The 72,089-nt window shown below is 37.5% G+C and overlaps 3 protein-coding genes across 5 annotated transcripts; 1 reads left to right on the top strand and 2 right to left on the bottom strand.

Annotated features, from left to right (window-relative positions):
• Positions 1-4,608: 4,608 nt before the first annotated feature.
• LOC122092267 (putative nuclease HARBI1) lies at positions 4,609-5,274 on the bottom strand. Its single transcript, XM_042662597.1, has one exon. The coding sequence runs from the start codon at positions 5,272-5,274 to the stop codon at positions 4,609-4,611; it is 666 nt and encodes a 221-aa protein (XP_042518531.1).
• A 1,713-nt stretch (positions 5,275-6,987) lies between these two features.
• Positions 6,988-7,631, bottom strand: LOC122091174. The gene has a single exon (XM_042661021.1). It carries the CDS (start codon positions 7,579-7,581, stop codon positions 7,144-7,146), a length of 438 nt encoding a protein of 145 aa, XP_042516955.1. The 5' UTR covers positions 7,582-7,631; the 3' UTR covers positions 6,988-7,143.
• A 16,434-nt stretch (positions 7,632-24,065) lies between these two features.
• Positions 24,066-52,732, top strand: LOC122091623 (ubiquitin carboxyl-terminal hydrolase 15-like). 3 transcript variants are annotated; one of them, XM_042661641.1, is made up of 14 exons: positions 24,066-24,251; positions 25,658-26,041; positions 27,451-27,904; positions 27,997-28,426; positions 28,515-28,666; positions 28,775-28,863; positions 48,183-48,268; positions 48,364-48,526; positions 48,708-48,831; positions 48,938-49,095; positions 49,205-49,289; positions 49,698-49,910; positions 51,626-51,687; positions 51,771-52,732. In XM_042661641.1, the coding sequence occupies exons 2-14, from the start codon at positions 25,755-25,757 to the stop codon at positions 52,450-52,452; spliced, it is 2,985 nt and encodes a 994-aa protein (XP_042517575.1). In that variant the 5' UTR covers positions 24,066-24,251; positions 25,658-25,754; the 3' UTR covers positions 52,453-52,732. The 3 variants fall into 3 exon arrangements, with proteins under 3 accessions (XP_042517575.1, XP_042517576.1, XP_042517573.1); XM_042661642.1 differs by having other exon boundaries at positions 24,067-24,251; positions 25,658-26,035; positions 28,512-28,666; XM_042661639.1 differs by having other exon boundaries at positions 24,067-24,251; positions 28,512-28,666.
• Positions 52,733-72,089: the final 19,357 nt, after the last annotated feature.

The raw sequence follows: 72,089 nt of genomic DNA, 5'->3' as shown, positions 1-72,089 counted from the left end.
AATCAAATAATTCCATGGCGTTTTGAGTAGCAATGGTTATTCTTCAAGAAGTATCTAAACGAAATCAATTGGGCAATCTCTCACTGTTACAGGGAAGTCAATGTCGCTGCTGATAAGCCTGCAAAACATGGTGTTGGAACTAAGGCTTCAGTCTCATGGTCAAGACCTCCTACATTGTTTTATCTGATGTAAGTTGGGATTTTCAGAGAAGACCTAGATTTCGGTTTATGTAGCTTTGTGATTGAGCTAAAATCTATTAATGGCCATGTCGAAGGTGGATTCTTAGTTCAATAGATTTATTTCATCTCTGTACCATCCATTTTTTATTAATGATATTCTTTACTGAAAAAAAAAAAAAAAAAAAAATACTCCACTTCTAATACTTTGATCTCTCAATTATCAAAGTTAAAGCCGTCCAACACCTAAGTTTTGTTACCATTCTTTCAAGTCTCTTAAATACAAGCGATATTATCATTCTTCTCCTCATATCATCTACCAACTTTAGACTCTTGTCCGTTAATGATCGAATATTCGAGGATGCTAGGCTAATGCTATGCTTTTGGGTTAGATTTTTTACTCTCACTTGCCTTGTCTACTTATCACCACTTCTAGGCGTCGTCGCAACGTGCCGTTCATGGATGACACCATAGCAATATAAGGATGAGCATACATGATATAAAGAAATAATAGAAATCACAAAACAAAATGATCCATGAAGCTACCACACCACCACTCCTGAAATAAAAAATCTTATTCATGTTGATGCCTCTGTGCATGTTCTCATTAGCCTCTACGTTTGTGCTATAAAGCGGAAAGTAAAGGAGTATCTAGCATTACCTCGATGTAGCTTTCCTCGCAGTGGAATAGATCTAATTGTCGTAAGCGTCATCTCTACACGAATCGTGACAATTAATGGTTTGTGACAATCTCTATAGGAAAAGTTCCACCCTCTTAGTCCAAGGATAATATAATGGAGATCCTTAGTGACACACAATCTCAAATAGGATAGGCATAAGAGAATAGGGAGAGAGAGATTAAACTTTTGAGATTAGGTCAAAAACTTGCTTTGTTGTGGGAAAACCTCTTATTATAGAGATTTGGCCATTTAAGGTTCCTAATCCTACATGTAGTCGACCTACGGACGAACTGGGTCAATTCTAAGTTCGACTCAGTTTGATTAACAGGTGCAATTATCTTATTCAAAGGGAAGAAAGAGGGCAAAAACTAAGTACAGATACTTTGATGTTACATAACAATAATGAGCCAACAAAGTTTTGAAGCAATAATAGATCTATTATGCCTTTAAATGGACATCAAGTTAATTCATATTTGAAAGACAACTACGTACCATAGAGTTGTCCTCCTTCCATGGTCCTTCCATTAGTCGTGCATTAACTTATTGGGCCTCTTTGGGACATTTCCAAACTTCGATTTGAAAAAAATTTAATAATAATAATAATAATAATAATAATAATAATAAATTCTTTTTGAAAACTAGAAAACTGCAATAATAGAAATGAAGGGAAATAAGATGAATCCATCCTAGGGTTGCCTAGATGGTTAGGGTGAATTGTGGATTGTGTGGATAGGCATGCGGTCCTAGGTTTGATTCCTATCTGTGCATTTACGGTTTAAATTGCTGTGCTAAGCCAATTAGGATGGGACGCAAAATGTCCTAGACATCATATTTGAAAGACAACCCGTACCTAGCCATATAATTCTCACTCCTATAGATGAAGCACTATTATTTTTCCTTCATGGACAACGTAGGACTAAAAGTAATGGCACTAGTTTGCCTTTTCATGAGAAATTACAAAGGGTTTGCAAACTCAAGCCTTGTGCAAGACAAAAGCAAGAAAAAAGACGAATCATATATTTTGGAATAATTTTGTTTTCAAGATGATTTAAAAATCAATATATTCTTATCACCTAAAGAGGCTTAAGGCAATCAAAGTGAAGGCTGGAGTGGTACTTGCCATTTCTTTGCGAGTCCCAAATTTGATGGTTCCTATATACGAGTAATTATTCGCTGCAGTGAGCAGTGAGCATCGGATGGCTGAGAGCATCTAGGCACGTATCCCGAGGTCCTCTCAACCATCTGATGTTCAGTGCACTCACTGCAGAGGATGTTTGTGCCCTATATATTGCCTAGGATGTTAATAAGGAAATTATTGGTGACCTCTCTAGTTTTAAGGATGCCATTTTTACATTGGAATATATATATACACACTTGGGTGTGTAATTTGCTTTTGTCTAGGATACCTTCTATTATTCAACCTATTGATGTGATTGCTTCTTTTTCTTCTAGAATGGGGGAGGATTTCCTTCGGTTTGATAGATTACCTTTATGGTTAATTGATGTAGTCTGAGTTGTTGTTGATGTGATTTTATTAGTATTGTTTTAGTTTTTTCTTTTCATTAAATGGAAAGTGGGCGGGGTTTTTTCTGGGGGGTAACGTAGCTTCTACAGTTTATCCTAATTTGTCTCTCTCCTTCTCATGTGAAATAATTCATATAAATAAAGAAGTGTTTAGTTTCAATTTCGTCAATAAGAGGTGAGAATAAAGTATGATGTCTCAAGTGTCTAATTAGGAGGTCACTTCATCCATTCTTCGTTCTCTATGGGTGAAGGAAAACTTTTCCCTAAACAAATGACAATACAAAGTAATATCTAGGGCTAAATTCATTGATATGAATCGACATACATTTTTGTTAATAGTCATGATCATGATACATATTTATCCATCTAGATATCTATGTTACATATTGATGATGGGATTCTTCAGAAAGATTAGATTAGAAAGGACAAAAAAGGAATCCCAAATAACAAAAGGATGATGGTCACAACTATTTAATAATGGAAATTGCCTTACCATTGATAGAACGGCAAGTATGAATAATGAATGAATGTAAATGCAGTCCAGAAACTTCTGTAGTTTCTATCTTATTTTTTCGTTCTAACATAGTTTCTTTATCTTCAACGCAACATACGTAAGTTGCCTTTTCACATAAAAAATTTAGGGGTAACCATTTTCTCTCTTTGAAAAATTGAATAAAGAATGTATTTATTTTTCCGAGGTAAAACATTTCACGTTCAAAGAATCATTCCACGGTATTTATTTTAACATCCTATCCTACTACTCCACGTCTCCAATGATGGCCCCCATATTGGGAACAAAAGGGTTTCAAAACCTAGCCAGCCAAACAGAATCGAATCAAAATCGATATGAGATTATTGAATCATGTTTCATATCGAGGTTAGATGAGGTCAAATTAAAAAATCATATCAAAACTGACATAACCCAAAAAGAAACTACCAACCTAATGCATAGGAAAAACATATTTTTTTCATACTTTTGAATATATTTATATAATAAATTTAACCTAAACAAATAGTAAATTGATACAAAACCAAACCTGAACCAAAGTCAAATCGAAAATCAATGAATCCTCATTGGTTCATGTTTGGGCTTCACTCGTTCTCACACAAAATCGATAAACTAGAACAGAAATTGATCCATATACTGTTTGATGGATCCAGCTCCTCTCTTGAGCGGTGATCGCTCAGATCTTGCCCATAGCTACTTGAGCAATTACCACGTGTCCAAGCGGTGATCCAACGACTCTCGGCACCTCTTTCTAAGGGCCTCTGTTCTGGTCAGTAGATGCTCAATTGTTGGATCACCTCTTGGACACAGTACATGACGATTGCCCAAATAGCTATGGGTAGACCTGGGTGATCATTGCTCAAGAAAGGGTCTGAATCCCTGTTTGACACTCCTATCTCTAACCCCTAAATTAGGGAAATTCCTTTTTATTTTTTTTCTTTAACAAAATAGCATTTTTATTCTACTGATTGCCTTCTAATCCTTTCCCCTAATACTTGAGTGGCAAAGGAGTAAAAGCACCAAAGCCCCTCTCGCAACTTTACCATCTTCTAGCTCATTACCTATCCTCTAATTAAAGAGTAAAATCTTACCTAAAAAAATTTTTTAGAGTGAAGAAAAGAACGCTATCCACTTATGTATCTCCTTACTAAAAAAAAAAAAAAAAAATTATGTATCTCTATGATTATACACAGACAAACGTAAAAGACCACATTACCCCTAATTGAAATTGTTCTTTTTTCAACCCATTATCTCCATTCTTCTCACTTTCTTGTTGGTGCAGAAGACGCTTCAAATAGTAGTGAGATATCTCAAAAAATCATGTAGCAATTTTTGAGTTAGAACCCTCAACTGCATCCATCTTTGCTACAATGAATTATGATATCAAATATTCAGCCCATAGGGAAAAAAAAAAAGAAAAAAAAGGAAATAATTGTAACCATCCAAAAAAAGCATAATATTCCAAAGATCACATATTAATAGTAAACCATGATATGAAAAAGTTATTACAAACCAAGACACACAAAACTTGTTCATGTAGTTCAAATTACGAAATCTTAAAACGAAACCAATTCTAGTTCAAGTAGTTAGGACAAAAGATAAATGGATTCAGTCTATATCTTCTTGTGATTCATATGAAGAATCACAAGAAGAAATAGACTAAGAATCATGCATTTCTTCATCTGAATCATCTCCTGCAATCCAATCATTCCACATATGATCAGCCATCTCCTCTTGGAATTGATCCATCAAAGTTATCTTCATCATCAACATCAGAACCTTCATCACTGTCTTCTGCTTCTTCATTAGTATCCTCACTTGTAATTGCATTTTCCTGTTCAAGCCATTCCTCTTCTTCTTGAACACTATTTTGGGTAAGGATATGATTGTGTATCATAACACAAGCTTGTACAATCTTAGCCTGAGTCTTGAAAGGATACTCTGGTTGGGTTTTCAAAATCTTGAATCTTGACTTCAACAGTCCAAAAGCCCGTTCAATTATGTTACGTAATCTTGAATAACACAAGTTGAACAATTCTTTCTTGTCGACAGGTGAAACATTCGAATTTCTCCACTCTTTTAAGTGGTATCGAACGTTACGGTAGGGTCTTAAGAACCTCTTCTGGTTTGCAAACCCTGCATCTACAAGATAGAATTTACCTCTAGGAACTGGTAGCTTCGCCTCACCTTCTCTATGAATAGCATCATCTAATATTTGTGAATCAGATGTTGATCCTTCCCAACCAGAAAGTATATCTGTGAACTTCATATCAAAATCACAAATTGCTAAAATATTTTGCGATATATTTCCCTTCCTATCGACCCTTCCTATCGAGAAATGTTCGATGTTGAGCAATTGGTACCCATGCAGGGATATGCGATCCATCTATGGCTCCAATGCAATCCTTAAAGTAAAGATAAAAACTCTTATGGTTACCTGATATTCGCTCATGTGTTATGGTACTCGGAGGCTTCAACAATATCGGGTACATTTTGAGAACTGCTCTCAAAATACCGTTGAAATACCGACTGATAGTTTCACCTAAATGCCTAAACATATGTAAGAGGATGCGATTCTTAACATTGTGACCGATTGCGTACAAAAAAATAGCCACTTGTTTCTCCACTTGAATGTTAATTGTATCATACAGAAAACCCTTGGCACTCATCACTTGACATAGGTTAAAGAACGTCTTTCAACTCATTCTTATCATGTTTCGGCATGTCTTGTTAGTATGTCCAATGATTCATTGTGTCTCAATGAAGCCACGTCGAGGCTTATTACGATAAGGTTGTTTACATGGAAACAATTTCTTATACTGTTCCACTGCTATAACAATTGCAGTAGCCGCAAATATTATTACTTTCTTGCGCCTTTGATAATACTCATCGTATTCATCATCACTATCCATTTGTTTTCGTAAATCTACAATTTAGAATTAAACAAGCACTTCAGAAAACCAGTAATGTATTCATATGATAGAAGCATGTATGCAAAACCAGAAAATCGTAAAAAAAAAAAAAAAAAAAAAAAAAAAAAAAAAAAACTAGTTCAATATGATATTAAGGTATTGAAACCAAGAAACAGGCTTATGAGTTGAGGGAGGTTGATCTTAATAAGAAGGAGGAACTAATCCAGGAGAAGGAGGATGACCTTGAAGTTCACTCAAGAGCATTAATAGAAAGAGAGTAGGATTTAGCATAGAGGTCGAAATTACTTGAGGAGAAAGAAAAAAAGTGTTAACAAAGCCGAAAAAAGGTAGAATTGGAGAAGATAAGTCTAGAGAAAGAAAGATAAGAGATCAATAATATGAGGTTAGACCTTCAAAAGTCTATTGATTAATTGGAAAACAAAAGGAAACAAGTCTAGGAAGCGCAAGAAAAATTAGAGGCCATGAAGAGTGAAAGGGAAGAGTTACTGATCCTAGAGATGAAACTTAAGGAAGAAATTGATTATATCAGGGCTCAGAAAGAACTCCATGGATAGAAACGCTATAAGGTTCTCTAATAATATAGGCTTCTTTTTTTCTTTTTTTTTTTTTTTTTTTTTTTTTTTGGTGATAAAAATACTGGGAAAAAAGCCATGATATTTTGCAATAACAATTTTGTTTCCATGGAGAACAAGGTTCCCTGTTCTCTGTTCTCTGTTCTCTATATGTATGCTTCTCATAACTGCATGGCGAACCATACATGGATTTGCTGATCCATTTGTCTGGTCTTATGCTTCTCATATCTGATGATTCATTGTGTTTGATAGGAGGATAAACTTGTTAAGATGATTGCTCAAATCTAAGTTTTAGTGTTGACATAAACTCATATTTGAGAGACATTCTTTGTATATTGGTTATTCATGAGAAATATGACCATCACTTATGAGGATTATTTTAGTGGAACCAAAAAACTCCAAAAATTAAGAATTATCATTCTAAAGAATGTCATCGTGAGGATTTACCGAATCAAACACCCCCTTATGTATCTCTACAATTATACACATACAAACGTAAAAGACCACATTACCCCTAATATGTTTCGTACGCCTGCGTCAGCAGGGTAGCGTTACGCGTTGTGGATAAAGGAATGGTCCTCGAAGAGACAAACAGAGAAAACTGAAAATCCATTCATAATTCAGATTTGTAGAGGTATGGAATCACAAATTCTCATTAAAAAAGACAAACCCAAGAATTTTATTTCACCTGGCTTTCCCAGATAAAGGAAAGAGTATTTCGATTACTTGATTGAAACTTTGATTCTAATTTTATTTTCCTTCTTCTTCAAGCTCAAACGCAGAAACCGGAAGCGACTTTGACAGTCCAGCTGGAGTCATGAAAGTGATCTTCCCAGAAGAAGGATCATCGATATAGATATCAGACAAAGAAACCCAGAGAAAGAGTTCCTTGGTCTTCACTCCACTTATCTTCTTTAATCTCCTGGGTTCAACAAAAACTGTGATCTCTGTTGCGTAAGAGACCTTCTTACCCACTTTGCGGAAGACATGTTCCAAAGCTTTCTTTTGCTTCAGCCACACGAAACCAGATTCTCTGTTGTAGCCCACTTCTTCCATGTCTTTCAGTGGGAGAAGACCTTTGGGAAGCTCTATCTCCGATAATATCTCAATCGATTTTTCCTTGCAGAGGGCTTCGCCATGGTAGATCACCGCGTTCTCTCTGTGCTTTTCGATCATCTGTGATGTCATGTCTTGCCTATGATCTGTTTTTATTTTCCTTTCGGAACAAAGAAGAGATGGAAGAGGAGTGGAAGTGAAGGAAAGTTGGGGGACTTTATAGACGTTTTGGGTGGAGCTGGAATTACGTAATTGTCCCTAGGTTTTTAAAGAATCACGGAAAAAAGTGGGGGCTATGGTCTCTTGTCGTTGTCGGTTACCATATTGGTGAGATAATAATTCGTCTTTTCTAAAGTAGCGGTGAGGATTGACTCTGGTTCTGTGGAGTCGTTATGGAGTTAAAAAATGTTTGCCACTACTTAATACAAAAATAAAAAATAAAAAATAAAAAATGAAAAATGAAAAATAAATGTTTGCCACGTGTTTTTTTTGGGTGAAAGTAAATTAGGTTCACCTAAGGTGTCAATGGGCCGGCTGGTTTTAAAAAATCCAAATCAATTCTAAGGTCTTTTAATTCAAACTAGATACAGCCCAGGCTTAATTCTATCGGGTCTATCCAAACCAATCGTAATTCTTATTGACCTTGATTGAGCTGGATTGACCTTGATTTATCTTGGCAGTATGATGAATTATAAAAAAGGAAGTAAATAAGTTAGTATAATGAATCATAACAGGGTACGGGTAGTATGTAGTGGTGAATTAAAAATATTCGTGGATTAGAAAAACTATTAGTGTGATAGTGTTTTAGTGTGTGTAGTATAAATTATAATGAATTTGGTTTGTCAATGGCAATATATATTTTTAAACATATAGAGTAAGATAAATATAGTGTATATAGGTCGGGCTGGATTGAACTAGGCTTAACCCAATGCCTCAACCCAAGCCCAGCCCGACCCAACCTTAGGCTTCAAATACCTAGCCCAAGCTTGTCCCGTGGATCGAATAGTTCAACCCAAACCATGTCCAGGCTCAGGGCAAACTAGGGCGGGTTCGGGCTGGTCGGGCTTTTTTGACACCCCTGGTTTCAACATTTGATAGATCTCTTTTGATCACGTTGAACTTTAGCTCTAATGTTTTCAGCAAGTGTTTTTTTGTGGGGGAGTGTGGTTCCTACACGTGCATTTATTAATTTTCTTAATTTTATTTCAATTTTATCCCAATGGATTTCTTAATGTTTTCACTTATTTTTCAATATATTTGTACATTTACATCTTGCTTTTATTCAATTGTTCAATATATTACATGTGTAAGTAGCCTTGTTGGCATACATTGACCCCCAACACACATTCAATTTCACATATGCAATGCTCCATAGGAATGAATGTTAGGGCTAGCTTCGCCAATTTACATTATCAGAATTTTTGCTTTACATTCCGTATACTAACCATACAGAGCAGTTGGATGCAGGTATGTGGATTTGAACTCATACCTTTACCTTTTGAAAATGTTTCATTTTCAATGCATATGTGATTATGATGTTTGTACATATTCAAAACTTAAACAATCCATTCAATAATTTGTATGTATACCTAAGGTAGAAGCCTGGCTTTTCCAAGTGGACCAAGGTGCCTTAACCCCTTCCTTGAATCGCAACCTGACACAAACCCTAACTCTCAATTCGGATAGAATCATTTCAATTTTAACTTCAATTAGATGGGTCCTAGACCTTAATCTAGATGATGATTGTTGTTCAATAGAGAGATCGATGGTTTCACCCCATCGAGAGGGGCTCGGTTCCTCACACTGACCTTTCCTCATTCTGAAAAGAAAATTGATACTTTTATATAACTCCAAATGAGCTGATTCTTATTTCATCTGAAGTAAACTAAAAAAAATTACAATTTTTTCAAAAATAGCCTTCCTATAATTCTGCTTGGAAAGTGCTCAAAACTCGATCCAAAGGTAGATGAATTGAACCCATTAAGAGTAACTCAGAGTCCCAACCAGCTTTCCTGTCACCCACAAATAAAAAATTCAGAGAGCATCCGTTTTGAGCCGATTCTCAACTGGCTCACCAGTTTGACTTTGGTTAGCTTTGTTTCATAGCTATTGTATAAAATTACCGTACCGTTTTCATTTGAACTCTGATTGACCAAATTTTTTTTCCTACTTATAAAAGACTTGAAGAGCTACAATATTCACGAGGTGTCATCAACCAAGGTGCAGTGCAAGGATCCCAAAAATGGGATCGAACCTAATTGATGTGCATGATGCTATCTTTTCAACTGAAGATCATATTGTGACTTTTCACTTTAATATTGGATTGACGCGATTCTAGCTGAGTTGGTTTCATGACTCAAAGTTATATAATCCACTAGAACAACCTATCTTCAAAGTCAGCCATGTGAAATATCTAGAATATCTCTAAACCTAGCACTGACCATAACTCTCTCATTTCGAGTCGAATCGAGGTGATTCCATATGCAATGGAAGAATAATATTTTATTCTACAACTTTCCTAAAGGAACTAACTGCTAAAAAATTTCATCTTGAATGACCAAAATGCCCTTGAACCTAAATTGGTCAAAATTACCACAAACTTGCTTGGAAATTCACTTGAAGCACCATTACATCATCTACTACATCCATGTAACTTCTGACACCCCTATGAGCACTCTCATGACACCAAAGTGATTGTGCACTGCCACATCACCAATTCTTGCCAACAAGGATAACATATATGCAACAAGTTTTTCTTATTTTTCTCTAACCGAATCGCGTCTTTGCTTTCTTTATGAGAGCTCTCACTCTAGTCCCTGTTTGTAATTTCACTGGTTTGCTGAGATGTTGCAACATCCTCGTATAGAGCTGAAGGATTCTTCCTCATATCACCCTTCTATTTCTGCCCTAAAACTTCCTCCTCTATTCATGGCGACTGATTTTGAGTTGAACAAACTTCTTGGTACTCCTGTTTCAGGTGTACTAAACTAGGATTTAGTCTTGTTTTTTCGTCTTCAATTTAACAACCATATTGTCTAGTGGAGTTGAAATAAAATAATAATATTAATAATAAAAGATCTTTATATTGGGAAGGACCATAACTAAAAACTATAAGGAATTGATTCCAAAGTAATTATTGGTTTTTCTTCTTCTTCTTCTTTTTTTAATGAAGAAAGAGAAAAAAAAAACATTAAAAATAAAAATGGTTATTTACTTACAAAAAGAGGATTTCATGACTATAGTTTTACCTGCCAAACTTCTCAAAGATCCATAAATAGAACTTGTTGGTTGGACTTCAACCTATAAAATAGATTTGATAAGAGATAATTGCCAAAAAATAAAGAGAGAAACCAAAGGTCACTCAGTCGACATAGACACAATTTTAACCAAAACTTCCACTTTTTGTCGTGCTTTCTTATTGTTTTGTCAACCACCAAATGTATAATGCCCATGCCGACATAAACTCATCACTCAACTATATAAAATGCGCAAGAGCTGGATCACCCAGCATCTCATTCCGGTGGACTAAACCATTAGTGCTAGTGGCTTTAAGTCAGCATCTCCTTTTGGAATAAAGGTGAACCAAAATTTCTTCCAAAAAATGTGAGAGAGAGGGGGGGGGGGCAATAATTCGAAATCATCTCGATTGGATTGGTAATGCTTAAGATCGATCTCAAATCTTAATCGCATTAATACGATTTAAGGGTATAAAGGTTCAAAAAATTAATTAATAAAAAAAAAAGATAAATCCATCCAATCTTAAACAATTAAATATCAAATAAAATTGGTATCAATTGAGACTGATCTTGGGCTTTAAAGTGAGAGGAGCAATTTTACTCAGTAAACATTGGCTCCAAATAAAACAAGGAGCACATACCTTTGGACATTCTAGTTGAACATTTATCCATGAGTTTACTTTCTCTTTCTTTCTCACAACTCTCTCCGGTTTTCTAGGTGAGCTTTGGGCCCCAAATAAACCAAGAGGGTTGTGTTTGTTTATAAGAGGAGTATGGGTTAGGATAGTTTAGCAAGGTGGGTCTGTGTAATGGGTGGCAATGGTATAACAAGGAATGAGAAGAAAGAATCACTTAGTAATTTCATCTTATTTCGTTTGGTACAATAGGAATGTTCTTCAAATAGATGAGAAAAAATTCAGAAAAGAGAAAAGCGGGTAATTAGATAGAGAGATGAGAGAGTAAAGAGAGGGTGATAAACTGAAAGATGAGGAAGAGAGCAGAGAGGGAGTGAAGGGGGAGAAGGCTTAGAAACGGAGAGATGAGGGAGAGAGCAAGAGGGGACGACGAGGGAGAGAGAGAGAGAGAGAGAGAGAGGGCTGAGAATATTTATATCAATCTGTGCATATTGTTGTCATACAGTCTAAAGTCATTGATTAGCAAGTCTCAAAAAAAAAAAAAAAAAAATTGGAATCCATTAAATGCAAAGAAACTCAGTGGATTTCATATGTCAAGAGATTTAGGACCAAGACCGTACAAGAACAATCTTGTACGTGAACCTGATCTGGTCTCATGACCTCCTCTTATATAGTATCCGCCAACATGTTGGGAATGGTACTCTTGTTACGCATAGTTTGGTTGTCTAGAATTGAAAAGAAAAGAAACTATTTTTCTATTAAATAAAATTGAATTTAAAGAAAGATATAGACACATAAACCAATGCACTAAAAATTGGATTCTACTTCCATTCTCAATATCTTATTTCCAATATGATCGGGCTAGTTTAGTCCCTTGATGGGTTCCTATGGCTATTATCAAGGATATTAGGGTTTTGCTTTTTTTTTCACATGTAGCTCTTATTTTTGTTCTTTATTCTAGTACGAAGGAAACCCATTTCTTAGCTTCCGGTTCAAAGTTGAAACTTTCTCATGTTTGTGAGTTACGGTACATACTTCCTTTCTTACTCCTAATGTACTTGATCATGGGAGATTTTTCCCATTTTTTTTAATAAAGTTTATTTCTTCTTATTAAAAAAAATTTTGACATTTGCAAAAATATTTAATCATAGTTGGGTCAATTATGCCAGTTAATCAGGTTGAAGGTTAAAGAATTACAACACCAGTAGCTAGAAATAACTATTTATCCATGCAACAGCTCAAACAACCAAACCTATGTCTACTTTGTAAGTGACTTGGAACCTTTTCCTTCCAATTGAAGAATCCAACTTTTATAGCAGATTCGTTTGATGATGTTTCTCTTTGTAACCTTGCATAGAGAATGAAATGACGGTTGGTATTGTTTCAAAATAGTAATAAGAGAGGGTCCCGTAAAAAGATATTGGAATTTCTACTTTTTTTTTTTTTTTTTTTTTTTTTTTTTGATAGGTAGGGAGGGAAGTAGGTAACAGCTAGGAGACTCGAACTCGAGACCTCCTAGTGAGCATGGGTTTTATACACACCACAGCTCACCAACTACACTAAGCAGTTGTTGTTGAATTTCTACTTTTCATTTGGCATAGGGTTGGGTGGTCACTTTATCCTCCCATGTGTGTTGGTCTCATGATCATGCTGCCGTTTATGGTTCTTTTTTCCTAATAATAATAATAATAATAATAATAATAATAATAATAATAATAATAATAATAATAATAATAATAATAATAATAGTACTAAACTGCTAGGCTGCGTTAACCTTAATGATTTTCTCCAAATCTGATTGGGTTGGATGCCTTACAATCAGCAATCAGATTTATTATTTTTCTTGATAATAATCTCATTTATTGGAGCTCTTATTTTTCTTCAATTTACATGAGTTCGGTCCCTTCTTAAGGAATCCATGTCTATCTCCCCTTTATCGAATCATTTTCTTTTGGTAAGACCTCTACCTAATCTTATGTTGTGACAATATTAATGCCGCCTACCTTACCACCAATCTAGTCTTTTATGTTCGAACAAAACGTGTGGAGATTGATTTTCAATTTATCTGAATTAAGGTGGCCAAAAGTGATCTAAATGTTTGATTCTTCTCTACCAAGGATCAAGTGACCGATATTTTTACGAAACCTCTCTCTCAAGTGTGATTTATTTTTCTCAGGTCCAATCTCAGAGTGCAGCTTAACACCTTGAGCTTTAGGGGGCATGTAAGCGTAGTCTACTCTACTATAGCTCAAATAGCTGAATATCAGCCTAGAAGAGAAATTGTTAATTGCCAAGAGACAAGGATCCCAACCAAGATTCTAAAACTTAGGATCGGTCAAACCAATATCAACCCAAATTTTGATATGGATTGATTTGGATTGGACTATCTCGGACAAATTTACACTGTTCTTTTTTATAAAAAGAAATCAGCTTTATATTACGTTTTACCCTTGGGCCATACCTTTGTTTTGATATTGGATTGGTCAGGATCAGAGATCAGTCAAGACTGATACCATTTCGATCCGACTAATATTGACTGATCTAATTCGAATTTTAGAACCATGATCCTAGCTGGAACAAGATCATTGATGGCCAAAGGGATAAGGATCCAGACTGGAACAGGTATCTCTAATTTATTCGATTCCTTGTATGGTATCTTTCTTTTTTGAAAGATATCCCCCCTTTCCATATGGAGTACATTATGGATAACAAATCTGACCACTGAAAATATAGAACAACCCTTGGATTATATATCCATGTGCCAAATTTATTGGCTCATCATGGACCTTGTCGACTGAATTTCGTGCCTAACTCAATCATATGGATCACAATAAATTATGTAAAATATTTCCTAATCAATATTTTACAAATAAAAAGTAAATAAAATATAATTAATAAGTTTATAGGAAAAAGCAACCAAAAAGGCAGCCGCCTCACCCCTCATGAAAGATAGAAATTATTTTTCCCTGTTGATGTTTCTGTGGGTGTTCTCATTGATTCCCACACTAAGTGTACGGGCCATGCTACCTTTTAGGGAACCCTCCCCAAATTTATATTTCTTAATTAATTTTTTAAACAACTTTATATTTTGTTAAAAATAAATGGTTTTTTTTTTTTTGGTAGAATGTTAAAAACAAAGCTGATTTCAAATAAAATGACCACATAGGTAGTGAAAACATCATTTGCAGTGAGTGCGGCGGTGCGGTGAGCATCGGATGGTCGAGACGACCTCAGGGTGCATGTTGGAATGCTCTTAGCCATCTGATGCTTACCACATCACCGCACTCACTGCAAAGAATAACCGCTCACATACGTATACTCATCAAGTCAAATACTTTTACATGATTAAAAAAAAAATCAAAAATATATTGATTTTTCAACATTCATCCTTTCTCTAAGAAGCCCTTGTGTAAAAGACCTTACTACACAACCCATTCGTTGATTTTCATATACATCAGAACACTGAAGTCAAAATCCTATCTCTTTTAATTCCCTCTTGTTACAGCATTTTGGCTTATTGAAGCTATAAATTGACCAAAAAAACTCTAGAAATACTCCTTAAATGAGATATCTATTTACATTTGGCATTATAATATGCCATAAGAAAATATATTAATAAGAATACATAAAACTTTATAGCCCTTTAAATGGTATTTTCAAAGATCCTTTTGTACCTTCAAAAATTGTACAATTGTTTTTTCTTTGGAAAGAGTTTAAGAGATATAATTTCTGTTCCTAGATTTAGCAAATATGTAGATCAGATGATGAAATGGTTTTTCTTGTATGATTATTTATTCAAATATTTATCAAGATATTTTTTCCCATATCAAGAAATTTTATGAGAGAGAGAGAGAGTCACAAGAAGCAAAGAAATTCATTTTATTAACCTGGAAAAATAAAACTTCTAATAATTGATTATTTGATGACAAGAGACTATATTGAAGGATGTGCACGGGCTATCCTTACTAGAGCAATACAAATGCAACATAGAGGATGGGTGTTGAAGGAGATTTGGACAAACTTGGAATCAGTTCTGCAACTATCTTTTGGTCTGGATAACTTTTGCTGGCCACTAAATGTAATTCCTGTGTTTTTGTCTATACATAAAAACATGTAACATGTTACTTGTATGTATAATCCAAAGCCAAGCCTAGTGCTCCACTTTGTTTATCTAGCTAGGACAACAACTACTACAAATACTCAACCTAGACTCATATTCTGAATCCTAATTAATCCTTTTTTATGTTCTTAAAAAAAAAAAAAAAACTGGGCTCCTAGTCACATCAGCTGAAACAAATAAAACTTATGTATGCTACGAGGCCAATCCATAGAGAGGATGATAGGATATGCCATAGATACTAATAAGTACAAAATTTTATTTTTCTAAAACCCTTCTTGTTGTTCATGTCCAGAAATGAGCTTGAAGCTTATAACCACTTTCTTGTCAAGTTGGAAGGCTTTGGCAAGAGCATCATCCAATATGGTGATGATACCAGGTTCTGACTATTTAAAGCTAGCTACAATGGCAACACCACAACAGCATTAGTCTTCCCCTTATTGTATTGGAAATGAACCAGTCCTATAGGAAATATAAACACATCTCCCTTGTTAATGACTTGGGTGATAAAGCGATATCAGGTTTGGAGGTTACAAAGCGAAAATATAGGGTACTACCCTCCAAGACTAGTAATATCTTTGTGCCTCAAGGGTGGGTGAGTGGAGGATTGAGACCATATGTAGCAAAGTCTTATGTGACCCATGGATATGCCTAGTGTGTTGAGTTCAGGATAACTATTGTAATACAGAGACCGGAGTCTGTCAACCATTGTAAAGATGAAATCATAGGCTATGGCAAGCTTTGGGTCCAGGAAAACTTGGCTGTGCCCCATGATCATAAGTACACATTAGAGGGTTCAAAATTGGGACCGAACCCGGTAAGCTGATTGACCCAAATCAGGGTATTATCACAAAACCAAATCCAACCGCACTGAAAACCAAAAGAACAGAATAACCAAACTTGAAACTGGCTAAAAACCTAGATCAAAATCAAAACCAAACTGATATACCCTGATAAGAAACGATGACAGCTTGTCACTCATTTAAAACCAGTTTTTTTTTTTTTTCCTATAATTTTTGTATGAATATGTATGTTAATCAAACCCAAATGGACCGAAAACTGATACGAAAATAAAATCAATATGAACCTGAAACCAAATCAAACCAAAGCCAAACTTCCTTTATTGAATTCACCATTCCCACCCCATTACCGACTCAACCCAAAATGAAGCCAACCCCAAAGGAACGATTGACACCCATAGTCCACACACACACACACAAAATTCGTTTGCCACATAAAATGATGTACCTCCCTCCATATTTTGATTCATCTACAAAAACACTGGTGTCCTGCAGGGGATTGGGATCATAGGCGAAGGCAATGAGAGTAGCCAAAGCTGGACAAGAGCAACATGAAAATGGGCATTCATTTATTGATATAGATATTTTTTTCATTAAAAAAAATAAATTATTGATATTTTTATCGCATAAACCACCTTGTAATTCTTTTAGTTTGATAAGTAAAAGGGTTGAGAGCTCTAACTTGCAATGATTCCTAATTATAGATCGATAGAGTACAATAGGGGAGGGGAAAGAAGGGGACACATCAGGACCCTTTCATCGCTCAGGCGCCGGTGAAGGAAAAATTTGTCCTACATTGATTTACTCTCTTTGATGGGGATTGGAGAGGGGGTCATTTAAATGGTCTTCTATATATTGTCCCAGTCATCATTATGTATTTTTATTCTCTGTTCGGAGTTTTTTTTTTTTGGGTAAACCATCCAGAGGTCTTTGATATATACAAATATAGGACCTTTCCTAATGGTGTGTATCCACTAATAATACCCAAGAAATAGGACTTGTAAGATGCGCTCAACAAAAATATGGTTACAAGTTTTTGATAATAAAAATGGAGAAGTTTTTCTTCACCTAGTAGTGAACATCACCCCGTGATTGAAAGGACGAGACCCCCACCCCTTCCCCAAAGTGGCCCAGACAAGCCACAGGCCCACAGTGAATGGAATTCTGATTCACTATAGCCTTAGGGAAACTCGGTCCTAATAGAAATGACGTCCCTTCATTTAATTGGTAGAATCTTAGAGGGATAGAAACTTGGCTCCTTGATAAGAATAAAATCTGTGAATTATGCATTTGAAATCCTTAGAAAAATTGGTGTATAAATTTGACCTATGACACTAGAGGGTCCAAATTTTGAAAAATTCCAACCCCCAAGAGTAAAACACCTGTTCTTGGTAACATATTATGGATTGTACTAGTCCCACAAAATCCGATCTTCGAGAATTTTTTTCAACACTGATTAATATTGGTTTTCTTGTGGCCTAGTAGGTAAACCGTAAGAAGAAACCATGAACCTATTTCGGGGATATCAATGCAAGAATCTTAGTAGGTTTGCACCTTTCCTCAAACCTCAAATGAAATTGATCCATGATTTGATAGATATATAGTTCTAAATCACCTAACCTAATTCCTAAGGTTCCACTCTATCCAAATTTGGTAGATAGTAACTCCAAACGCAATCTTACCAATCAAATCTAAAACGACTTTCCTTTAAAAAAATTTCCTTATCCACCTCCACTCTACCTTTATGTCCCCAATCCTCTGATTTTCAGATCAACATTTACACAAAATTCCTCCCCTAGAACCACAGTATAGGTTCTAGCATTAGGCCGCATCACCTTATCCATCATCTCCACAAGATATTTTTTGGCATCTGCTAATTTGGAGTCCATAGCTAGACCCTGTATCAAAATAGTATAAGTGTAGGCATTGGGCTTGACACTGGAGGCCAACACCTTGAGAACTTCCTTGCTCTGCCCCAACATTGGCATGGACTCAAGCACGATAGTGTGGGCTACCACGTTGGGCATGTTGCCTTTGTCTTTGATCTAAGTGAGCAATTCCATGGCTTTGTGGGGAAGTCCCTCCTCAGACAACAACATCTTGATTACATTATTGACAAGGCCTTCAATTTAATAGGCATAATTACTTACTGGGTTAGTCAATTAGTAAGAGTCTCTGCACATAAACTGGTTTGGTTCGTCACACAGACTTGGATAAGCTGACCTTACTTATTGTGGAAGTAAGTTAGGTTTTGGAATAGTATTATAAATACTAGTCTTGTCCCTGCAGCCTTAGTGTGACATATTCCTCTGTTCCTCCCACAAGTAAGAAAAACAAAGAGACTCAAGGTTGTAGAAGATTCATGAAATGGTTGCAATCTTCAAAGTTATTTTAGGATTTTCTTATTTTCATTTCCAACACAACAATGGTGAAAGGTATGTCCAAATCCCTGTTGTAATCTATAGATAATCATGCTCTTAATTTTCTCTGTGTGGTTATGTCATTAGGGTTCTAGATACTATCCCATAGGTTTTTCTAACATTCAGGTCTCTCTCTTATGAAAAATTCTCTTGAAGATCTTTGGGGTCTTTGGGCTCTCCGATCATGTGTTTCTTACTGAGTGGATCGTAAGGAGGGGGGAAGAATGTTTTTGTCTATGGGGGGAAGAATGTTTTTGTCTATCTTATGCTAATGGATCTTGCGCCTAGCATCGTCATCATCGAAATCGGAAAATGTGAAGGGCTTTGGAGCTATTGGTGTTGGATTCAGAGCTCAATATAGTTTGGATTTGCTACACGTACGATAACCTGGTCGTACATATGAGCCTCCAACGTCTATCCCACTTCTTGGCATTACAACGGTGAAGAGGAGTACATTTGTAAACAAAAGGGATAGATGTTGGATGCTCAAATGTACGACCAAGTGATCATACAAATAGCGGATTCAAATTCGAGCTGAATAGTCTCCATCCAATAGTTGATTTGAGCATTGGTATTGATTGGTGGGTGTTGATTCTCAAGAAAATCAGTGTTGCTGATGATGATGATGATGAGAAAATAATGAGAAATCATGGTTGATACTAATGCCATATCAAACGAGAAATGATGTTTCTTTCGATCAATTAATGTTCAATACTCTATGCAATTGTTTCCTAGTCATTGTTGCCTCTTTTTATAACGACTCTGGATTCTCTACTCCATACGAGAAGAGGAATTACTCTCCAATGACTTTATTGGCCCACCACATCTTACCCCATGACATGGAGCCTTTAAGGGTGTCAATTGATACGGTTTTAGGAATTTGGTACAAGGAAAAACAAAAATTGTACCATATTGAGAACTCAAATGCATTTTCAATATCAAAATCGTATTGACTCAGTTAGATGTCGGTATAATGGTTCCCTATTCGATTTGATTCGATTTCAATTTCAGTACAATTGTTATACAGTTTCATATAAACCATATAATATATAATATATGAGATACATATTATAATATAGAAGGGAGAGAGAAAGAGAGAGTTATCAATAACTATCCTATTTATATACTTAATAGTTATCCATATTCTTATCATAATAGAATTCTTACCGATAAATCAAAATGGAATTATTAATAGGTTTTTTTGATAGAAAAATTTTAGGAAAAATTACATGATTACTCATTTTTGGATTTCTCCTTATAAAATTATCTACAAAAAGTTTTGATTAACAAAAATACCCAAAATCAGGTTTGGGATTATAAAACTACTCGAAATAGTGATTCTTCATCTTTCACATATAATCATGTATTTTTTTATTACTAAAACTTTGAGTGAATAGTTTTATAAATTCAAACTCAATTTTGGATATTTTTGTTAACTTAAACTTTAAGTGGATAATTTTGTAAAGAAAAACTTAATTTTAAGTATTTTGTTAATTGAAACTTTTGATAGATAATTTTATAAAGGGAAACCTAAGAGTAGATAATCATGCAATTTTCTGAAAATTTTATTAATAGACCCAAAATAAATAATCACGGGTTGTGCTGAAGGACCTTATAGTTTTTACCGTTTATGAATGCTATTCCCTTCAATAAATAAACACAACAATGTCTCCTTGTCTTCCAATAATTGTCGGGTGTTGTCACATCATAGGACTGCAACTCTGATGCCATGAGGGTGAGCACTCCCACTCATACCAATCATGATCGTTCCTAATTTACAAGCCAACCTCAGAAAAAAAAAAAAAAGGATGGAAAATACTCTAGTTTAGTTTCGCCGAAGGTCGGTTTATTCTTTAGCCGGCGCCGCCCATACCAATCAAGACCATTCAGTGTAGGGTTTCAATTCTAACCCTGTATCAGTAGGTTTGATCGAGTTGAACACATTTATGATCTGATCTAAATCGGTCTAATTAATAAATATATTGAGCCTAGGGGTGTCAATTGGACGGTTCGGTTTGATTTTGGTCAGGTTGAATCAATTTCGGTCTAGGAATGAGTGAGACCAAAATCAATCCATTAAAGAACTTTAGTTTTTGGTTGGTTTCGACTTCGATTTATTTCAGTTTTTCAATATCGGATTAATATCGGTTAAGATCAGTTTATTATTGGACTTGAACCATAATGAATCTTACATTCATAACTTATAGTGACATGATTTGACAAAAAAAAAAAAAAAACACTTTAAATTTATGATTAAATCATGGTTTATCATTGTAAGAGAAAGATAATTAATATTGAAACCAATGGATAACAAATTACTAAGAAGATAACTAATATTGAAATCACAAAATGAACCAATATTAAAATCACAAAATGAACCCTATTATATAATCATTCATTTAACTATCCAACTAGTTTTCTATAGTGAACAAAGAAATCAATGAAAGCATTATTACAATTTACAAATCAATTTCTCTATTCATAACCTAATATTCAATGATTTGTAACAATTCCCCTTACAATAAAATTTTTTTTCACTGATATTGTAAAAAATGGATGGTCAATTCACCAATTTATAATCTCATAATCATTTATTTTTTATCGGTTTCATTAGGTTTGGTTATTGGTCAGTACGGTTTGGATCGATTTTCAGCCGATCGTAACATACTTCAGCCCAAAACCAATCCAATAAGGATCGGTTTGATTCGATTCGGGTTTTATTGGTCGGTTTTATCGGTTAGGGCTAGGTTTTGACACCCCTAGTTGAGCTCGACACATTTATAAACAGGTAGTACATGGTGCAATCACCTAGCCCAACGAGCGCCCGACCGACCCTACACATTTACAAGTCCAATTTAAATCGACTCCTTTAAGCTCGACCTAGCCCGACCCCTTTAATATGACTTGTATATTTTTAATTTTTTTAATACTATTTGTATTTAGTGCTAAGGCTATGTGATATATACAATTGAAATGCTGGTAATTATTATATGAACATTCATATTTTTTATGCATAGTTAAATTGATTTAAACTTACTAAATTTAGGTTATATAGATAGTTTAATTGATTTGAGTTTTGTGGGTTAAAGATCGAGTATGTTAGTAATTTAGTTAATTTACCCATCTTTGGCTTAATCCATTTTAACTATGGAATCTTTTTATTTGCTATGCTCATCTTTGCCTCATTTTATTGGTATTCCTATTCAAACACATTTAAAAAACCAATTTAAAAAATGACTTGTTTAAAGTTAAATAGTTCTATAACCAGGTTAAGGGTCGATTAATGCCCGTTTATAGTAGTCCGATTAAAGCTCGAGACCAACTGGCCCGATTACTAACCGTACCATGCCGACGCTAGGTAAGCCCGTTTAGGTAAATGGGCGTTCACGGTGCAACCTTAGAAATTGGCCAAGCCTAACTAAGCCCGACCGAGACCAACCCGACCCGACCACTTGACACCCCTATTTCAGAACAAGATTTGAAAAACTGGAATCGAAGTTGGGATCAATTAAAATCGATACCAATTTGATCTCAATCTGAATCATCCTAGATCTGACAAATACCTTTGGTTTTCGTTAAAAATGCAATTTTTATTACTTCGTCTTTTATTTGTATCAATTCAGTGATATGGTATCAACTAAAAATCAGGATCAATAAAGGCTGATACCAATATGATCTCAAATCATGGACCATAATCACCGTTCGAATTTAATTGAAGAAAAAAAAAATTGAATGGAGGAGGATGGCTTTCCACATGGCAATGTGGTGGCATTTTCAGCTAAAACTTATCACAAGTGACTAGGCATATTTGTGTAACAAAACAATTCAAGTTTCCACCTAACAAGCTGTTTAGGTATATTTTCCTTATAAAATAGTAAAGAAGCAAGTTCTCATTGTGTTGTAGCCCTTACCCTAGTGGATCGGCCAATGAGAGTGCATGAGGATATCGTGGAGGGGGTATAATGGTTATTTTGCACCCTTTTATCAAGCATAGAGGCGTGCCCTCATAGAGAACATTCCCCCCAAATACTAAATAGGGCAAGTAATCGTTACATGGTCATGTGGCATGTACTAGTATGAAGACCAATGAGAACACAAAAAGGTGTTGACACAGATGGAAATTCTTAATTCTTTTTTTTGATAGAAAAAAATTCTAGTAATAGGAACGGATACACTCTTGTGCTCTTTAACAAAGTTACAGAAAACACAAGGATCGGAGTTGGGCTAGACTATCCTATCTGTAACAGATAGAGCCCTCCTATCAAGAGAGTCGGCAACAAAGTTGACTTCCCTAGGAATGTAAAAAAAAGAACACTGCTCCAAGTAGGAAACCAAGTGGCGTATATCCTCAATAATTGACCGAACCGGTAGGGGTAGAAACCTTGAGGCATCTTGCAGAGAGTGAATGACTTCTAGGTTATCGCTTTCCATAATAAGATTAAGGATCCCTTCCGAAATTGCTAGCAACAAACCTTCTCTTATAACCATAGCCTCACCAATCAAAATATCAGAGAAGGAAACTGGAACAGAGACAACGACTAGGGGAAGTCCACCATAATCACGAATAAACAACCCCAAGCCGTTGCCCTTTGTAGCAGACCATGACGCATCACAACTCAACTTATACTGGCTAGGTTGAGGAGCTACCAAGACTGTTGAAGCTGACTGTTTCATAGATGAAATCTACTTCTGAACAGGCACCAAAGACGTGAGACGGTAATTTTACGCACCCCTATCGGGGAAAAAGAACATTGTTTGGTCACTAGCTCCTACATCTAACACATAAACGTGGAATCTACTAAAAACACACATAAATGTGTAAAATTATTATAAGTCTTGTTGAAATAAAAAATCTCATTCATGTAAATATCTCCATGCACATTTCTTATTGGTCCAATGCTAGTGCAGGGTTTACACGGTCAAGCAGCAGTTTCTTGCATGACAAGACAAAACCAGAGTTGAAATGGATTGGTGAAATATGTTTATTGATTAGATAGTGGAAATCTTGTTGATTGATGATTACTCTTTTTTTTCTTTTCTTTTTAAGGCTAAGGTGGTTGATGATTACTCAGTTAACCATCCATGATGTTTACATGGTTTTTCATTTAAATTTTTTTTTTTTTACTTGGTTTTCATGACCTTTAACTGCTTTTATCTTCTAGTAATGTAAGTTTTATCTTTATCAGACGGGTAATGAACACCTACAGATTCAGTAAACGGTTATGATCCTTCGTTCTGTAGCATATATTGGCATAATAGCATATCCGGGAGGCCACCAGATGAGACAGGGCCCACACAAGGGACATAAAGAATCTCGATGCTTTATGGAACTGTACGAGTGTACGGTTAAAGATTTTTAGAAACATTAACTTTAATGGAGCGAGAAGCAACAGATAACGTTTCAGTTTTTAGATTCTTTTCTTTATTATTTTCGAGTGGGCTGAGCTTAGTTGAGAAAGGGGACTGAGCGAATGCTGTAGGGGATTGTTGGAACTCCATTTGCATTTTGAAAGAAATCAAAGAATCTCTCCGCAGAGAAGGAAGCTGGAGACTGGAGTCTTGAGCTTTTTCGTCGATTTCTCCTTTTATGGAAGGTAGGAAGGAAGACAGAACCAACAAACCTTATCTTGATTTCACTAGTTTTCTTCTTTTACTCTGTGAATCTCACTCTGAAACTGCTGGATTCCACTTGGGTTGTTGTTAAACTATTGAAATCTGTGTAAAAGATGAAGCTTAATGATTTGAATTATCGAATAATTGCTTTTGAAGTCTGGGTAATGTGTACATCAAGCAACATTTTCCTGTTTCATCATTTGTCATGGAATCTTAACTCTCTTAAACCGCTTGATTTACTGCCTGTGTTGTTGAATATGTTGCGATTGTTCATGTGGAATTGGTGAATGAGACACTGCTTTTGGGTGGGTTTCTCTTGAAATTTCATTAGGGAGATGGGTTCATTGAAAAGTAAAAGCTTCCATCATTTTTCCCTCTTTTAATGTGGTTTCATATTTATTCTGTTGATATTTTGATTGATAGCTCTGTAAAATGCAAAAGCAGAAGCTTTGTTTAGGCAGGGATAAATCGAAATCACTTTTTTTTGGAACGTGGGTTCACTGTATACTTTGGAGTGTCAGAGGTTCTTTCATCTAAGGGCTGAATCTGCTCTGGGAGATGGATTTATGTTCCATAGTTTCTTCATTTCCATGCAGTCAAAGGGGAAATTTTTTTTTGGTTAAATATTCCACTTGAACTGCTGAAGTGAAGTTGGTGAAGCCGTTTGGGGTCTTGCTTCTGCTTTAAATCTCCATTTTCTGAACGGTTTCTCTCAAATATCAGACCTTTTATCACTTCTCATCGTTTTCTGCGCTCGGTATCTGCCTGACATTTTCTTGCATTCCCTAGTGGGTTTCTCTATTTTAAGGAAACAGAAAAGCAAAGAGAAGAAGGAGACAAAGACTGACGCTATAACCCCCTCTTCTATTTATGCATTTATTGGTTTTTCTTCCTCCAAGAGAAGTAAGAGTGTAGTACCAAAATGATTCTTTTGAATGTTCATTGGAAGTAATTTGTACGTGGAGCTGTGTTCTTTTGAATTCTGTAGGTCACAGATAATACAATTGCCAACAACTTCCATTTGTATGTTTACGTATTATTGCCCTTCTTCTGCTCTTCTTCTTCATTTTCTGTTTATTTGTATGGTTTTTCCCCTTAATGCTGTTCATTTTTTGGGAAGGGTGGGGTGGTTTCAAGGAAGTTATGTATATCTTCTCTTTTCCTCCCATTTCTCATTGGTTTGAATCTTGGTGAGCAGCACTTTTTACTCAGATCTGGATTCAGGTTGAGGCAATTATTATTTCACTGCTTCACCAGTTTGACACACTTATTTTCTTCTTTTTGTTATGGAGATGCATTTTTCTTTTGGAATAATAAACAAGTATTCAGTATGTCTATTTTCTTTTCCCTTACAATTTTTTTTTTTTTTTTGGATCTTATAATGTAGGAAGGAAAAAGAAAGAAATAGAAGGAGAAACCTTAGCTTATGCAGTTCAGTGAGTTTCTCTTATAAGGAAGCTGGACATGAATTTGTTGAAGAGGACATGCTTGAGCCAAGGGAAGCTGATATACCTGTCCTGTTTCTGGTCCTGGTTGTGCTTCCTTTGGTTAGTTACATCTTACTCGGAAAATGGAATGAGGCTGCAAAGAAGAAGGAGAGAGTAAGTCTGCTTGCTCAGTTAGCAGCTGACGAAGCTCTCCTTGCTGAAGCAGTGGCTGCTGCCAGTGTTATCCCTGTTGTAGCTTCTACAAAGACTGGGTTTCATGAGTGTGCCAGATGCTTTGGTCCAGCTAATACCCGCTGCTCCCGCTGCAAGTCTGTCAGGTACTGGTATGTATTTCTTTCTTTTTGTTTTGCTTTCCTATTACAAAAGCACACTGTATTTATTTGTTGTTTTGTTCACAAAAACACGACAATTATGGATATTATCGTATCAATAGCAGTAGCTGTTTTTCCACTTTGTTGGTCCCCGATTATAATTTCTTGTTGACCACGGCCAATAGGAAATAGGCTATCTACCACTTTTAACCTTGTTTGCATATGCTCGTGCACATATTTATGTTCAATTATCACAGGGGCTTTCATTTTGACACGTCTTTGTTTGTGATCGCTCAGAGCCCCTCTTCCATCAATAGGTACTCCTAACGCATCGACCACACACCCTAGCATTGCTTTTCCTGCTGGAACATCCACAATAGATCCAGTGCGCTTGACCACACTATTACTTTCAGACCTCTGGAAAATTCAACCATTTCCCTAGCTTGAATCTTGTTCAATCCACAAATACATGCAATCCCATCTCCAACTGAGACCACTCGTTCGATCTCATCCACTTTCAAGAATTCATGTAGAAGTTTGTAATTCTATTTTCTAATAGAGTCATGAGTTCCACTGCTCTGGGAGAGAATTCCATAATTTACACATTGCATATTTCAAAGGGCTTTACTGATTGACTAAGAAAGCTAATCTATAAACCAATCTCTTAGCATCTTATCGAGACAGAGTCAACTGAACACAAACTATACCATCTGGCACGAGGTAATGATGCTCGACTAGGAGTCTAGGAGAATAGGAAATACTTGGTATATAATCTGTGTCTTTGTCCTGGCTATAGTCTATTAGCAAGCAAGTAGGGGAACTGTTCCTTCCATTCAGTAAGGGAGTACAACATGGGGAGTTTTTTTAAATCTGAGTTTGACTCTTCCCAACTCAAGTTTCTGTTAATTAAAACTGTACATATGTAAGGGAATAGAGTTCTTGCTACATAGATAAGCACTACTTACACCAATGCTCTACCACTCTATTTGCATTCCTTAGCAGACTAGAGAAAGTTATGCTCAACCTACTTCCTTATGTGTCCACAGTATTAGTAATATCTGTAGACCATCTCTATTATCCTCCCATCCTATGGGATCTGATGAATCCCTTTGATATTTAATATCTATTTGAAGAATAATAGGTATCATCACACACACACACACACACACACACACACACACACACATATAGATATACATATATTATCCAGACCCTGCAGTAGCAGGAGCCTTGTGCACTGGGTTGCTCTTTTAGGGCGCAAATACACTTTAGACAGATGGCACATACTATACATGCAAAAACATTCGATTACAGATATCAACAAAACTAAAAGGATAAAGAAACATACGAGGCCCGATCTTGCTGCATAACACAGACCTTCTTCGTCTTCCATAATTCTTTGAATTGATTGTAATTTTCAGTTCTGGAAAGTGTCAAATTATCCACTGGAGGATGGGTCACAAGGAAGAATGTCAGCAGTTGGTGGCCACCTGCCTAAATGCATCTCCTAAGCCTGCCTCAATTGATGAAAATATCCATGAGAGGGCTCTACCATATGAAAACCAGGATGGTCTCTTTGAAGTACATGAGACTAGGCGTTGTATGCCAGACAGTGTCCCTTTGGATAAACCAAATCATCAGTCTACCGACACTTCTACTGCTTCTACCGATGCTACCATGGTCAATACATATCACGAATCGATGGTGGAGAAAAAGCCTGTAGAGAAGCCTGTTTCCGGTAAATCTAACAGAGAAATATTGAGAACAGAAAATGCTGCTTTATTGGGATCTTTTGAAGAAGCCTGTGGAAGTTGGGATAGCTGTTCAACTTTGCCCAACGTTATCCCATCCAAGAAGGCTTCTATAAGACATAAGGTGCCAACATTTATTTTTCTTCTTTTGGGTTGCGTTACTTTTTTCTTCCATTCTGTTGTATCCCTAATATTCTACTTCTGTGGTGGCTTCAGTTAGGAAATGGTGACCCCATTGCACCAACAGGACAAATTTCAAAACAGCATAACATCAATAGCCCTCATGTGCTTGTGAATGGGAGAAGCGCTCGGAGAAGTACTGTTCATGATAATCATAACTTAAGAGGACAGAGTGAATGCTTATCTGAATCTAGTGGTGAGCCTTGTAACACAGGATCATTACAGTCAGATAAAACCAGTACAAGATTGCAAGATAGGGACAGTTTTCTTGGGGAAGAACTGGATTCTAATAGTGAAACACGAGACTTGTTATGTCCCCCTGAAATGATCTCAGTCAAGGGAAGCATGAAATCTCGGAGTATGTTACATCCATCAGAATCCAAAATATCAGGATCAACTTTGAAAGCTTCAAGAGAAAGCACATGCTCAGGGATGCAGAGTAAAGGATCTGTGACAAATGAATCAAGTGGGTTTTCGAGGCTTTGTTTGTGTGGATTCATTTTCTTTCAACCAGTTGGCCCTTATTGCATCTAATTGTATTCTCTATGCAGAAGTCTGTCAAGCAGGTGCTTTTGCCACTGTCCCTGGAAAGGACAAAAATGTTCTGGCAGACAGTATTATGAGGAAGATGGGTCTAAGGAAGTTATCTAAACTTCCAAGACAGGATGCCAGAGGGGTTAATGGTGATGGCCGGAAGAGCAACAAGGTTTACTTTCAATTAGCGTGCAACCCCTGATATGTCAATTCTTTTTCATTTTTACTCGAATTCTTGAGATAAAGATTTCCTTCATCCTCTGATCTTTTGATATCATAGGTGCTGTTCCCTTATGAAGAATTTGTAAGGTTGTTTCAATGTGAAGTCTGGGATTTATCTCCTAGAGGCCTTCTAAACTGTGGGAACAGGTAATTCCATATCCTTCTGATTTCTGAGGCTGGGCCTTTTGGGTGGCTGGGATTAACTTTTTCTACTGATAGTTAGTTTGGTCATTGTTTGTATTGTGCAGTCTCATAGGAAATTTTTCCCCTTATGTTTGTCTTCTACCTATTGGATTTCTTGTCCTCATATTGGATAACAGATGATATCATGTGAACTAGGAATGCATACTCCAGTAATGCATTGTTTCTGCAAAGCAAACAAAGAGACATGGATCAATGTTGTTAAAATCTGTAGAATTAAATTTCGTGGGACTATTGCTACCAAAGTTGGTTACTATTTTTTATGTTCCTGTTTCTCTGTTTCGTGGATATAATTAGATTGTGTATCATTGCTTGGAAAGTGGATAAAAAATGCAAAAAAAGTTTCACGCTGCTGAGTCTTATGCTCATTATATGTCAACATGGTCACCAAGAAGTAGCAAAAAGTGACAAAAGTCGCTTTTGCAAAGTGAAAATTAACAGTCAATGGTGTTCGCAATCCCATGGAGAACTTATCCTGTCACATGATTTGAGGTTTTTGAGATTATGTCCTATTTTACTATTGCCTTTGTGGTTTGTATATAGACTACTTGTATATTTTGTGTTGGCTGGTTGCCCGTAAAATCTGTTTATTAGAAATTGCTCTTATCTGACCCTTTTCCCCCAAAATAAAGTAAAATGTAACTTCATAAAGCTTTGTAAACTTATAGCCTTATGAATTACTGTCATTTCCTAGATCATTGAGCTTATATATATATATATATATTTTTTTTTTTTTCTTTCTTTTTCTGTTGAAAAAATCTGAGGTTTTCCATTAGTTTGGGAGCTTTCGCTAAGACTGTGGTTCAAGTCACAGTATTCCTGTCATTGAAGGGCATTTCCTGGAAGCACTGGGAAAAAGTTTAATAGAACTGGCTAGAGCATTAAAAAATTAATAGAGGTGTTGCAGAGTTATCAAAGGTCTCCGATGACAGGGGATTTGAAGTTGAGAATTAGGGATGGGAGGAAGTTTCTGGAGGTAATGTTTATGATCTTTAAAATTATCTTTCCTATTAACACTCATTAAGTTGTTAAGAAGGAGGAGGGAAATATGAGAGAGAGAGAGAATTGAAAGATTGGATCAATCTTCTTAGATATTTCCAATGAGGCTTTTTATTCAAAGATTGATTAACACTCTCATTAAGTTGTTCTGGAGGAGGAGGGAAATATGAGAGATCATATTAGAAAACTGCAAAGCATGGATGAGATACTCAACAGTAGAACAAAACACTTGCAAGAGGACTAGCACCCAGAAAGAGCAGAGCATACTCCTAGGAGGAATTTCAAGATATTAAGAAGGACAAGCCATAGATGAATGCCTATTCTATGGGATAGTAATCATGGTATCATACTAAATCAATGATTGCTATCAAATATGCTGTATGTTACATTTGTATAGGTGTTTTATAATTGCATACCCACACAAGTACGATTGGGTTTGGGCCAGCTATTTTAGCCCAAGACCTAAATCCTATCTCTCATGGCCTTAGGTTGGTATCCCAATTGTTACGGCAGCCCAGGTGAAGATTGACTGAGACTCAATCAGGCCTAAGCCCTGGCCTAGTCGCAAATTTGACTGCTAGGAGTGTCTTGTTGGTCAAGGGGATGGATTTCTTGGCACTTTTGTGACGCTATTGAAAGTGCGCTGGGTTAGATATCATTCTAACATGGACAAAACCTCGAATCCACAAGGTAAATGAAACCCTAATTCCATAGAGGAAGAAGGGGTAAAATGGCTGCTTTGATTCAAAATGGAAGATGCCTTATAGAGGCCCCAAATAGACCTTAAATAGTTAGGTCACTTCTAAAGAAGGGCAAAAACTTAAAAACAGGTAGCTAAGGTAGAAATATAAACACAACATGAAACTATAACAAACCCTAAGTTGTGTGACTAAACTTCGTGGGCTCTGTTGAGGGCCTAAACAAATGAATTGGGTCAATCTCTTCGTCGGGGCCATTTTACCAGTACTGGGTCGTTTTTCCTCTAGAGCTCTGGCTACCATTTCTGAATTGGGGTTACGGATCCCGTGATGCTAGCCCAAGTCAAAAGATAGGGTTTCAGCAATATTGCTGAAAATGCTGAAAATTCGGAGAAATCAACCTATCTTTGGCCAGACCGTGTGGTCTTTTGCCAACCAAATGCTCTAGGAACTCCTCGAGACCTCCTCTACATCATTGTTGGCAGCAGGGGGGAAAATATTGTTCCCATTTTTCTTAACAAAGCTGTGTGTCAGAAAGGAGAACTTGCTAAAGGTTGGGTAGGGAAATTTAAATATGGGGAAGATTGAATCCCAATCACAAGGGAAGCTCTAGGAATGGCCAGGGGCTGAATGCATATCAGTAGTGAGATATGCTTAGAATCTCTAGTTGGGGAAGACCGTCGTTCGGTCTAGCAGATTCCATTTTTGGTCAAATCCTACTATTTTGATTCAGCAATGAATGCCTCTTTTTGGATGATAGGGCGCGAGCAGCGAAACAGACACAGGAGAAGTTAGTTGTTCGTTGGTCGACTTGATTTCCAAATAGTCCTAGAATCACAAGGAACGATTGATGGCTGATCTGGTAATTCAGTTAAGTAATTGTGTTGGATGACTTCCTGCTTGGAGCATGACTCTTGTACCTGTAGTTACAAACTCTCATTGGACGGTGAGCGCTTGAGTTCAGATGGACAGCTGTGCAATATAGATAGAAACCTGTACCTTTTTTTTTTTTTTTTGTGTTAAAGTCCACTCCTTCGGAGCCTCATATATGGTTTGGAATTTTAAGGCTTAGGATCCATGAGGATTGAGGAGTGAGATATAACAACAACAACAAAAAACAGCTCAGCCTTATCTCGACTAAATGGGACCGGCTACATGGATCCGATCAAAGACATAAAGGAAATGTAAAAGTAAAAAGGAAGGAACACAGCACAACGAAACAGAAAAATTGCACCTAAATGGAGACGGATACGTTGATTCTTTCCCTCCAAAAAGCTCTATCCGAGGTTGTACTTGGGACCAAAGACCTAAGCTATGCATGCCTTTCCTCACTACTCCTATAGTCATCTTAGGCCTGCCCCTAGCACTTTTAGATCCTTCAGTCTGAATCAAATCACTCCTCCTTACTAGTGCATCTTCAGACCTTCATTGAACATGACCATACCACCTCAAACGACTTTTTTTAAGCTTATCATGAATCGGGGCAACTCCCAAAGCTCTAATATGGTCATTTCATACTTGATCCATCCTAGTTTTGCCGCACATCCATCTCAACATCCTCATCTCTACTACACATAGCCTATTTATTTGACACTTCTTAACCACCCAACATTCTATACCGCAACTGTCCTATAGAACTTTCCTTTATCTGGATACACCTCTCCACTTTATCCATCCTATCTTATTCCTTTGTGAAACATCATCCTCTATATCACCCTCTTTATTTATAATTGACCCCAGAGACCTAAAATGATTACTTTGCGGCACCTCTCTCCTCAATATTCACAATTTCATTATTCATTATGGTGTGACTAAAGTTACACATTATATACTTCGTCTTCATTTTACTTGTCTTAAAACCTCTCGACTCCAAAGTTGATCCCCATAGCTCCAAGCTCCAACTTAGTGTTAATTTCATCTTTGGTCTTATCCACCAAAACAATATCATCAACTAAGAGCATACACCACGAAACCTCATCTTGAATGTTCCTGGTTAAATCATCCATGATAAGCGCAAACAAATAAGGGCTTAAAAAGCTGATCCTTTATGTAAGCCAATTGAAATTGGGAACTCATTTCCTTGCCCTCCTATGGTTCTCACACTAGTCATAGCATCCTCATACATATCTTTAATTATATCTACATATTTACTCAATACCCTTCTCTTTTCTAGTACATGCCAGATTAGCTATGTAGGGATTCTGTCATAGGCTTTTTATAATTCAATAAAGACCATGTGGAGATCCGTTTTGCTAGCTTTAAATCTTTCCTTGAGCCTCTTGAGTAAGTAGATAACTTCTGTCATGGATCTACTAGGCATAAAACCAAATTGATTTTCCAATATAGTAGATTCTCTTCTCAGGCGGGCTTCAATAACCTTATCCCACAATTTCATAGTATGACTCATTAGTTTTATGCCTCTATAGTTATTGCAGTCTTTTATGCGACATTTACTTTGTAGATAGGAATTACAATGCTTCTCCTCCAATTATTTGACATTTTCCTTGTGCTCATAATCTTGTTAAAAAGAATGATTAACCAAGATACCCCACAGAATCCTAGGCTATTCCATACTTCTATTGGGACCTCATCTGGGTCTGGAGTCTTGCCTCCTTTCATCTTTTTTAAGGCTTCTTTAACTTCAGCCACTCCAACCTTTCGCATATATCTATGACGTATGGTGTCTTGATATGTAATGCAATCTTCCAGGCGATTTCTACTCAAACTGTCTATTTAGTAGGACGCAAAAATACACTTCTGGTCCATAAGGGGTGAGATATTGAGGGCTAATTCGATGAAAAGGACAGATATGGTGGTCCTGACCAAACTGACAAAATAGACTTGTTGCTGCAGGATATTGGGACACAAGAATGTGGTTGGTTAACTTTTTCAGCTATTTGTTGCAGGTAGGGCTTGTAGTTTTCTGGTTTGGGGAAAGGGTCTATATTGAGTAATGCAGGAGTAGATTACAAGAAACTACCCCAGCAATTTATGACCCCAAACAATACAAATAGGACCAGGAAACAAAGAAATAAGACCTTCAAATAAACCCCCAATGATACAATACCCATATAGGAGCAAAATCAGCCCAAAACACAACCCGATAGGAGAGAGAAAGACCTGCTAAAGAGCTGGAGAGAGAGAGGTGCGGCCAAGTCTGTGGGAGTCCGATTGAGCTGCACTCTTAGACGTAGATAGTCCCTAGGGAGGGTACAAAAACCCCCAAAGTTGAGAGGATTCTGACGGTTGGTTGTGAAGTTACAAGCTTTCTTGATTTTCTGACTTAGGAGAAATAATCGCAGGCTTCAGGAGAGAGAAACAAATCTGGTTTGTAACTTGGACAGATCTGAACTTCTGAATATTCACAACAGTCGTATACTTCAACAACAGTAACTTTAGGATAAAATAGAAAGCTTTAACCAAGAAGAAACAAAGGGAAAAGTGGGGGAGGAGCGGGTGTCTCGGCCCGGGCTTCTCACCCACAGCTATCCCGGTTGTTCTAAACAATTGACTGCAATTATTCTTTATTCAAATCTGAAATTATGAGTACATATGCTTCTCTATTTATAGAGGGCAGAATAACAATCAAACTACTACTAGGAGCTAGTTTCCCAATAGGACTAGACACTCCTACTTCAACTAGGAGCTAGTTTCCCAATAGGACTAGACACTCCTACTACAACTAGGAATTCAAAATTGGACTAGGAATAATAAACCTATGTGGAAAACAAATAGAGTCCTAAGATAATTTGGACTTGACATACCACTTACTCAACTCGATGGGCCCAATGGCCCACTAATTAATTAAAAACAACTACTAATTATTCCCCTAGCCGATGGGCCCAATTGGCCCTTATTTGTACTTAGCCACTCAGGTGGACCAAGTAGGGGTTCGGCTGGCTTGGCTAGACCTTAGCCACTTAGGTGGACTAAGGCTGGACCCTTCTTCTTCTCATATTTCTTTCCATAATGTGGATCTACATCAGCTCCCCCTTTCTTAGAATCATTCAACTCCGATGAATGGGTAAGGGACATGTAGTGCTCATAGAGGTCCGTGTCAAGGCATTGAAAGTCATCGACATGGATCCAAGTACAATCCTCTCGTGGTCGACCTTTCCATTTAATGAGGAAGGAGTAGTACCCTTTGCCCCCACGAACTGTGGTGAACTTGTTGTCGAGAACATCTTCGATGACATCATCTTTAGGGTTTGCAAATTGAGGAAGTTTGAGGGTGTGTTTAGTGTCACCGTCATCAGAATAGTGCCCTAAATATATCGTCAGATCAGCTACATTGAAGACATTGTTGATTTTCAGAGTAGGAGGTAGCTCTAGTATGTAAGCATTAGTGCCAAATAAGCTTCAAGACCTTGTAGGGACCCATGTTCCGAGGATGGAGCTTGTGCATTGTACCAGGAGGAAACCTCTCAGGTGGAATTCGAACCATTACCAAGTCACTAGGCTGAAATTCCACGTAGTGACGATGTCGATTGGCAGTTGCTTGGTATCTGTCATTGCTAACAGCGATGCGACGACGAACATCAGCATGTACCTCCGTGATGTGTCTAAGGAACTCATCGGCTTCTACACTAATACGGGCCTGAGGGGGCAAAGGTACCAAGTCAACCGGTCGTTGAGGCTGCAGTCCAAGGATAATCTCAAATGGTGTACGACATGTGGTGCGGTTGACGAAACTATTATAGGCAAATTCAGCAATATCCAGTATAGATGGCCAAGTCTTTTCATAGTCTCGGACTAGACATCGGAGTAAGTTGCCAAGACTTCTGTTCACCACTTCCGTCTGTCCGTCTGTCTGAGGATGGAATGTAGTGGAAAACTTGAGTTTAGTATTTGTTTTCAGCCATGGAGTCCTCCAAAAGTAGCTCATGAACTTGACATCCCTATCTGAAACAATTGTCTGTGGTAGACCATGTATGCGCACTATCTCTTTGAAAAAGAGTTTGGCCAAGTGACTTGCATCAAGAGTCTTCTTGCACGGGATAAAGTGTGCCATCTTGGAGAAACGATCTACTACCACAAATATGGAATCATACCTTTCCCGTGTAGGTGGTAAGCCTAGGACAAAATCCATGCTTTTGTCTTGCCAAGGTGCATGTGGAACGGGCAACGGTGTGTACAATCCTGTATTCTTCTTTTCTCCTTTAGCAAGTTGACAAGTGCGGCATCTCTATATCACATGTTGCACATCCTTTAAGAGTTGAGGCCAAAAGTATAAGTCTTTCATCATTGAGTATGTTTTGTCCTTGCCAAAGTGTCCACCCATTCCTCCTCCATGTAGCTCTCGAATCAAGTGATGTCTCAAAGAGGTGTTTGGATGTAGAGGCGAGTGCCTTTGAAAAGATATCCATCATGTATAGCAAAATTTGTCATCCCGTCCTCCTTGTAGGTTGTTGAATACTTCTGAAAAATCAGCATCACTAATGTACTCCTCTTTAATGTGTTCCACTCCTGCACTTTGTACTGTGAAGGTGTTCATCATCATCACCTTTCGACTAAGTGCATCAGCCACTTGATTTTCCTTCCCAGCTTTGTACTTGAGAGCAAATACGTATCCTTGCAAGTATGAGATCCATTTAGCGTGCCGATCACTAATGGTCTTTTGTGAGTGCAAGTATTTGAGTGCTTCATGATCCGAATAGAGCACAAACTCTTTGCCAATTAAGTATTGCCTCCAATGCTTGAGGATTTGAACAATGGCATAGAGTTCTAAATCATAGGTAGAATACCTTCTTTTTGCATCATTCAACTTTTCACTGTAGAAGGCAATCGGATGGCCCTCTTGCATAAGCACTCCTATCCCAACATGGGATGCTTCAGTAGCCACTTCAAACATAAGATCAAAATTAGGTAGTCTAAGCACTGGTGCTTCTGTCATCTTTTGTTTGATCAAGTTGAAAGCTTTAGTGGCTGCCGGAGTCCACTGAAATGGGACTTTTCCCCCTTTTGTGCATTCTGTAATTGGGGCTACAACGGCGCTGAAATTCCGGATGAATCGTCGGTAAAATGAAGCAAGACCGTGAAAGCTACGAACCTCGGTTAAGGTCATTGGAATAGGCCAATCAACAACACTTTTTACCTTCTCCGGTTCAGCTTCTATGCCTTGTGAAGACACAATAAAACCAAGGAAGATGACCTTGGGCAGCATAAAGGAACATTTCTTCAAGTTGATGTATAACTTTTCTGCCCGTAGTACTCTCATGACACGTCTCAGATGCTCCAAGTGTTCATTTTTGTGTTTTGCTGTATATTAGTATGTCATCAAAGTACACTACGAGAAATTTACCGATGAAGGGTCGTAGTACATGTGTCATCACCCTCATGAAAGTGCTAGGTGCATTGGTGAGGCCAAAAGGCATAACCTTCCACTCATACATGCCTTCTTTTGTTTTGAAGGCTGTTTTCCATTCATCCCCTAGACGGATTCGAATCTGATGGTAGCCACTCGGTAGATCAATCTTTGAAAAGATGGAGGCTCCTGTCAACATGTCAAGCATATCATCCAAACGAGGAATAGGAAATCTGTACTTTACCTTGATTTTTTTAATGGCCCGGCTGTCAATGCACATACGCCATGATCCGTCTTTCTTTGGTGTCAATAGGGTTGGTACTGGACATGGACTCATGCTCTCAACCAAGAACCCTTTCTTTAATAAATCATCCACTTGTCTCTTGAGCTCGGCATGCTCTATAGGACTGAGATGGTAAGTGGGCAGATTAGGGAGTACTGACCCAGGCATAAGGTTAATGGCATGCTGAATATCCCTCATCGGTGGTAGTTTATCAGGCAATTCCTTTGGCACCAAATCTGAAAAATCAACGAGTAACTCTTTGATTTGTGGGGGATGTTTGACCACTATCACTGGTTCAGCAGCCTTGGTAACAAGAGCTATGATTAGGCCGGTTTCTTCACCAAGGGTTAGGAATTCTCTATGGGGCAGCACGCATAGCTTGTTGTCCACAGTGTTCTTCCTGCTGAAATTTTCTTTACATGGTTGCTTATTTTGCTTAGTGGTTGTTTTGGAAGAGGTCTTAGCAACATTCTTTAAGACATGTTGTCTCCTTAGTTGGGCAGCCCTTAACTTGTCTTTTACCTGAGGTATGTGGAGTGGGTTTAGAATGAATGGTTTTCCTTTGTGATCGAAGATGCATTGCTTCTTAGTACCTCCCACTAGCACATTGTTGTCATATAACCAAGGCCTTCCAAGTAGTACATCAGTGAGGACCATGGGGATGACATCACACCATACACTTTCTTCATAATCTGAGACCTTCAATGGGACTGAACACCATTGAGTTACAGCCATGGTGTTGCTGTCTAGAAAAGATACCTTATATGGCTGTGGATGGGATTCAGTCTTAAGCTTTCTGTCAATGACAAAGGCTTGAGATACCACATTTATACAACTTCCACTGTCCACAATCACTTGAGCTTTGTGAGGTCCACTAGACATTAAGGTGTAGAAGATATTGTGCCTCCTCCAGTCTTCACCCTTAGTTTTAGACACTAGGATTCTTGCAACCACATTGACATAAACATGAGGATCATCATTCTCTGGTGTAAGCTCATCTTCTAGTTCATCCTCCTCTCCTTCAACTGCAACATTAACAGTCCAATCGTCATCCTGAGGTTCGTGGATTTGTAAATCTGGATTGGATTCTATGGCACTGATAACAGAGTTGGATTGTCCTCGCTTAGGGCAGAATTTTGCCGTGTGTCCAGTCTTTCCACAGCTGTAGTATGTCACAGATCCACTCTCCCTTCCCATTGGAGCCTTCCCCTTATCCTGTGTATCTTGTGGAGCTCGGGTCGAAAATCCATAAGGCTTTTTGTTGTCAGTTGGCTGGATGTACCTTCTGGAGGTTGTTTTGATCAGATCATCTGCTTCTAGTGATTTGTCAAAACAAGTGCTTAAGGAGGGTATCTCGATCACTCAAAGCTTCTCACACACATGGTTTAAAGTATCTCCGATACCGATACAATACCCTCCGATACGTATCTTAAATTTAGCTGACCGATACGATACACACCGATACGACACATGAAATTTTTAAAATCCTTTCGTATCAAAATATATCCTACAATACATACCGATATGCATCAATACACCACTGATACACATCGATACGATAGGTGTGCACTGATACGACTCTATGGAAAATATAAAATCGAGGTGAAATGTACGTTTCAGTATGTATTGGAATGTATCAATCGGTACGTATCGGTATGTACTGATACAGTGCGTTACGGTCATATAATGGCCAAGATGGGTAATTTTTCAGAAAACACAATTTTTTGAGGGGTTTTTGTTCCAAAGTTGTTGCTAGCCATATTTCTCTCAAACTAAAGTAGAAATCAAGGTTGGAAACAAGGATTTTACATTTATGGGACAACTACAAACCTTGAATTCTTAGTGTGATACCCTCAATTTAGTGTTTATGCATAATACACGTTAGCAATAGCTTTTTTTTACAAATTCTTTATGCAAAAGTGTTTAAAAAAATGTTTCGTATCCATTTATGTGTGTATCTTTGGCGTATCTTAGCGTATCTCCGATACGATACGATACACTCCGATACGTATCTTAATTTTGGCCAACCGATACGGCGACCGATACTGATACGTTAATCCTTGCTCACGAATATCATACCTTAACCCCAGTTTGAAACGGGATATGAGCAGTTCTTCATCTTCTTTATGGGCACCTGTTCGTGAAAGCAGTTCATTAAAATGATCAATATAATCTCCTATAGTCATAGTACCTTGCCTGAGAGTATTCAGCATGTCGTAGAGTCGACGTCGGTAGGTGGGTGGCAAGAATCTATCGTTAAGGATAAATTTCAAGTCTTCCCAATTGTGAGGCATTTGACGACTGCGGATCAGCCTATTCTCTTCATTCCTCCACCAGTCCTTAGCTCCACCAATTAACTTAGTGACAACTAATTGAACTTTCCTTTCTTCAGGCATACGGTACCATCGGAAATAGTCATCAAAGGAAGTTACCTAGTCCTGGTAGTAGAGGGGATCGTGCCTCCCATTGAACTCTTTCAATTCTAACTTGACCTTGTACGTATCGTCAGACTGATAAAGCTGATTGTCATACTCATCATTCTGAGCTGGGACATTCCTTCTAGGTTGCATAGTGACTCTTCTGGGAACATTACCAATGCAATTAATAGCAGGTTGAACATTAGTTTGGGCAACAGTTGGTTAGGTGTTAGAGTGGGCAGCAGTACTCTCTTTTAGGTCAGCCAACTGTTGGTCATGTCCATCCAACCTCGTAGACAAGGCTTGGATTTCTTTCATCACATCTCGAAGGGTGGGTTGGGGTTCTTCTGTTTGAGCTATAGCTCTGATACCACTTAATGCAGGAGTAGATTACAAGAAACAACCCCAGCAATGTATAACCCCAAACAATACAAATAGGACCAGGAAACAAAGAAATAAGACCTTCAAATAAACCCCCAAGGATACAATACCTATATAGGAGCAAAACCAGCCAAAAACACAACCCGATAGGAGAGAGAAAGACCTGCTATAGAGCTAGAGAGAGAGAGGTGCGGCCAGGTCTGTAGGAGTCCGATTGAGTTGCATTCTTGGACGTAGGTAGTCCTTAGGGAGGGTACAAAAACCCCCAAAGTTGAGAGGATTCTGATGGCTGGTTGTGAAGTTTCAAGCTTTCTTGATTTTCTGACCTAGGAGAAATATCGCAGGCTTCAAGAGAGAGAATCAAATCTGATTTGTAACTTGGACAAATCTAAACTTCTGAATATTCACAATAGTCGTATACTTTAACAGCAGTAAATTTAGGATAAAATAAAAAGCTTCAACCAAGAAAAAACAAAGGGAAAAGTGGGGGAGGAGCGGCTGTCTCGGCCCGGGCTCCTCACCCACAGCTATCCCGGCTGTTCTAAGCAATTGGTTGCAATTATTCTTTATTCAAATCTGAAATTATGAGTACATAGGCTCCTCTATTTATAGAGGGTAGAATAGCAATCAAACTACTACTAGGAGCTAGTTTCCCAATAGGACTAGACACTCCTACTTCAACTAGGAGCTAGTTTCCTAATAGGACTAGACATTCCTACTACAACTAGGAATTCAAAATTGGACTAGGAATAATAAACCTATATGGAAAACAAATAGAGTCCTAAGACAATTTGGACTCGACATACCACTTACTCAACTCGATGGGCCCAATGGCCCACTAATTAATTAAAAACAACTACTAATTATTCCCCTAGCCGACGGGCCCAATTGGCCTTTATTTGTACTAAGCCACTCAGGTGGACCAAGTAGGGGTTCGGCTGGCTTCTTGGCTAGACCCTAGCCACTTAGGTGGACTAAGGCTGGACCCTTCTTTCTCTCATATTTCCTTCCATAATGTGGATCTACATCATTGAGTTATTGACTCCTTTTGATTCTCAATTCAAACATAGGGTCTTTCATGGTATCATTATCTTCGGGAATAGAGGTGGTCCTATTGTATGCACAATATAGGTGCATATAGGCTGATAGAGATGGCAACATATTGCTTTTCTGGGAGGGGGCTATAACTTTTGGAGACCATTTGATGCATTGAAAGAGTCATAGCTTTAACAGATTTTCAATTTCTGGAAAGAAAAACTTCTTGTGGAATGCCTCTTGGCAGTGATTTCCTGTAGGAGGACCAGCAGTATATTGTAATATTGGGAAGATTCTTGATAGAAAGCTTTTAAGAGTGAACTAGTGGAAGTGGAATAAACATCCTTGGGGGACTAATATGGATACAGTACTCTGAGAGAAAATCAGAGTTGGACAATGAGGTGAAAGCCAACACGTGTAGCAAGGTCAGGAGGTGGCAGTTGCGTCATGAGGGATACTGGAGTCTTGCTTGTATAGAGGAAATGTCTAGGTGTTGAAAGTCAATAATCAGATACCACAATGATGGCACTATGAAAACATTTTCTTCCAGTAACCAGCCTTTGTCAGAAGAAAATATGATGCATCTTCCTGATCAAGGTTGGAGATTCTATCATTGAGGTATTATTTGGAGGTGTGTAAAGCAGTGTTATTCTTTTCTTCCTTACAATTGAGGGAGTATTGTATTTTGTCTTTGGGTTCATGATGTGGAGCGGAGAGATCATTTGATGTGGCTGTAGCATTGTACATTCTTAGAGAGAAAAATGGGGAGTAAGCAGAATCTGGATGGATGGAATTTGGTTTAGAAATCCTAGCATTGTAAAGACTTAATAAGCATTGTGGCAGAATTCCATGAGAATGCGTCCCTTGTTCAGTTGTGGTAAGAATTCAAAAGGCATAGACCTATCAACACTGTGGGAAGTTCTTATAAATTGCAAAAATATTGGCTTCTCAATCAAGATAAGTTTCTTGGCTTGCTATTTCTCTTCTGTAGAGGGAAGGTAGGTATGTAATGGGTTAATCAAGTTGTTAATTGCTAATAGGTGTATAATTGAGATTAAGGAGTGGAATGCCCAGAGTAGTTTGGGAATTTTTTTTTCTTCCCCTGATCGGCATCAAAGAAGATTTTCATTGCTGAAAACAAAAAGATATATACAGATGATTACCTCTTTTCTGTGTACTTTACAATAGTTATTCAACCCATCTCAACTAAGCCTTATCCCAACTAAATGGGATTGCCAATGCAAATCCTGTTTCGGCATCTGTCTCTATTCAATTTTCCACATTACACCACTAATTCTTTTCAAGTCTCTGTTACCTTCTAATTTCTGGGTTATATATGCCTTCGGATTCATTGAGAGTTTGCTATGGTGATTGTTAATTGGTAAAATTCTGTCTATTTATCATGTAGAAGGAATTACATATACGAAAGAATGGACCTATACATGGTAGGCCCATGCAAGGAAATATCTATCTAAGGAAAGAAAATATTTCATAGATAATATAGAGCCAACAAGATATCCTCTCCGTATTTACACTCTCCCTCAAACTGATGCTGGCTGGACAGCTTAAGTTTGGTTACAAAGTACCAATGGAGAGCTGAAGATATAGCTATGGTAAAAATGTCCGCAATCTGATAGGCAGAAGCTATGTAGGTAAGGGAAATAAGTCAATAACTCAAATAAGTTTGCTGATTTGTTTGTCACGAATGAAATGACAATTAACCTCAATGTGCTTATTGCGCTTATAGATTACTGGATTGAATGCAATTCCATCCAATGGTGCTAGTATTTTATCATCATAGAGAGGTATAGGCTCCAAAAATAAAATAGAGAAATCCCGGAATAACCCATAGACCCAAACACTCTCACTGCAGACTGATTACATGGAACGATATTCAGCCTCTGCAGAAGACTTAGAAAGTGTATGTTGCTTTTTACATTTCCAAAAAATAAGTCTTCAAGAAAAGCACATCATCCTAAAGTAGAGCGTCGAGAGTTGGGACAACCAGACCAATCAGTGTCAGCATATGCATGCAACTGAAGTGAAGAGGAGGATGAGAAAAATAACCCTTGTGGAGATGTACCTTGCAAATAGTGAATAATGCGATAAGCAACATTGAGGTGCAATTGATATGGCGATGAAACGAACTGGCTTACAATATGGGCAGCATAAGAAATATCAAAGTGTGTCATATTAAGATAGCTGAGACTTCCCACTAGCTGTCAATGTATAGTAGGATCAGAAAGAGGTTCTTCAGCATGGTTAGAGTATTTGACATTAACTTCCATAGGAGTATCCACCTTCTTATCATCAGTTAAAGATCTTGGAAATATTTGTATTCATTAACAAAGTGACCACGATTAGAGTAGTGAACCTCCAATCCAAGAAAATATGTGAGAGGACCCAAATCCTTATCTTAAAGTAAGACTCAGGATTGATTTTCAATGTGGTAATAGTGTCAATATCATCTCCAGTAATAAGAATATCATCAACATACAACAAAAGAAACACCTTAAATTTTAGGAGAAGAATGAAAGAACAAAGAGTAATCATGATAACTAAGCAAAACTGGCTTGAATAACCACCTCCCGAAAATGTTCAAACCAACCCTTAGGAGTTTGTTTCAAACCATATAAAGATTTTTTCTATCTACACACCATAGATCGATCATACGAAAGACTAGGAGGGGGGGGGGGACACAAATCGTTTCCTTAAAAATGACCATGGAGAAAAGCATTCTTAACATCCATTTGGAAAATTGGCCATTGAGGGACAGCTGAAAGAGCTAAGACTACACGAATAGTTGTCTTCTTAGCAACAGGAGCAAAAGTCTCAGAGTTTTCAATACCATATTCTTGTTTATCTCCTTGAGCAACCAGACGAGCTTTATACCGAGCAATAGAGCCATCAGACTTGAGCTTCACAGAATATATCCAATGACACCCAACAACTGGAGTATTCAGAAGAGTAGGCACAATACCCTAAGTATCATTTTCCACTAAAGCATGAAGTTCGGATTCCGTAACCTCTTTCTAAAAAGGAATACGACATGCCCACTGGTAAGATTTAGAAAGAGAAACATGATCTAAAAAGACAAAAAGAGAAGCAACAAGATCCAACGGAGCACACAGAGCAAATGAAGTAAAAGGATTGAGAGAAGTAAGCAAAGCTGTAAATGCATTAGCTGAAAATTCATACCAATGGGGAGGCTTAGAAACCTTGGTAGAACGATGTAAAATATGATTAGAAAAGGGAACCATAGGATCCATAGAAGGAACAAAAGGGGAATAAATACTACGATGAACATAAATTACCTCATGAATAGAAACAAATGATGTAGGAGAAGACCCTGACATCGGAAGCAAAAGCGGGGAATCATCTGTTGTTCTCAGCGTTGATACTAGGGGTGTCAATCGGTCAGTTCGGTTTGGTTTCGCTCGGGTTGAATCGGTTTCGGTCTAGGAATGAGGGAGATCAAAACCAATCCGTTAAGGAACTTCGGTTTTCGTTCGGTTTCGGTTTTGGTCCGATTTGGTTTCGATTTATTTCGGTTTTTTAGTATCGGGTTAACACCGGTTTAGATCGGTTTATTATTGAGCTTGAACCATAATGAAATCTTACATTCATAACCTATAGTGATGAAATATTTGGCAAAAACACTTTAAATTTGTGACAAATAATGGTTTATCATTGTAAGGAAAAGATAACTAATATTGAAACCAGTGGATAACTAATTACTAAGAAGCTAACTAATATTGAAATCACAAAATGAACCCTATTATCCAATCTTTCATTTAACTATCCAACTAATTTTGTATAGTGAACAAGGAAATCAATGCAAGCATTGTCACAATTTACATATCAATCCATAAACTCATATTCATTAATTTGTAACAATTCCCCTTAAAACAAAAAATATTCGTGTCACTAATATTGTAAAAGATGGACAATCAATTCACCAATTTGTAATCTCATAATCATTTATTTTTTTATTGGTTTCATTCGGTTTGGACCGGTTTTAGTCGGTCCTAGCATACCTCAGTCCAAAACCAATCAAATAGGGATCGGTTTGGTTTGGTCAGGGTTTTTTCGGTCAGTTTCGGTCGGTTTTATCGGTTCGAGCTAGGGATTGACACCCCTAGTTGATACACTTGAAGAGGAGCTAAAGATGAAAAAGTGGAAAAAAAGAAACATAGGAAATAGGAGAACATAATATGAGTATAAGGAAGTCAAGTACCTTGGCCTCCCCCTCATCTCCTCCAGGCTCACCGCCATCATTGCACTCCCATGCTTAGTCAAATCCAGAGAAGTCTTCAGCTTTGGAAATGGAAGTTCGTCCTATGCGGGTTGTTTGGTTCTCATCCAATTAGTCCTCCAATCTTCTTACATCTACTGGTCGGCAGTTTTCTAGCTTGCCAAATCTATCGTCAAATCGATTGAATCCCTCTTCTGCCCTTTTCTGTGGAAAGGTACTGATTCTCCCAAATTTCTCAATCCTACAATTGATCCTTTGTTTGCCTCCCTAAGTTGGAAGGTGGCCTTGGCTTGAGACTAACTCTGCCGCCATCCTTAAGATATGAAAACTGGTTTCCAATCAGCCCAATATCTGGGTCAGTTGGGCCTACTCTTCTCACTTCCACAACCAAGGTTTAAGATCTCGATTTCTCCCCTAATGTCACTAAGCCAAAAAAAAGAGATCTGGTGAGATCTCTCGCCAAGATCTTGCATTTTTTCTTGGTTGACTCGGTGGTTGTTCTCGGTGGCCATATGGACTTTGTAGCCCCCGAAACTTTCCATTTACCCTATTTTAGGTCTTCTAAACACATTGGAAACATCATTTTTGTAAAAATCAACCTAAAATGATACTTTGACTTCATACCCTATGTAAGTTGTCTCCAACACTTTGGACCCTAGGCTAGTTGCTCTATTCTACAATCCACATTCCACACACGACAAAACATGTAATACTTTTTTAGAAGTTAGAAGTTAGAACACATATAACCAATTTAAAAAGTCTAAATAATCATAAGAATTTAAAAGACATCATAGATAATTACGTAATTATTTAACATTTAACATTGATGACTGATGAGTCAAATTCATGTACATTGAAATGAAATAAGATGAACCACACAGCTACATAGGTACATTACATATAGTGTAGGAATGAAATTTGGCAGGAAAAAGCACCAAGTTCCCATCAACAATGTGTTTTTTTTCTTCAGAGTGTATCGAGAGAGGTGAGTTCTGAGCTGTTTCTCAACGAGATGGGGTCGATATTTGGCAAGATCTTGCTGAGATCTCGATATCTTGCCGAGATATGGTTGATCTTGTGTATCGCTTGTCATCTTGTCTCGGAAAATCTAATAAGGGAGATGTTAGCGACATCTTGCATTGATCTTAAACCATGTCCTCCACGACTCTCTTTGGACTGCTTCCCTTAATATTAACTCCTTTTGGGTTTGGCACAAGATCTTCCTTGCTAAGCCCCTTGCCTTGCCTGCCATTTGATCCCTCATTGGAAACGGAGAAGGTACCTCCTTCTGGCTTGATAACTGGCATCCGGCTGGTGTGCTTTCCACAACTATGGGCAATAGATCTGTCTATTCCTCTGGTCTCCCTCGATCATCTAAGGTCTCCTCAATCATCTACCTTGGCACTTGGTCCCCTTATAATATCCCGTCCCTGTTTGCCATCTGGCAATCTCTCCCCTAGGGGTGTCAACCAGTCGGGCCTAATCGGGCTTGACCACTTGGAAGCCTTGCACTGTGAATGCCCGTTTAAGTAAATGGGCCTATCTTTGGGTGACATGGTATGGTTAATAATCAAGCTGGTTGGTCTCGGGTTTTAATCGGGCTACCATAAACAGGGGTTAATCGGGCCTTAACCAGGGCTATAGACCTATTTAACTTTAAATGGGCTTTAAACGGGTCCTCTTTAAAATTGTTCCATTAAATGTGCTTGAAGAGGAATACCAAAAAAATGAGGCAAAGATGGGCATAGCAAAGAAAAGGATCCAATAATTAAAATGAATTAAGCCAAAGATGCGCAAAATAACTAAATTACTAAAGTACTCGACCTTTAATCCACGAAACTCAAATCAATTAAACTATTCCTACATAACCCAAGTTTAGTAAGTTCAAATCAATTAAACTATGCATAAAAAAGATGAATGTTCATATAACAATTACTACCATCTCAATTGTACATATCATATACCCTTAGGACTAAATACAAATAGTATTAAAAAAAAAAAACACAAGTAGTATTAAAGGGGTCTAGGTTGGGTTTAAAGGAGTCGGTTCAAATTGGGCTTGTAAATGTGTTGGGCCGGTCGGGTGCCCATCGGGCTAGGTGGCTACACCATGTACTACCTATTTATAAATGTGTCGGGCCACGTTTATAAATCAGGCCGATCTAGGTCGGGCCATAAACGTGTTGGGCTTGGTCGGGCTACCGGTGTGGGCTTGGAATTGACACCCCTACTCTCCCCTCTCCACCCCCCTTCCTATGGGGTTGACCTTTCCATTTGGTCCCCCTCTTCCTCAGGTTGCTTCTCCTCTGCCTCGACCTGGAACCATGTCCAATCTGCCTCCCCTTCGTTGCCTGGCATAATGTTGTTTGGTTCAGTTTTCACATCCCTTGGCATAGTTTCACTATCTGGAGAGCCCTCTCCAATTGCCTTCTCACCCAAGATTTCCTCATCTACCATCATATTCCTGTCTCCCTTGCTTGCTGCCTTTGCGGAATGACATGGAAGACGTAAACCACCTCTTCTTCGATTGCACTTTCTCCCACATTTGAAAGTTTGTTATTTTTAAATGTTGGCTTGCCCGGAGAAGGCCCCTTCCCCTTCAAAGAGAGTAGGTTTGGTTTGATATGTCCTTTTCTGAGAAAACCATCTGTGAAATTGTTGGAAAGCTTTCTTTTGGAGTTGCTATCAATCATATTGGATGGAGCACAACCTCCGTAGATGGACCTCCAACTCTAGATCTATATAGCATTTTCTGTTGGGATTTGGAACTTAATTGCCTCAGCTTGAGCGCGAAAAAGCATAACTTTTTTGGTTGCTTTCTCATTTCTTAGCATGTTCTATGCTATTATAGTTTTTTAACCATTTCCCTGTATCTCATGTTTTAATGTTGCAGCTGCTATGCCAACGCTGTATTGCAATGTTTGACCAGCACAAAGCCTCTGATCATCTATTTGCTTCAGAGATCACATTCCAGAACCTGTAAACACTTGCATTTCTCATATCTAAATGACTAGATTTGATGCAGAATTGTTTCAAGACATGTAACTTCCTCTTATCTATTTTATTTATGTTAGGCTATACGAAAGAGTGGTGTCTCATGTGTGAACTCGAGCAGCATGTAATGATGTTAAGAGAAGCTGGGGGCCCTTTGTCTCCTGACAAAATCCTTTGGCATATGCAGAAAATTGGTTGTCGAATGGGTTCTGGAAGTCAGGAAGATGCTCATGAATTTCTAAGGTATGACACATGTACTTGAGTTATTCCTTTTTCTTCCCCCCCCCCCCCCCCCCCTTTCAATCTTCTTAAGTATTGACAAACAAAGTGATTTCTCTTGGTGCTTTTTCCTATTGTTTGCCATGATCCTTCTTTCCCTCCTTTTTCCATTTTAAAGAGCTTTAAGTTGTTTTTTTATATTCAGGCTTCTGGTTACTTCCATGCAATCTGTATGTCTTGAGGGACTAGGTGGTGAGAAGCAAGTTGATTCATGCTTGCAAGAAACTACCTTCATACAATATACTTTTGGCGGTCATCTTAGATCGAAGGTGATTAGTTTTACTCCCAACTTATATCAAGTGTCTGTTTAATGAAATATTTTGCCAGTATTTTCTTCATAAATAGCACCTTTAGTTAGTTTTTTCACTCAACCAGGTCAAGTGTCTGAGATGTCATCATGAATCTGAACGGTTTGAAAACATAATGGATCTTACATTGGAGATAAATGGTTGGGTTGAGTCACTGGAGGATGCACTTACTCAATTTACATCTCCTGAGGATTTGGATGGAGAAAACATGTACAGATGTGGAAGGTCTGATGCTTTATTTGGTTTCTTAGAAAACTTGTGCCATGTGCTGCAGATTGTGTTTATTACACGTAATCATCTAAAGTTGGCTAACCTCCTTATGTTCTAATTAAAGGTGTGCCACATATGTTCAAGCACGAAAACAATTGAGTATCCATGAAGCACCAAACATCCTTACAATAGTTCTGAAGAGGTTCCAGGTATGACTTCTGAAAAATAGTGCACATGGGGAGCACCTCCTTTCTATGTTGATAAATTGATCCTTGGTTACTGGCTTTCTATTTGGGATATATTCTTTCTGCTTCAGGATTTAGGCTTATGTTTGGGCTGAACTTATTCGGTTGTGTCACCTTGGTTTTATGGATACCAACTTTATTTAAGTGACAGTGAAGTCATAGCAATGGATATGTGTTGTAGAATGTAGAGTGATTGTCAAGGTGTTGGCCATGTTTCACAATAAAGTTTTATTTTCTTTGTTGTTGTAGATAACTATTACCTGTAGAAATGATTTCCAAAACTTCTTTTGAACTTTTTGGAAGAAAATTTGTGAAAAGTTTCTGTAGTTGCATTGCTAACTGATTTTTGAAATGTGGGCTTTGTATTGTCAGAATGGGAGATATGGAAAAATAAATAAGTGCATCACTTTTCCAGAGATGCTGGACATGATCCCATTCATGACTGGGACAGGCGACAGTCCACCTCTGTATGTGCTGTATGCTGTTGTTGTGCATTTGGATACGTTGAATGCATCATTTTCTGGGCATTATGTGTCGTATGTGAAAGATGTGCAGGGGACGTGGTTCAGGATAGACGACACTGAGGTAGCCTTCTCTCTTCTGAATTGCTTGTCTCTTGGTCCGAAGGCGTTTATGAAACTGGTGTACTTCTGATGTTCAAGATATCTTGCCTTTATCTTATGAATGCTTCTCACTGATAACATTATTCATTAAAAAAAAAAAAGAAAAGGAAAAATATTTCATTGGTATAGCAAGCTGTACTGCATGGCTATTGGGAACTTCTAGAAATAGCATTCCTCAGAAGAAATGGTTGCTTGATTACTTATTGAAGTTAATAATTTTATTTGATCACGTCAACAAACCGACAAATCCATAGCCCAGGTGACTCACAGCCTCCCTCTCGCCCAAATGAAATGGGATGATTAATCAAATAAATAAGCTTTTTATTGATTAAGGGCGCAGTGAAGCCAAATTCAATCAAGGGAAAGGGGTGGCTTACTTTTCCTAACGCTGAGTCATCTGAATCAGAGAATGTGCTCATGGAACAGAAATAGTTTTCAGATGATATGGACCCCCAAGAGATGAGCTTCTCTCCTAGGCTATCTGCCTTTCCACAAGAATGCCTTCAGTTACTGTGCTTATCAATTCTGGCCTCTGCTGGTTCTTGCAGCGGGGTGTTTCCTTGGGAGAGATAAGAGAAATATGCAAGACTTCCGTTCTATATATTCCTATTGTATATTTCTGTATTTTATATTTTTGTACTACTATCTCTATATTCTATATATATGTAAGAAATACATAAGAAGAGTGATGGAGGGCCTTAGGGAGGAAAGGGAGGATCAGAATAGCAGGGGGAAAAGGGGAAATACACACTCTCACAGAGCACAAATTCTAACCAATTCTCGTTCTAAATTAATTAACTCTAACCTGTCCATAAAAGGAAACTAATAGAAACAACCATAAAAGGAAACTAATGCAAGGTAACAATCATAAAAGGAAACTAATGCAGCCACTATATAGAAAAGTAAAAACATGAAATTAGAAACTCAATTGAAATAGTATCTAGCCTAAACTAAGAAACAACCATAAAAGGAGACTAATGCAAGGAAAGAAATCCAAACTCCTACGTTCAAATCTGGAAAATAAAAAGCATGAAATAAAAGACAAGTAAACTACTAATTTTATTTCCAACCCTTGTTGGACCAAAACCCTGGGCTGGACTCGTTCGTCTTGGCTATTGGCTTCCAAAGCCGGTCATGCTAGTCCAACCAAGCGAGTGCAGCAGTGTCTGCATCAAAGGGAACTTTAAATTCTTTTATTTTCCTAATTCGGCGTAAGGAAAGATACACTCTTTTATCCTGTTGATAGAAGGTTCCCGATTACTAATCATGAATATAGGTAAAAAAAGCTGTAAAAATAAGGAGGAACTATTTTAACAACCATCTCTTTTCCTACCTATTGTTCTTTTTCTTTTAGGGGGTGGGCTTGGGTGGTAGAAAATGATAGATGTGGTTTATGTGGGTGAGAATGATGAAAGAAGCTTAAATAATTAAGTAGATAATTAATTGAGATCTGCTATGGGCCACTCCACCACCCTTCTTTGTTGATCTCTGGGTTCAGATTGTATTCCTTTTTTTTGTTTTCCCTTTCTGTAACATGATGGATCCCACAGTAAAGATCCTGGATTCAATCAGGATTCTTGATGGTCCATACCTGGGAGCTTAAAATTTTGCATTTTTTACATTGCCTTTGTTTTGATGTGTATGATTTTTTCCTTCAAATTTGTTTTTCTTCTATAGATCCAACCAGTGCCAACGAGCCAGGTGATGTCAGAAGGTGCATACATCCTATTCTACTCGAGGTAAACCTGGTTTAACATACGTCCTTTGAATTCTGCTTGTGTTCATTCATTCACCAAGGTTTCAAATTTTAAACATTTCTCAGGTATTCTCCACGCCCTTCAAGAGCTTCTCCACTGCAACGTCCATATAATGCAGTGCAGAACTTATCGAAAACACGGAATTCTTCAAGATCAGGACAAACTAGACACAGTGACCACCTTTTTGTTCACGAACTTGTGCCAGATCCTATACCAGATATTCAGTTGGGTAGTGGCAACCAGACCTCCAGAGACATTCTAAGGAGTGCAAACAGAAATATCCTACCTATGAGAGAAGCTTATGCAGAATCGATGAGCATGGAATTCTCAGATGCAACATCAAGTGATTGGTCCCTCTTCACAAGCTCAGATGATGCATCTTTTACCACTGAGAGTACCAGAGATTCATTTAGTACTGCTGATTATGCTGACACATCCAATCTTGATTCCATATCCTCAATATTCAATTCCTACCCTCTGGAATACTCCTCGCACAGCACTATTTCCCGTAGAAAGTTCTTGTGTAGTAAGCCGCAGACAAGATTCCTTTCCGAAACCAGGGGCTTTGTTTGGGATTCATCCCTGTCAAATGAACTACTTGACAGTGTACAGAATGGAGAGAATCCAAAGCAGGTCAGTGGTTTTTTTACCAAGCCTTTACCTTCTGTTACTAACTCCAGTATGTTTATAAAATACGGAGCAATCTCCAATACTCTTGTTTATACATCTGATCATTGTGAACTCTAATATGTAGAATCTTGTAGTCTGGGAATTCCCTTCAATGAAATAGATTACTTAGCCACAGACTAGCATACCTCAATTTTTTTTTTTTTTTTTAAACCTTTCTGTTATATGGGGTATGTCAAGACTTTAACTGCCAAAGGAGTTGGAGGCATAGCCCTCATTTTGAAAGTTAGAAGGAGTAAAGCTACCATCTTACTCCTGGGAATTTTTGTAATATTTATCGTAGTGTATTACTGGAGGAATGGCAATGAGATGTATAAAATTTCCTATTCAGATTCTATTATCACTTGTCTGAAATATCTTGCAATCACTAAATAACTCATCTTTTGTATCATAATTTATTGATTCATATGATTTAGCTATTGCTTTTATTTTCTGCGTCCATTCCTATTATTGCCTGTCATCTAGGCATCTTTGAGATGATATTTCCACAACGCCCCACTGGATCAGCTGCTCCAATACCACTGATACAAACCTCATGAGAACTCACCCTTATAAACTAGCTTATAATGTGAGGGAACCCAAGACCATATAAACCCATACCAAATCCCTTTTGTAACCGATGTGGGATCAGCCCCCATCTGATTGATATGGGGATCATTACACAATCGTAGGTTGATTAGCATTGTTTAAAGTGCAAGAGAGTTTACACTTTAAACTGGTTAGCTCAACTTAGAATTATTAGCTTACGTTGTCATCCAAAGATAGCGCTTTACGTCCCTGTCCCTGTCCCTGTCCCTGTCCCTATGGAGTTCCGTGGGAGACTATACCAAGTAACAATGTTCACTGGTTTTTTCATCACATTCATTGCAAATCAATAATTGAGTCATAGAACATCTCTTTTAAAAACCTTACCCTTTTCCATATTCAAACATATAACGAAGCATTTGTTCTTAGGAGAATCTCTATGTCGTTTTGATTGACTTAGAAAAAGCTTATGATATAGTCCCTAGAGAGTTATTCTGGAAAGTAATAGAGAAGAGAAGTGTTTCAAGTAAATATCTAGACCTAGTTAAAGATATGAGGTGTTGAATATTAATGAGATGGAGATTCCACCAGTGATTACTTTAGATATCTGGGCTCAATCATAAATAAAGAAGGTGTTATAAAGAATAATGTTTCACAAGAAATTAGAATAGGATGGATGAAAATTGAGAGATACTTCTGGAGTGTTTTTATCAACATTCCTTTGAAACTTAAAAGAAAATTTTATAGGATAGGCATATGACAGTTATGACGTATGTCGTGGAATGTTGGGCAGATAAGAAGAATCATATATATATATATATATATATATAAACTTAGTGTAACTGAGATGAGCATGTTGAGATGGATGTGTGGCAAAACTAAGAAGGATAAAAAAAGAAATGATTAAATTGGAGCTGATTTTGGAGTAGTTCTAATACCTGATAAGCTATTATGAGAAAGTCGTTTGAGGGTGGCATGATCATATTCAAAATGAGGCTTTTAAATGCTCCAGTATGGACGAGCGATTTGATTCAGATTGAAAGAGCTATAAGAGCTTGGGGCAAACCTAAAATGACTTTGGGAGAAGTGGTGAGGAAAGGTATGCATAGCATAGGCATTGTACCGAGTATGACCTCAAATAAAGTTGATTGGAGGATAAGAATTCATATTGCCAACCCCATTTAGTTGGGATAAGGTTGAGTAGTAGTAGTAGTAGTAGCATGGTTTAAAGTATCTCCGATACCGGTACGATACCTTTTGATATGTATCTTAAATTTAACCGACCGATACGATACACACCGATACAATACATGGAATTTTTAAAATCCTTTCTTATCGATATATATCCTACGATACGTACCAATATGCACCAATACACTATCGATACATACTGTTACTCTATAGAAAATATAAAACCAAGGTGAAATATACATTTCGATATGCATCGGTACGTATCGGTGAGTATTTGTATGTATCAATTAGTATGTATTGATGAGTATCAGTACGTATCGGTATGTATCGATTAGTACATATCGGTGAGTATCGGTACGTATCGGTGAGTATTAGTATGTACCAATACAGTGCGGTACGGTTATATAATGACCAAGATGGGTATTTTTTCAAAAAACATGATTTTTTGAGGGGTTTTTGTTCTAAAGTTGCTGTCAGCCATATTTCTCTATAACTAAAGTGGAAATCAAGGTTGAGAACAAGGATCTTACATTTATAGGACAACTACAAGCCTTGAATTCTTAGTGCGATACCATCAATTTGATGTTTATGCATGATACATGTCATCAATAGCTTTTTTTTAACAAATTTTTTATGCAAAAGTGTTTAAAAAGGTGTTTCATATCCATTTATGTGCGTATCTTAGCGTATTTCTGATATGATACGATACTCTCCTATACGTATCTTAATTTTGGTCGATCGATACAACGATCAATACCGATACTTTAATCCTTGAGTAGTAGTAGTTGTTGTTATTCTTACCTTCTTCAACTTTTACTTACTAGTGTGAACAATTGAGGAAGAGATTCTCAAGACTCTTTCGTATTTAAGAGCAAGAGTTAAAAATGAAATGCAATGGAAGTTGCATCATCACTTGATTGTCCTTGAACTGCTTGCCTATGAATAGAATCAGCAGTCCTAGGGTAATTCTAAGAGTTTTGGAAGGGTTGCTTGCCTATGAATAGAATCAGCAGTCCTAGGGTAATTCTAAGAGTTTTGGAAGGGTTACGCTCATTCTGAATGAAGCCAAGAGAAAAGATGGTGCTAAAAATAGGGTCAGAATCAGAGCAGATTCCACTCAAAATCAATAGTGGCTGACTGTTTAAGTCCCATTTTTTGGTATACTGAGTCTGACCAATTCTGGGACAATTTGAATCGGAATCAGTGAAGACCGATCCCATACCCGATTCTGAGTTTTTAAATCTTGTGTGCAGCTATTCAAATCACAAGGCATTTCAGGGTTACAGTGCTAGGGAGGGGGGGGGGGGACCGAAGGAAGGTTCTTCCCCCCCAAAAAAAGGAAGTATGTACAAATCAAAATGTAAGTTTGGAGATTCTTTGACTCTGCCCAATTGGCAAAGGCATTTTCTTCTCCGTTTAGATTGGAAGAAGCTTGTACAATTTGGGAAGGGATTTTGATTGATAAAAAAGAAGAATCTACTTCAACCGATATGCCCTTAGACACGGCATACATAACATAGAAATCACACTTGCAAAGGGTGGAAAATTAGCTAGAGCAACTCTGAATCGAGATCATGGGAAAGTATTTCTTGATCATTTCTATCAATTTAAAGCCCCATTAGATTCTTTTTATGTAGTCCTAACTTACATTATCTCTATTACTAATATTTTGTGTACCTTGGTGTTCCTAATTGTCCATTCTTTTGTGTTCAGACGAAATAGTAAGTATAAAGTAAATTGTCCAATGTTTCCAAATTAGTCCAACTTCATTCCTTTCCGGCATGAACCGTATGTATCAGGGAATTCTATTATATTAATAGAAAAGTTTTATAAAAATATTAATGAAATTAATATAAACAATAAAAATATTAATATAATAGTAATAGATTTTATTATATAATCGTTTGTTTTAAATTTCTATTTATTAAATTAATTAATAATTAGATTCATATATTCTAAATATTCTATTTAGATATATTTCTATATTTTATCTATGTGTGAAAGTGTTCTATAAACTTGATTGTGGATTCACAGTTCTTGAGCAATGTATGGATTCCAGAGGCAGGGGATTTCAATCTAAGGCTATGTTTGGTAGTCATCCAGAGAAACATTTCTGGCATTTTTTCATTTTAGGGGAACAAAAAAAATAAACGGAATAAAGCGTTTGATGTCAACTTGGTTTTTTTTTTGGAACGAAAAGGAAAAAAAAAACGCTAGAAACACAAAATGATGAAACGACAAAACCTTTTTCTATCATTTCCATTTCGTTCCAAACACAAAAAAAAAGAGTGAAAACTAGGGTAATCGTTCTTGAAACTAGTTCACCAAGTACCAATTTTTTTTTTTTTAAATGTCATTTTGATACAGAAACTAAAAATTATGTTTTTGACACGAAATGTCGTTTTTGGAATTGAATGACTACCGAATGCAACCTAATTGTTTAGCTAGTCTATCCTCTTCGCTATTTCAAAAAATTGGAATCAATCGGAATTGTCTGTGACTATTAAAATAAAAGTGAGAGATGAAGAAGACAAGAGGAAGAAGAAGGAGCAATATTTACTTGGTTCGGTTGTCCAACTTAACCTATGTCTAAGGCAAGATGTTTCTTTCAATAATAATCATCTTGTGGGATTACAATCCTTTTATAGGGATAATTTGGATCTTTTAAGGAAACCGAATTTACCATATTTCTATTACAACTAGTATACTTATTAATAATCCCTTGATTGAGCAATATTCCAAGCTTGGCTTTATCCCAGATCTTCTTGCCAAGTTGGTCCTTAGTGGAATCCTTATCAACAATCCCTTGATTGAGTAACATACCAAGCTTGGCCTTATTCCTAATCTTCTTACCAAGCTGGTCCTTGGTGGAATTCTTATCACCAATCCCTTGATTGAGTAGCATACCAAGCTTGATCTCATCCCAAATCTTCTTACCAAGCTGGTCATTGGTGGAAGTAGCCATTAGTGCAATATTTTCTCTTATACTCCCCGTCAAACTCAAGGAGGGGGGGGGGGGGGGAGAAGACATCTTGAGGTTGGATAAAATAGTATCGAACCGTATGGTAGATAGAGGCTTTGTGAAGATGTTAGCTAGTTGATCTTTTGTTGATATGAACCGTACATCGAGATGGCCTTCGGTGACTTTGTCCCTAACGAAGTGGAAGTCAATCTCAACATGTTTTGTTCTCGCATGAAATATTGGGTTGGTAATGAGGTATGTCGCTCCAACATTATCGCATCATAGAATAGGGGCATTTGGAAGAAAAATATATAACTCCTTGAGCAGTGATTGAAGCCATGTGAGTTCAGCAGCAGTATTGGCTAGGGCCCTGTATTCTGACTCAGTACTTGAGTGAGCTATGGTGGCCTGCTTACGGGAGCTCCATGATATCAAGTTATTACCAAAAAAGATGGCAAAACCACCGGTTGATTTTCTATCATCTGGGCAGCCAGCCCAGTCCGGCTAAGAGATGCATTGCGGTGTTTGGGCTAAAAAATAATCTGTTTGAAGCAATGCCTTTGAGGTAGCGGAGAATTCTCTTGACGGCAGACTAATGATCAATTGTTGGCCTATGCATGAACTAACAAACTTTATTGACAACAAATTGAATGTCTGGATGAGTCAGAGTAGAATATTGGAGAGCACCAACTGTGCTTCGGTATAGTGTTGGATCATCCATAGGGGTACCTACAAATTTCGTAAGATGTGTAGCAATGGACATTGATGTAGAGACGGGTTTGCAATCAGTCATATTAGCTCGGGCCAGTAGATCTAGTATATATTGTCGTTGAGAGAGATGTAGCCCTTGTGATAATTGACTAACACTAATTCCAAGAAAATAGTGTAATGGACCCAAATCTTTTATGGCGAATGCCTCTCCAATCTTCTTAAGAAAGCTGTTTAAAAGAGCATTACTGCTGCCGGTGAGGATGATGTCATCCACATAAGTTAGAATGTATAGTTCCTACCTCTTTATGATAAATAAATAGGAAAGTATTAGTTTTGGATCCAATAAAATCATTTTTAAGGAGGAATGAGCTTAGTCGATCAAACCAAGCACGCGAGGCTTGTTTGAGGCCATACAATGACTTATTGAGTTTGCAAACATGGTGAGGGAGTTGAGAACTAGTGAACACTGGTGGTTGTTTCATAAATACCTCTTCCTATAGAATTCCATGTAGGAAAGCATTTTGAATGTCAAGTTGCCGAAGGGACCATGATCTAGTCAATGCAATGGAGAGAAGCAGTCGAATTGTTGTTGGTTTGACAACTGGGCTGAATGTCTCATTGTAATCGAGATCCTCTTGTTGATTGAAGCCCTTGGCCACAAGACGGGCCTTGTATCTTTCTACATAGCCATCAGCTTTATGCTTAATGCGATATACCCATTTGCATCCGACAACATTTTGGGATGGATGGGGTGTTACAAGTATCCAAGTCCCATTCTTGATTAATGCATTGAACCCAATATCTATGGCATTTCTCCATAGTGAGGATCGGTTTGCTATAGTGAAATTAGTTGGTTCAATGGTGTTGGGTAAGTCATGGGAGGTATTAGCAAGATAAATTTTGGGGCGCCTTGTATCATCTTTGTTTCGAGTTACCATTGGATGACTATTTATAGTAGGAGCTGTTGTAGGGAGATAAACCATAGGAGTAACAGAGTCATCCCTAGAGTGAGAGGATGGGGAGGTCACTATATTGGGTGTGTCAGCAGGTATAGGAGGAGAAATTGTTGATGGGATAGGGGAGGTTTCATTTTCTATGGAGGTGGTGGGTTCTTGAGGTGGTGGGGAAGGGGATGATGATAAGTTTCGTGTGAGAGGTGCAGGGATCAGCCCGCCAGGGCCTTGTGTGGGAACCCAAGATAAAATTGGTGGTGGACCTAGAAGTGTAGTGGTGGGAGGGGTTGGGAGAATGCCAGAATTTGTATCCTGAAAGGGAAAACGTTCTTCGTAAAAAATGACATGACGAGAAATCATAATTTTCTTGGTGGTATTGTCGTAGCATTTGTAGCCACGATGGTGGGAACTATATCCCAAAAATATGTGAAGGCTGGATCTAAAATCTAACTTGTGGCGATTGTATGGTTGCAATAGCGGATAACTTTAAGATTGTCATAGGTGGGATGCGTCTCAAATAGTTTATAAGTAGGTGAGACATTTTTTAGGACCACCGTAGGTAACCTATTTATGAGAAACACTGCTGTGTCAAAAGCATGATTCCAAAATTGTTGTGGAGTTGAGGTTGAGCAAGAAGTGATAACCCAATTTCCACAATATGTTGATGTCGTTGCTCGACAGCCCCATTTTGTTCATGGGTGTGGGGGTTAAGAAATACAATGTTCAATACCTGACTGTTGAAGATGGGTAAATACCTTTTGGTACTCACCACCCAGTCACTATGAAAGCGTTTTATCCGGCGGTCAAACAAGTTCTCAACTAAAATTTTGAATTTATAAAAAATTCCAATAATTTCAGATTTAACAGTTAAGAGGGTAATACCAAATGAACTTACTAAAATCATCAACCAATATAACATAATACCGATAACCATCACTAGAAGGGATGGGGGGAGGGGCCCCAAACATCCGAAAATATTAAATCTAAGGGTCCAGAAGATTGAGATTTAGAGAAACTAAAGGGGAGTTTTATGACTCTTTCCTTGTTGGCATGCACTACAAATTAAAAAATCCTTTTGGGATGAAATAGGTAATTGAAAATCATGAGCAGTTCGTCGAACAATTCGAAGAGCCGGGTGGCCAACTCTGTTGTGCCATGTGTGGATGGATGCACATTTATTGGGTGATACTAATTTATTTAAATTGATCTGGTAAAGACCTCCGTTAAGCTTGCCTTGTAGAAGACATGTCCCCGTTGAGCAATCCTTCACATAAAAAGCGTCAGAATGAAACTCAAAAATAGCATTATTATCACGGGTAAACTGAGAAACAGATAAGAGATTTTTAGTTATACAGGCACATGTAAAATATTTTTAAGATGTAATGGAAAAGATGAATTTGAAAATGAAGAAGTGCCAATGTTAGTAATGTGCAAACCTGTTCCATTTCCAATCTGAACTTGATCAGATCCTGTGTAGGGCTGCGACAGATGCAAGTTCTCAAGCTCAGCGGTTATGTGATTTGTGGAGCCGGAATCAGGATACCAAAAATTGTCATTTGAGAATGAAGTTGGGTACTCTGTAAGATTGGCCGATGGAGGAGCAATATACCGCGTTGTCGACAATCCAGGGCTTTATGTCCAAGACGATTGCATATTTGACAATACTTAGCCGGATAGAATTGGGATCATTTATGATTGGAAGTGGTTCCCTGATGAATCCTTATCAGCAATTTCTTGATTGAGTAACATACCAAGCTTGGCCTTATTCCATTTCTTCTTGCCAAGTTGGTCCTTGGTGGAATCCTTATCAACAATCCCTTGATTGAGTAACATACCACGCTTGGCCTTATTCCTAATCTTCTTACCAAGCTGGTTCTTGGTGGAATCATTATCACCAATCCCTTGATTGAGTAGCATACCAAGTTTGGCATCATCCTAAATCTTCTTGCCAAGTTGGTCATTGGTGGAAGTAGCCATTAGTGCAATATTTTCTCTTATAGTGACTAATCCGGCTGATTCGGAACAGATTCCGACTACATTTCAAAAGAAAAAATAGGAAACAGATTTGTGTGAACTAAAAACTTTAGGTATAGTGGTCATTACAATAGCTACCATATGGATTTACATCCACATACAAACATAATAGTAGGATCTATGCCTATGTAATCTTGAATCACAAACAAGAGGGAAAGACTACATCCTGTTCACCAACGATTGAGATGAGTTGATCATTTGACTTGAGCTGGCCATGACTGTCTCTGCGGCCTCTAATGCACTTCTCTCAATGAGGCTCACAAGTGACCGTTCGATAGAGAGAGGACCTGAGTGTTATAAATAATCAATTAGACCTTTCTCCCATTAAGGTAGGCACCGTATTAGATAGGATTTCAATTCCTATATTCACAACCTCTTTTATGGAATGGGCAATTAGGCCATCCTCTCATTTTGGTAATTTTATGATCTTACTCCCTGCTAACAATTTTGCAACCGATAACTATATGATTTTCATTTGACCATGATGGCATTTGACTTGGCCTAGAATGGAGAGGAAGAATATGAGAGCTATTTAGGGTGGGCATTTTAGATTATATAATCCTAAAACTGATCCATATGTATTCCTAATCCAAACAAGCATATACTCAATTGTTCTCAAGTTCGTCGGATGACTTGATTAGAAGAATGGTCAAGAGAGAGCCAAGCTGCTCCGGTGGAGGACTCCCTGATGCCTAAGTAAGTCAAATCTGAAGCAACAAATATTCTTCAACATAGAGTGTAAACGAACCCCTTGTTTGGGGGCCGTACCTGTGTATTTATAGGCCATGAATGAGAAATGAGACGGTTATAGAGTCCCTAGGTAATTTAATTCTTGAAGGAGATCCCTTGGAGGAGTTCTATTAGGCAAGTCCTTCGTTATTTGGGTAGGATCCGTATTTGGGTGGATCTCTTAATGAGATCACTTTCGTGTGCTCCCAATGATAAAGATTTGTTGAGCTGGCGATCTTGAGATTTCAGTATTATATCATTGGCAAGTTGAGGACAGGTCGGTATGGTGGTGTCGGCCCCAAATCAACCTAAGGCCGATCTATGGGGGTGGCCATCTTGTGTGGGGGAGTGAGGCATAGATCGGATTGCGGTTGACTAGGGGAGATCGGCTGGTTGCACAATGATACATTTTGAGCTGACCCGTGTGGTTGGCCCAACTGTCCTTGCTCTGGAGTTCAATCCATGAACGGCAAAAGGGAGCTTCTAGTGTTATAATTCGGCTCCAGGAGAGGTCGGTCCTTTTTTGGCTTATCAACCATCATGCGTCCTAACCGAATTGGTGGGCAGTAATTTTTTTTTTTTTTTGGGTACAAGGCGGGCAGTATTTATAATCATAATAAGAAACAATGAAAGACATTTTGAACCTTCGACATATAAGGCAAAGTAATCATGTCCTTGGATTTGTAGGTTAACTCTTCACCATAGTTGAAGGAAAACTTTCTCCAAAAACTATTTTCCAACAAAAGATAAAAAGTCTGGTAGAACCATAGGCCAATACGTTTAACAAAGAGAATAAATAATGTACATATATTATGCAAATTAATACAACAGATGCTAGGCTTAATAAAGTAATATGAAAGTTAACTGATAAAAGAAAAATGGATAATTTTACTTTGTTCTCAATTGCATGCATATTTATTTTTACTAGACTAATGAATAGCCTAAGTAACCCTCAATACATGTCATTAAGGTCGTAGAATTTATTAACTCTACGATTATATGTTTTTTTTTTTTTTTTTTCTTTTTACCACCACGGTCTCCATTTAAATCTTAGATGCACAGATGGGGAATTGAACTTGGGACCGTATGCCTATCCACATAATCCCCAATTCTCCCTAACTATAGGCCACTACATAGAATTTATTAACTCCACAATTATATGCATATTGAGAATAAATATAAAATAAAATATGATGCTTTTTTTTTTTTTTTTGGTAAGAATATGATGCATTGATGTTTCCATTTAAATGTAAATTGATTAGCTTAAAAGAGCCAAGGAGTTCCTTAAATTTGAAGCCCAAACCCAGATTGCATGCATCATATGGCCGGTCTGAACGCCTAGTCATATTCTATAGGTAGGTTTTAATTATATGGTCTAATTTCAAAATCTTAAATTATTTCTTGGGGCCTTATTTCTTAATCAAGTTTACAAAATCACATTTTGATTGATCAGAATTGAGTGCATTGTATCATTATTGCTGTTAAATATACTAAGGGAGGCTACAACCCAATTAGTGTTCCTACTACTAAGAAAAAGCAAATTTTAAGGAAATCGCCAGTGCAAAACGCTAGCAAGTCCCTCCATACACAACATTGTGGTTATCTTTCTTTTCATTTGAAAAATTGTAGGTCCCTTCATATTCGGCTTCCCTCCTTCGCGCCTATCACTCAGGTCTTGCTCGTAGCTACCTTTACGAGCACCACATGGCTAGACGACGATCCAACGGTTCTTGGTGCCTCGTTCTCCGAGTCACTATCAGTGCCTTGTTCTTCATGTCTCTTCCAAAACGTTGGATAATCGTCTTGCCACGTGGCGCTCATTCAACTAGCAATGGATTGACCTGGACAATGGACACTAAGGAGAAGAGTTGGATCCTACATCATTATGGCTTATTTTTATTTATTTATTTATATATTTTAATCCAATCCTTTTTTACGGTTAAAAACATCAGTGGTTCAATTCCTCCGTGGATAATGCAAACTAGCTTTGATTCCATAAAACTAGGGTTATAATGTCTCTTACAAAGCAATTTTTGGCTTTCCAGACTTGAAGGTGCCTCATTCGTTGTAATTGCTGGCTCAAGTTAATTTTTTTCTTCTTTAAATTAAGGGGAAAATGCAAATAGTCACACCCTCGGACATAAAAAATTTTCCCTTAAATTAATTTGATTATTTGGATATTTGACATATAATTAATGGACCATAATTGTGCTTACGTTTATGGAAAAATGTTGTGCATGCCAGCACACAATGCCCAACCTTCCATCTATATCTCTTTCCCATCCTTGGAAAAGACTCCACTGCCCCTCCACAATCCCTATTAGTGAATGTTGATAGCACCTAAAAGCGGACAGTATGCTCATCCTTTGCCCTTTTTTAGGAAAAAGGCTAATGCATTCTCGACTAAGGATTGGATTAAACAACCTGTTCAGACTGTCGCCTCATTATGTGCTTCTAAGAATGGTGATTACAAGTTACAGATGTGCGTACACATACGATATGTATATTGTACTGAATTATGTGAGAGTTTTGTATGCTTTACTACTAATAGTTGAATAACAAGATTCTTCATGGTAAATATCGATTGGCTCTTTGAACTGAGAAGTTCATACCAGTGTGGCAACACATCATGGGTTTTGCCATATCAATGATTGATGTACTTTGAACTACATATTGGTTTATTGGATTTATGATACTATGTCATGAAAGAAAGAGATGCTTAATAATTAAATTACATAAATTTCACTATGTGATATTACTTTGTGGAAATATTGATTTGCAATTAATTATATTAAGCATGGATATCCACTCTTATAGGGAACAAACAGTTTAGTTTATCTAATGTGTTATCACCTAATAATATCTCTAATTGGATTAAATATATGATAAGATAATTATATTAGGTATTAAGTCTCTATTTTATTCTACCTCTTCCCTCCCATTAGTAGCAATCTAGTTCACGTAGTGGATTTATTTAAAAACCAGAGGAGGGGAGCCACTCACATATGAGCCAAGCCCCCTCCCTCCCTCCCACCCACGATCATCCTTTCTCTCTTCTCTGTTCTTATTTTTTGAGAATTAGGGTTTGAGAAACTTGGCATTTCTGGTCTATTCAAGTATTAAAAGTATTAATTGTGGTTATGAGGTAATATGTTTTCCATCCCGATTAATATATAATTTTTTTTTTTGTTGTTGTTGTTAGAGGATGGGAGGTGAAGCACTAACTACTTCTTCCATGGCAAATACCAATGGCGTTGACTGACATACTCCCTTAAACCAAACCTCAATCTTTCCCCTCGGTATCGGCACTATTCTCCCTCCGTCATCTTTTCTCCGCTACCTAGTTCTGAGTCTTCTGACAGCGGCAACACTCATTCCCACCTTTGCTCCTCTGATTTTTAAGGGCTCGTTTGATTAGAGTAGAGTTGGGGGTGGGATTGTTGTCAGTGTGAAACCCACTATTAGTAGGGTTAAAGACAGAAAAGTAAACCCCATCTCGTTCGATTGGGTGGGAGCTGGAGGAGAGAGAGAGAGAAGAGAGAAAAAAGAAGTTCGAGGAGGGAGCTCTGTGTTGGATTTATGGGCTAAATTAATTATTCGGGTTGATTAAATGGGTGAGAGTCAAATTGCATGAACCGGTTCGGTCCACTCTCAAGCTTAGGGATATGCTGGCTCAACCCATTGTGGTTTAGGGTTTTGAGTGCAGGACAGTATTATAAATACTAGGTTTTGGGTCCCTACAACCATTATTCACTCTTCCCCACTTTACCACTAAAGTGAGAGAACCAAGGATGTTTAAGGAGTTGTAGAAGATCCATAGCCAAGCCAATAGAGCGAAAGTGGGAGTAACCAACATCAATCATCTTCAGCATACTAGGTGAAAGGTACAAATCGATCCTCCATAATTTTATTAGATTCGTGTTCTTGTTTTTCCTGTGTGGTTTCCTCAATAGGGTTTCAAACTCAAACCCATAGGGAGTTCTAACAAGTGGTATCAGAGCAGACCACATGGGACAAGAATCGATTGAATTTTTCTTATACATGAGGATTTTGATTGTTACTTAAAACCTGATTTGATTAAAAATCATGAAAATCATAAAAATCGTAATTTTACCATCACTTAAAGATCCTGTATGGGAAAACTTTCTTCACAAAAGTTGTAGATCACGAGAAGACGGTCTCGACGGTATGTCGAAAGTCACCGGAAACCTCCGGACGCGTCGGCACGTGCCGTCGGAAATCGGCTGCCGGAGGAGAGAGAAAAATAAAAAAAAATAAAAAAAAGGCGGCGAGTCATCGCCGGTTCAACTCGGAAACCCTACCGATTTGAACCGGCGACACAGTGGGTCAACTCATGTGCACTATTTGACTCGGTCAGAGGTTGACCGGGTCATTGACCAATTGACCCGAATTTGACCCGGAACTCATATGGCCGAACCGGTTGGTTTGGATTGATTTAAAAAAAAAAAAAATAAAGGCTTGTTTGGTTTTTGTTCATTTTGGGTTTTTATTTAAACTACTTTAAATTTCATTTAAAGGTTCGTTTTAAGGCCAAATTGAAATCTGTTTTTTGCGTTGGATTCCTTGTTTCGGGCCACATTTAATGATCTAATTTTTAATATGACATATTTATTTGAAATTTTATGTTGTATTTAGTTTCAATCATTGAAACAAAAGGGCGTTTTTATTTAAACTACTTTAAATTTCATTTAAAGGTTCGTTTTAAGGCCAAATTGAAATCTGTTTTTTGCGTTGGATTTCTTGTTTCAGGCCACATTTAATGATCTAATTTTTTAATATGACATGTTTATTTGAAATTTTATGTTGTATTTAGTTTCAATCATTGAAACAAAATGGCATAAATCAATGCTTTGAAAAATATATATGTTATTGGTTACCATGAAATTGAGAAGTTTTTTTTTTTTTAAATTGAGATATGTTAATATGGAAAAGGGTGTAAGCTTCCGCTCATTCTTAGTTGCAAAGTAATTTTGCTTTAGGAAACCATGAAATGATGAGGTGGAATCCACCAAAGTGGTACATCTTATTATTTCATGATTTTCCACAGGGAAACAATGTAGGTGACATTTGCCCAAAGGTGATGTCACCAAAGTTAAGAAAATGACAGTAACCTAGAGGTTCCTAAGCCCAAAGGTGAGGGGATTTCAAAAGTTATTGTTCTTTTCACAGTAAATATAAATTTACAAGAGGACCAGTGCATTCTTAGCCCAAAGGATAGGAATGTAGTTGCGGTTGTGACTCTTGTATGGTTATTGTTGTCCTAGTGACATTTATATGTATGTTTTGAACATAAAGATATACATCTCCAATGGGAAAGATATGATAGAACTGAGTGAAACCTACCAAAGTGGTACATTCAGTTCGATTGTATCTTCTCCAACAGTAAAGGTGATACTTTCCCAAAGGTTATGTCATCAAAGTTTGAGGATAATCATCCACATTTCAGAAAGGGACATTGAATTTGGAGTTCTTTTGCCCAAAGGTGATTGAATTCCAAAGTTAGTGTTGTTTTCACAGTTAAAAGAATAATATAAGAGCATCAGCCAATTCCTGTCCCAAAGGATAGGGATACATTTTTTAGTTGTAACTCTTATTTAAAATATATTGATGGTATTACATGCTTTTATATTATGGTTTATATTTTGATATTTGGCATGTATTGTGTTGTTGTTACTGCTGTAGTAAGATGGCAGTTCCCTCAAGTTATATATCTTCCATCCCAATACTCACTGGTAACAACTATCAAAAGTGGGTGGAGGAATTAGAATTGCATTTAGGTCTTCTTGACTTAGACTTGGCACTTAGGGAGCCTAAACCTGAGCCTCTCACAGACTCGAGCAGAAGTGCTGAAAAGACCAAGTTTAAGAAATGGACTGAAGCAAACAGAAAGTGCATACTGGTTTTAAAAAAGGCAGTTCCTGAAATTATACGTGGGAACATAGAGATCAAAGACACTGCAAAAGAATTCCTGGATGCTATTAAAGGTAGATTTCAACACAACAAGAAAGCTGAGAAAACCACATTGATGACCAGGCTAATGAATACAAGGTATGATGGATGTGGGAGTGTTAGAGAATACATTTTGGGTGTAGCTACTGATGCTGGTAAACTTAAGGATCTTGGAATACAGATCGATGGAGAATATATTGTACACATTGCACTGAATACCCTCCCTAGTCAGTATAAGGTTATCCAATCTACCTACATTGCACTAAAAGATGATTGGAGCCTAAATGAGCTCATTTCCATTTGCACTCAAGAGTAAGAAAAATTGAAACAAACTAGGTTTGAGAGTGCAGATGCAACTTTTCACAAGGGATCTTCTGGTGGACCAAGCAAAAGGAACAAAAAATTTTCCAACAGAGGAAGCGTCAAGCCATATGACAGGACTAATAGCTCTCAAGAACTTGACACATCTCAAAAGGCTCAGGATGAAGAGAATACCAACAACGTAGAGTGTTTTTGGTGTCATAAGAAAGGACATGTGAAGAAGGACTGTTTTATTTTCAAGAAATGGTTAGAGAAAAGGAAGAATTCTGGGGTTGATAAGCAGAATGATACTAATAAAGGGTGAGGTAGACTAATCATCAGCAATTGAGAGCAAGTAAAATTTGGTCACATCAAGTAGTTAGGATTTCTTTACATACAGTTATTTGAAATGCTTGATTAGTGGGAGTTCTGGTTTTGTTTAGTATTTGTTTATGTTTTGAACCTTAGCCCATATGTTTTGGGGCACAGTTTGATGAATTATGGTTAAGTTTTAGCATTTACATTATGCACAGTTATTTCTTGAAATATTGGTTTATGATTTCATTTGAAAATGTTTTTATAGGCAGTAATTGTCTCAGTTTATAGGCAATATTTTGCCACAATTCAAAAGGTAATGTTTGCCACATTTTAAGACAGTATTTGTCACAGTTCATAGGCAATATTTGTCACAGTTTATAGGCGGAAGGCCACAGTTAGATATTAACCACAGGTCAAAGGCGATTTGCCACAGTGAAGGTTAATATCTCAGTTAAGGACCTACATAGAATGACAACAGTGTAATTTGAGGATATGTCAATGTTTCTATGATGGTATCCCACATAGATTCGTGTTAAGAAACTTACTTATGTTTGTAATAACAGAAAGTTGTATGCCGTATATTGAGGTGTATCTTCTGCTGTTATTCGATGTGAGTGGTTTTTCAACTGAATCACAGTAAGAGTGGTTAATGTAATAAGATTCTATGGCCACACCAATTTAAAAGACATCCTTATAATTAATGTAGCCCAAGTGGGAGATTGTTGGATTTATGGGCTAAATTAATAATTCGGGTTAATTAAATGGGTGAGAGTCAAATTACATGAACCGGTTCGGTCCACTCTCAAGCTTAGGGATATGCTGGCTCAACCCATTGTGGTTTAGGGTTTTGAGTGCAGGACAGTATTATAAATACTAGGTTTTGGGTCCCTACAACTATTATTCACTCTTCTCCACTTTACCACTAAAGTGAGAGAACCAAGGAGGTTTAAGGGGTTGTAGAAGATCCATAGCCAAGCCAATAGAGCGAAAGTGGGAGTGACCAACATCAATCATCTTCAGCATACTAGGTGAAAGGTACAAATCGATCCTCCATAATTTTATTAGATTCGTGTTATTGTTTTTCCTGTGTGGTTTCCTCAATAGGGTTTTAAACTCAAACCCATAGGGAGTCCTAACACTCTTTCCTTCGGTCTGGACTCTGTAGACAGACGGAGGTTTCATGGGTGCAGATTACCTCTCTTTCCCAAGACGACGGCCACGCCACTCTGTTTCGAGAGAACCATATGGAGGAGAGCAAGGTTGAGGGCTAGAGATGGGTGCGGGAGATGAGGGGTGGAAGGCAGGGGCGATGGGTGGTCGGGGTACAAAATTACTGCATTAGACCTTGTCCCTTAATGGCACATCATCATATGATGGGTAATAACGTACGGTTACAAATTTTGTTATTAACCTTCTTGGTTACAAATAAATGCATCTTAAACTGAAAATAAAAGTCCAATTTTACATTAAAGAAAGGAGATAATGAATTTGTGTTTTGTATTCTTACCAAAAAAAAAAAGTCTTTGATATGATTATATCATTTCCCATCATCAAAGAAAAAGGACCTGGTTTCTCTTGTGAAGTTGCAAAAGGGAGGGAGGGAGCGCACCAATGAGTTGCATCAGAACGGTTTCATACATTAAAAGCCTTGTATCATTGTTGCTTTAAATTATCAATAGATTTAGTTTAAGTAAGGAACCATGGCAAAATATGTTGAGAACGGTATTGAGTTATCAATTCTATTTTCATTCGAAGCTAAAGTGTGACATGTTCCCAGTTGAAATCCGAAATCGGAAATTGCTACCCTTGACAATTTGCCACTATGGACCCTACATAAAGTCATTGCTAGCTAATATTATGTAATTGCTGTTGGGTTAAGATGGGTATTGAGGAAAACAACTTGATTTTGATTTTTGAGCCATCATCACAACAATAGAAAAAAGTGTGATCTTTTTTTGAAATTTTGTCAACTTGGAGGGTGCTTTGATGACGATGACTATCTCTCAAGTACCGAGGGATGTTTTATCTAAAGATTTAGGGATTTTCTCAAATTCTCGGACACGTCTAATGGCCATTCAAGATAAAATGACAAACATACCCTTGGAGGGTAAGTTTTGATGAATTGTGGATACTTGACCTAGAAGTTTGTTGGTATGCCCCAACAATATGTTATTTTTCACAATCAAGTTTTCTATGAAAATGACTTCATTTGCCCCATTAATCGGGAGAAGATTCAATTTCAGTTGAGTGGGATCCACACTCGAGATTTTTTCTATTGACTTGAGTAGTCCTTGATTTTCATACAAAATAAAGTTCAAAAGGAGGGGTTTGAGTTTGAAAGAAATTATGAACAAAAATACACACCGTTTATAGTAGTATCCTTCTTCTTCTTTTTTTATTTTTATTTTTTATGAAAGTAAAAATATCATTAATACCATAGAAGAGAATGTACATCACTATAAGAAAGTGGGAGGGAAGGGAGGTTCTCTTTGTGAGAACTCAAAAAGCCAAGTCTTTTAAGAAAATAATTACATCATCATCTGTTGTTTTGGAAGGAAGTTAAGTTTAGTAAAAATTTCTGAATATCCAAAAAAAGAGGTGTTTCTCTCATAGGCTATTTACACATCCTATGGTTGGTCAAAAAAATTTGTTGAATATCCCCATGTTGCCATCCCTTCTATTTCGCATGTTTCACTCCCATGAGAAGCCCTCGAAGGCATGCTTCATCAACACTTATTGTCATGAAATAATCAACTTTAAAAAAAAAGAAAATTATTTTCATTACTTATACAATAAGCCCAAGCAGAAGTAGTATTATTTTGGTTGGTGATACACACACATATGATGGTCGATGTGGTCATAGCGAGAGTTAAGGGGGGGGGGGAGGAGGGAGTCTCATGGATTGAGATCACCTAGGGAGGTTTATTGACATTGATTGCTTGAGCAGTCCATTGCTTCATCGAGTGAAGAATAACAAGGGGATTAGGCTTATTCTATTTGAAAAACACATTGTTCCTATGGTTCCATATATGATAATGAAATATAAAAAAAACTCTGATAAAATGTCATGAGGAACAGATTGTAGGAAGTACATGGTAACAAATGAAAATGAAGCTTCAAAGAAAGCTTCAGGTCTCAGAACAGTGAGAACGTAGCCCAAATACTTTTAGTGAAATTAGAATAAAATAAAAAATAAAAAATAGAGCTATAGATTCCTACTTGTCATGAGACAACCCACAAATTGTATCAATTTCTTTCATTTCCCTAGAATATCCTTTGTAGGAACCCCTTCATGGGCCAACCTCCAGGAAAAATCTTAAATTTTGGGCAAAGCTTGAGTTTCCATAGAAATCGCCACCAGTGAGAGGAAAGAGATAAACAAGCACACCTGTTTGATAATTCAGATCTGTTAGTAGCTAATTAGAAAATAAGAATTTAGCAGCCAACTTGGCTATAAAGATCCTTGTTTTAGAGAGCTTACAGTACCAAACGTCTTATTGTAAGGAACTTGGAATTTTCTGAATGCGGGTGTTTACATGAGGTGGAAGCACAACAGATAATAAGCTAGTATTTCAGGTATAATTAAAGATAAATCACTCACTTAGGTTAGGGAGGAGGTGCTGGTCTTTAAATAAGATAATCATTACGAGATAAATTAGCTATGGTAGGTATCCAAGTATTAGTCCAAAAGAGAGTATTCTTACTATTTCCAATTTTAATGAAAACCAACTTTTGAAGAGTTGGGAGAATACTTACAAAGCTCTTTCATGACATGGATCCTTTCTTTTTTAGCGTATCCTTGTGAAAGATGGACCGCTTAGGGAAATATTTGGAAGTGAGAATCTTGACCCACAAGGAATCCTTTTCCTTAAGAAAACGCCAACCCAGCTTTAGAAGAAGAGCAAGGTTTTGGTTTTCAAAATTCCTGATACCCAGACAACCATGGGGTTTAGGTTTGCAGATCTTGTGCCATCCATTGAGGTGGGATTTTTTTTTGATATTTC

The sequence above is a fragment of the Macadamia integrifolia genome, chromosome 10, assembly GCF_013358625.1.
Source record: "Macadamia integrifolia cultivar HAES 741 chromosome 10, SCU_Mint_v3, whole genome shotgun sequence".
NCBI lineage: Eukaryota > Viridiplantae > Streptophyta > Magnoliopsida > Proteales > Proteaceae > Macadamia > Macadamia integrifolia.
The sequence above is the reverse complement of the archived record's forward strand: the minus strand, read 5'-3'. Positions and strand labels throughout refer to the sequence as shown.

What these genes read in the sequence shown, in the direction of transcription:
- LOC122092267 (XM_042662597.1), bottom strand. Translation starts at nt 5,274, where the DNA reads ATGGATCGCATATCCCTGCATGGGTACCAATTGCTCAACATCGAACAT.
- LOC122091174 (XM_042661021.1), bottom strand. Translation starts at nt 7,581, where the DNA reads ATGACATCACAGATGATCGAAAAGCACAGAGAGAACGCGGTGATCTAC.
- LOC122091623 (XM_042661639.1), top strand. Translation starts at nt 25,755, where the DNA reads ATGCTTGAGCCAAGGGAAGCTGATATACCTGTCCTGTTTCTGGTCCTG. An exon ending in AACATGTACAGATGTGGAAG is followed by an intron (nt 49,096 to 49,204) that starts GTCTGATGCTTT and finishes TTCTAATTAAAG; the next exon opens with GTGTGCCACATATGTTCAAG. An exon ending in TCAGGATAGACGACACTGAG is followed by an intron (nt 49,911 to 51,625) that starts GTAGCCTTCTCT and finishes TTTCTTCTATAG; the next exon opens with ATCCAACCAGTGCCAACGAG.